At 41.1% G+C, this 72,089-nt stretch overlaps 1 protein-coding gene across 1 annotated transcript; it reads left to right on the top strand.

Annotated features, from left to right (window-relative positions):
* Window positions 1–47,365: 47,365 nt before the first annotated feature.
* On the top strand, window positions 47,366–60,182 carry LOC308318780 (uncharacterized protein; the record flags this gene model as incomplete). The annotated part of the gene is made up of 3 exons (XM_080768409.1): window positions 47,366–47,534; window positions 56,936–58,201; window positions 60,154–60,182. The coding sequence occupies 3 exons, from the start codon at window positions 47,366–47,368 to the stop codon at window positions 60,180–60,182; spliced, it is 1,464 nt and encodes a 487-aa protein (XP_080624535.1).
* Between the last annotated feature and the right edge of the window lie 11,907 nt (window positions 60,183–72,089).

The raw sequence follows: 72,089 nt of genomic DNA, 5'->3' as shown, positions 1-72,089 counted from the left end.
GACCTAAAATACATTGATCAATACTGACAGCCGGTCAGCAAGTGGACTCATTCATTTATGTAAGAATATACGCAATATGTTATGCCAATTAAAAAAAAACCCGATATAACAAATTTCCCACTGCACACCCCCGGCTACCGGACTATAGGTCTCCAGTTATTAAGTCCTTCCTTTTTCACTTGATTTCAGAACGGAGCCCTCCAGACTCATAAGAACTACAATACCCATGATGCATCACTCCCAGGTGAAGATGAACTATCCAGACTCAGCCAGGGACGTTTCTATTAAACAGGAAGCTGAAGACATTTCTATTAAACAGGAAGCTGAAGACCAGCCACACCTCAGTAAGTTCCATGTTCTCTTCGTTTCTTTAATACGTTCTGTTCTGTAGGGCTGCCACAATGTCTTATTTTCACTGGACAATAACAATGGAAAACTAGAAAACATTGTTCCTGAAGTAACAATGTATTTTGCTAAAACTTTCAAAACGTAATAACCAGTAGTTAGTAACAGTTTAGTCAATCTTATCTTGGTAGGTAATAGCTCATTTTGTACATGGAACATGGTAGAAGAATGGATTTACATTTAAGGAATCCATTGTTGACCATGTTATGTTTCTGCTCCTAGACATCCTACACATGGTTGTGTGTAAAGAGGAGGTTTCTCCTAAACAGGAGAGGAGCCCCAGTCTGCTCCAGGAGGAACCAGAGCCTCCACACATTAAAGAAGAACAGGAGGAGCTTAAAGAAGAACAGGAGGAGCTTAAAGAAAAACAGGAGGAGCTTAAAGAGGAACAAGAGGATCTACTTCAAAGAACAGAGGAATCAGTTTGGTCAACGTTGACATTAATAGCAGTGAAAGGTGAAAAAGAAAATGATGATGAAGAAGAAGAAGACATATCTCCCCACTGCTCTGAGGTTGAAGTTGAACTTGAATCTGACACTGAAGTCACTGAAGACAGTGATGATTGGGAGGAGACCAGTGAAGACGTCGATGACGAACGGCGTGACAAGAGTTTCAGTGAATCAGGTTCCCTGAAGAGACACCGTGTCCACACTGGAGAAAAACCTTTCCAATGTAAACATTGTGACAAGAGTTTCAGATGGTCAAGTCATCTGAATTCACACCTTCGTGTCCACACTGGAGAAAACCCTTTCCAGTGTAAACTTTGTGACAAGAGTTTCAAACAGACAAGTCAACTGAATTCACACCTTCGTGTCCACACTAGAGAAAAACCTTTCCAATGTAAACATTGTAACAAGAGTTTTACTGCATCATCTTCCCTGAAAACACACCAGCGTGTCCACACTGGAGAAAAACCTTTCCAATGTAAACATTGTAACAAGAGTTTCGGTCGTTCAGATGACATGAACAGACACCAGTATGTCCACACTGGAGAAATACCTTTCCAATGTATACATTGTGACAAGAGTTTCACTCGGTCATCTCACCTGAAGACACACCAGAGTGTCCACACTGGAGAAAAACCTTTCCAATGTAAACATTGTAACAAGAGTTTTAGTACATCATCTTCCCTGAAAATACACCAGCGTGTCCACACTGGAGAAAAACCTTTCCAATGTATACATTGTGACAAGAGTTTCAGGGAAAAAGGTTCCCTGATTAAGCACCTTCGAGTCCACACTGGAGAAAAACCTTTTCAATGTAAACATTGTAACAAGAGTTTTACCTCAGCTTCCCTGAAAACACACCAGCGTGTCCACATTGGAGAAAACCCTTTCCAATGTAAACATTGTGACAAGATGTTCATTGAAAAAGGTTCACTGAAGAAGCACCTTCATGTCCACACTGGAGAAAAACCTTTCCAATGTAAACATTGTGACAAGAGTTTCAGAAGGTCAAGTCACCTGAAGTCACATATTCATGTCCACACTGGAGAAAAACCTTTCCAATGTAAACATTGTGACAAGAGTTTCAGAAGGTCAAGTCATCTGAATTCACACCTTCGTGTCCACACTGGAGAAAAACCTTTCCAATGTAAACATTGTGACAAGAGTTTCAGAAGGTCAAGTCACCTGAAGTCACATATTCATGTCCACACTGGAGAAAAACCTTTCCAATGTAAACATTGTGACAAGAGTTTCAGAAGGTCAAGTCATCTGAATTCACACCTTCGTGTCCACACTGGAGAAAAACCTTTCCAATGTAAACATTGTAACAAGAGTTTTACTGCATCATCTTCCCTGAAAACACACCAGCGTGTCCACACTGGAGAAAACCCTTTCCAATGTAAACTTTGTGACAAGAGTTTCAAACAGACAAGTCATCTGAATTCACACCTTCATGTCCACACTGGAGAAAAACCTTTCCAATGTAAACATTGTAACAAGAGTTTTACGGCATCATCTTCCCTGAAAACACACCAGCGTGTCCACACTGGAGAAAAACCTTTCCAATGTAAACATTGTAACAAGAGTTTCGGTCGTTCAGATGACATGAACAGACACCAGTATGTCCACACTGGAGAAATACCTTTCCAATGTATACATTGTGACAAGAGTTTCACTCGGTCATCTCACCTGAAGACACACCAGAGTGTCCACACTGGAGAAAAACCTTTCCAATGTAAACATTGTAACAAGAGTTTTACTGCATCATCTTCCCTGAAAACACACCAGCGTGTCCACACTGGAGAAAAACCTTTCCAATGTAAACATTGTGACAAGAGTTTCAACAATTCAACTGATCTGAAGAGCCACCTTCATGTCCACAGTTCTCACAGGACAATAACAAAGATGTCCACTCTAAACGGTGTGACCTAAGTTTAAATAACTCTGGTCACTTGCTAAGACACCATTGCATTCACACCATGGGGTAAAAAAAGAAAGTTTCCACTATGTGTTCCTGTCTGTCTTGGATTATGGAGACATGCAGCAGCATCCACTCTTAACTCCCTAGACTCTGTTCACCACTCATCGATTAGATTTATTACGGGTGATAGCTATGGTACCCAATGTATCTTATATAACAAGGTTGAATGGTCCTCCCTGACAGAGAGACGGAAACTGCATTGGCACCTGTTCTTGTATATAAAGCCATGCTTGGAGATTGTCCTAAATCCATCTAATCTTTTCTGAAGTACACCCGCACCCGGTCAAGTAGTTTCCCCAAATTCAAGGTACCAAAAGTTAACTCTGAACTTGCTTTTGGCTTCTGTGGCCCTAATACATGGAATGACCTGCAAACGACATTGAAACTGACCACATTGGTACCCTTAAGTCGTTTTTAAACCTTGGTGAGCATACAGACCCCCACAATATAACTCTTTTTAGGTCATTTTGAAATGTGTATTTTTATTTATTTATTTGTAAACTTATGTAATGTATATCTTTTGTTTTTATTTTTCTGATGTATTGTGATGTTTTTTCTATATGATATTGTATTACTCGACGACACTGAAAATGAGTTTGATTACTCAGTGTAATTTTGAGAATAATCAAAACTTGAATTAATGAAAAATAAGCTCACTGGGAGGATCAAATTAAACAGCTGTATGTTCGTAGGGAGGTCGATAGACAAGGACAATATTATGGATTATTATAATGCTCCTATATTTCAAATCAAATATGGGTAAATTCTCCTTCTACAGCACGACCACCCAGGCATGGAATCCCCTTCCCTCAAAAAATGCAGATCACTTACATCTTTTAAAACAGGCCTGAAAGTCGACCTTTCAGCAGGCCCAGTGGAGAGGAAATGATCACTTCTCCTTTAAACAGGTGACCACACCCCCTCCTAACTTTCTCCCACTCTGTACATTTAGTGTTTTATTATTTCCTGTAATGATATTTCCTGTAATGATATATTTTTTTCTTGTTGTTTTTCATGATATTGAATTATTGTTGATGGGCGCTAGCTCCTCCTATTGGGCTTTGTCTTTGGGTGAACACAAACACGATTTGATTAGCTGATCATCATCCCATAGCGATGATTTGATTGGGTGATATTGAGGATAAAATTGTGAGGGCATAAAAGTGAAGACCCTTAAAGTGATTGGCCGAAATGACATTTGTGATGATTTGATTGGCTGAGCATGGAATGTGATGTATGATGTGATAAGAGTGCCCCTCACTTCACACAAGTGTGATTTTGTTGGAACACTACAGCCCCCCACTGTCTGTCCTTTGTCCTCGTGGCATGCTACACTACAGCCCCCCACTGTCTCTGTCCTAGTGGCATGCTACACTACAGCCCCCACTGTCTCTGTCCTGTGTCCTAGTGGCATGCTACACTACAGCCCCCACTGTCTCTGTCCTGTGTCCTAGTGGCATGCTACACTACAGCCCCCACTGTCTCTGTCCTGTGTCCTAGTGGCATGCTACACTACAGCCCCCACTGTCTGTCCTGTGTCCTAGTGGCATGCTACAGTACAGCCCCCACTGTCTCTGTCCTGTGTCCAAGTGGCATGCTACACTACAGCCCTCACTGTCTCTGTCCTGTGTCCAAGTGGCATGCTACACTCAGTGTTGCCAACTCTCCAGTAACGGAAGTAGCTAGTGGCTCCTCGAAAAGTAGCTAAAAGTCGCCAGGGGTGGGATATGCGCGCGCGTAGCGCGCGCCGCCCCTAGCGACTTTTTTGCGTCCCTAGCGACTTTTAGGCGCCCCTTAGTGCACTTAGTTTGTATCATCTCTTCATTTGATAACACATCGTTTAAACTCATTGTAATATTTTAAAAAAACATACCTCAATTCAACTAATGTTTAGAACGCTATTTTGTTCCGATCCATACAGGAATTAGAAGGTTAATACTTTATGCATCCGAGTGTGTATTTTATTTTTACTAGCAGACTAAACTGAGCTGCCAGTGCTTCCTCCTTTCTTGCTCTGTCGAGCTCGAGGGGCGCGTTCGGAAATACCGCACCGGAGCGCACTCGCCTAGGCAGAGCAAGAAAGGAGGAAGCACTGGTAGACAGTCTGTGCAGTGTGCACATAACCGAGCCGAGGAAGCCACTGAGCCTGCTGTGACCTGTGAGCCAGACCAGACGCGCCGACCACTTTTAGTTTTGCCAATTTCGCGGATTTGAGGCTGAAAAAAAAAAAAAAAGATTTTATCTCTGGCGCATATCTGGCGCCTGTCAACACGATTTGTCCCCAATTCACCAGGGGAAAAAAGCTAGATTTCTCGCCAGAAGCTTTTCACTAATTCAGTCGCTAGGGGGGTCTGGAAAGAAGCTAAATATGACGACAAATCCGCTAAGTTGGCAACACTGGCTACACTACAGCCCTCACTGTCTCTGTCCTGTGTCCTAGTGGCATGCTACATGCTAAACTGACTTGATTGTGACAATTATCGGGGCATAAGTGTGATCAATAGTGCAGCAAAAGTATATGACTATGTGCTTAATAACAGACTGATGTGCTGGTATAAGCCATTCCGAGAGCAGGCAGGAGCTCAACCTAGAAGAAGCTGCATAGAGCACATTGTGGCACTTATAGGCTTATAATTACTTGCGCAAGCAGAGCGCGCAAGTAATCATTTCGCTTGGTCTCTTCGAAGTGAAGCCAAGTTTTCTTCAACCGTAAGTCTGTGCCTGGTTTGCTGGGACTAGTTACAAGTTACAACATTACGTCATATACACACCATGTACTCTGGTCCCAGTTCTCAACGATGACGTAATGTTGTAACTGGTCCCAGCAAACCAGGCACAGACTTACGGTTGAAAAAAACTTGGCTTCACTTTTTGGAACCAAGTAACCACAGTATACTGCTAATCAAATTACAACTACATTACGTATATGACGTAATGTTGTAACTTGTAACAGTTACAAGTTACAGTTACAAGTTACAACATTACGTCATATACACACCATGTACTCTCTCAAGGATGACGTAATGTTGTAACTGGTCCCAGCAAACCAGGCACAGACTTACGGTTGAAAAAAACTTGGCTTCACTTTTTGGAACCAAGTAACCACAGTATACTGCTAATCAAATTACAACTACATTACGTATATGACGTAATGTTGTAACTTGTAACAGTTACAAGTTACAGTTACAAGTTACAACATTACGTCATATACACACCATGTACTCTCTCAAGGATGACGTAATGTTGTAACTGGTCCCAGCAAACCAGGCACAGACTTACGGTTGAAAAAAACTTGGCTTCACTTTTTGGAACCAAGTAACCACAGTATACTGCTAATCAAATTACAACTACATACTCTGTATGTAGTTGTAATGTGATTTGTAATTTGTAAATCTGTGCCTGGTCTGCTGGGACCAGACTACACAGATGACCATATCTCTTACGTCATCACTGAGAGCTAGTCATACATATACACACCGTGTACTCTGGTCCCAGCTCTCAACGATGACGTAATGTGGTATCTGGTGGGACCAGATTACACAGATGACCATTTCTCTTACGTCATCACTGAGATACAAATCCAACTACAGATTTCGGAAGTATTTTAGATCATGTATATTTCAACAAATTTGAAAGTATTATTACAGAAATTGAAGTTAGAGACACATATTACTCTGATCATGATTTAGTATTAATATCACTATAGTACAAAATGAAATACATTTAAAACAATTGACAATTTACAATAAGTAATAAAATAATTATACTGTATAATATATTTTAATTCAGTTTATATACCTTTTTTTTTCATCACATATCAATGATTCATTTTTCTGTAAAAAAGTAGTTAGGTAGCAAATAGTTACACGTAATGATTATACATTTCAAACGTTCCTTCGCAGAGATACTGAGATGTGATAGTTTCCAGCGGTCGAAAGTACTTGCGCGCTCTGCTTGCGCACTAGTAGGCCATTTATGGCCTACTAGTGTGCAACAAGCAAGTATGCACTCGGCAGAGTGCAGTTCTAGTTGAACATTGTGTCAGAAAGAAGCTGAAACTGTATGTTGCCTTTATAGACTTTTCCAAAGCCTATGACAGGGTGCCGAGAGGAAAACTGTTCAAAGTATTAAAGAGCCTGGGGTGTGGCGTTACTATGATCTTGGCCCTGATGTTAATGTACAGTGTGACAAGTATCCTGGGATCCACCCAGGGGGGCAGTCAGACAGATATTTTTCGAAGCCACTGAGGAAATCGGGATTTCCTGAAAGTTCATATAATGGCCTGTTGTGGCGCTATCATTGGACCCAGAAAAACCCATAGCCCCATAGAAGTTCATGCATTTGGGCCCAACTTTACCTAGACTGTATTACCTTAATAAACATGGTCATGAATACTTTCTGCTTCCAGTCACTAGTTTAAAGTCTCATTTCCATTTATTTAAAAAATGACCATAAAATCGCGTATGTTCTGAGGGGCGTGGCTACCGTTACAGTCTATGATCGGGATTCCCCTCCCACTCGAGTCAAAATAAAAACCAACGGAGAAGAAGGGGGGAAGTCCCGCCTTGTTGTCTGGGCCAGCCAATGGCCAGCTGGGCCAAAACGGATCTAGAAAGATGGCGACTTACAATACAAGGACTGACAGGCTTCATTTTACGTTCATGTTAGACCCGGAGAACTTTGTCCATATTTTTTACAGTCTATGGATCCACCACAATAACAGCATCCACTGGAGTGAGGCAAGGATCCCCTACATCCTGCTTCCTGTTTGTAATGTTTGTCGACATGCTCATCAGAAAGTTAAAACAATGTGGGGACGATGGTTTCCTAAAATGGCTCCATGTTTTAATGCTAATGGATGACACTGTCATCCTGGCAACATCAAAGGAAAGGCTGACTGAGAACTGAAATATCTGGAGGAATATTGTGATGAATATGGCATGCTTGTTAATGAAAGTATAACCACATTTATGCCTATATCGGGATCTGATGAAGACAGGCAACCTATTCAGCTTGCTTCCCTTACAGTGAAGCATTGTGACAGTTATACATATCTTGGAGCCATCTTCACTGCTGATCGAAATGCCCGAAACTCACTTGCCCTACATGCAAAGGAGAAGACAAAGCACCTTAACAAACTGATTATCTTCCTGACCACCAACTATGATGCTCCATTCTGTGTAAAACGTAAGGTTCTTGAGGCTGCTTTCTCATCAGCTATATTGTATGGGTGTGAGGCTTGGTTGAAAATCCCCTTAAAGTCTGTTGAAACTCTCTACATGACTGGAGTGAAATCCCTACTTGGGGTGAGGGTTACTACCCCTAACTTAACCTGCCTGTTAGAAGCTTCAATGCAAGCTTTGGTGAGAGAAAAGCAAGCCAGGTTCTTCACCAACATACAGCAGTGGAATGGCATGCTTGATGACCCCTTGTGGTATGTTCTTCAATTGCTGAAAAATGAGAACCAAGTCATGTATTCTCATTTATCTGAGATAATGGAAAAACTAGATCATATTGAGAGTGACCGAAGGGACATGATTCATAAATTACAATCCAAAGAGGGAACAAGATATAAGACATACCAACTTACCAAGCCATCAACCCAGATCTATCTGTTCACCCACTCTATACCAGCACCAGCAGCAGTACACCTTACATTGAGGACTATTTGAGGATAACCTTAACACGGTTTTGGTTGTCCGCTCATAGACTGCGTGTGGAAATGGGAAGATGGAGCCGCATACCACCTGAACAGCGGTTTTGCCAATGTGAGACTGGTATACAAAACGAACAGCACATACTGGTTTGTCCTCTAACCTCACACAAGATATCAGAGTGAAATATGGACATGAGGGTATTGATTTGAGCTCACTCTTTGTGGGCACTAACAGAGAGACTTTGCATAATATGCTACATGCCTGCCTGTCACTTGAGGAGCAATAGAAAGCTCCTGTTTCTGTATTGTGTATTGTATATTTTAATGTATTGTACCTTTTTAAGTTTTTGATTCATGGGTTTTTATCATTGTTTGGACCCAATGTTTTATACCTTTGTGTCAATAAAGTAAGTAACTAACTAACTACTGCAGGAAGTATACAGAAGAAAGGAGGGAATGGGAAAAAAAACTGGATTAGCTGGATTTAGAATAAAAATAATACAATTCCTATGATGCATAGGATTAATTTATTTTTTTATTTGCATGTTTAAAAACAACACATTTGGAACAACAACATATTGTGCAGGTGAGATTTGTTAATGTGATTCATCAAATGGTTTATATTATAGTTTATATTAAAATGATTTAGTGAAGATAGACTTTGATGACATCAAAGTATAGAACATTGAAGTGGGCGTGGTTTTCTGGACTCACTGAAAAAAAATATCGACCATTCATTCTTTTCCAACATTTCTTATACATTTATTTAAATGCATTCAAATATTTATATCAATTATTTTAAGCCTATAATTAAGCCTTCCACGATCCTGGTGAATCATGACCATAAGACATCTGATTCTGTGAATAAATGAGAATGAAAAACGCTAAACAAAGAGCATTTATTAAATGTAGTAAATCATATAATTAAATATGCAATCTTGTTTGTTTGTTTTCTCAGAATCAGAGGTTTTATGGTCATGACTCACCAGGATCATGGATGGATTGATTCTAGGCTTAGAATAATTTATATAAATTATATTTATCTCCCATAGAGATCTATTAAAATATTATTTTAATAGATCTCTATGGGAGAGTAATCAGCTCTATAGCTGTTCCATAGCTGCTCCCCACTGTGTTACACTGTACTATGGCTCCCCCTAGTGACCGTTTATGGTACGTGCACCGTGCACGCTCCAGCAGGGCAGAGCCACAGAGAGAGGCCCAATCCCAAATGCCTCCCTCAAGCCCTGAGCCCTGGACCCTCATTGACTTTAGTGACGTCAGCTGTAAGGGCTTGAGGGTGATAGGCTCCAAGGGCTCCACAAAGGGTATAAAAGGAATGGGACAGCACTTTGCGACGTCTCACGTTGCCTTGACGACAAAATAAACGTTACCTTGACAACGAAAAATTGCGACGATGCTAACGCTAACAATAGCTTCCCTGGGCCTTTTAATTATTTATTTGTTTTGGAGCCAACCTCGCCGAAGAAGACGGCATGGGATGGATATGGTTGCATTACAGGCTCTTGCTCTTGAAGATGGACAACAGGTAAATGGCAAATAAACGTCAAAGTGCTCCAAAACAGAATAAACTAGAACTGCACTCTGCCGAGTGCATACTTGCTTGTTGCACACTAGTAGGCCATAAATGGCCTACTAGTGCGCAAGCAGAGCGCGCAAGTACTTTCGACCGCTGGAAAGTATCACATCTCAGTATCTCTGTGAAGGAACGTTTGAAATGTATAATCATTACGTGTAACTATTTGCTACCTAACTACTTTTTTACAGAAAAATGAATCATTGATATGTGATGAAAAAAAAGGTATATAAACTGAATTAAAATATATTATACAGTATAATTATTTTATTACTTATTGTAAATTGTCAATTGTTTTAAATGTATTTAATTTTGTACTATAGTGATATTAATACTAAATCATGATCAGAGTAATATGTGTCTCTAACTTCAATTTCTGTAATAATACTTTCAAATTTGTTGAAATATACATGATCTAAAATACTTCCGAAATCTGTAGTTGGATTTGTATTTAATTGTTTAAAGCCTAATCTTGACATGAAGGTCTTTATATTTATATCTTTTTCAGTATAATGGTCTTCATTGAAATCTCCTATTATTATAATTGTGGAAGTCGGAGATGATAGATACTTTGCCATTTTCTTGAGAAATGTGTTTAATTCCGTAAGGTTTGTTTTAGGTGATCTGTACATAAGAATGATATATAGATCTTTATTTTTTACATGTATACATACGTGTTCTACTTTTTCTAATATCTCGATTTCTTTTTGAATTATTTCAATGGCAATATCTTCTTTTATAGCAAACATAACTCCCCCACCTATATCATATTCTCTGTCATTCCTGATTGTTTTGTAATTGGTGTTCATTGTTTTTTATTTAAAAGTAATGTTATTATTTTTCTTTAAGTGTGTTTCAGTAAAAGCTATTAGATCCAACATTTCGAGTTGGGAATCTGAGTTTATATCTTGTAAATGTGTTAGATAACCTCTGATGTTCAACAATCCCATTTTTAATGAATGTTTTAATGGTAATTGAGTTATCTTCCGTATATTTGGATTTTCTAGAGGTGATTGTCGTAATCGTATCATTTCTCTTTCTACATTCTTATCTACTTTGATCTTTTTAGGACTAAAATCAAGTATATATAGATCTCTTATCCTTTTCACTCGACTGAATGCTACATAGGCTTGTCCCGGGTTAAAACGTGAGCCCTTCATAGATACGACAATCTCTTGTATAGTTAAACCTTGAACCTTATGAATAGTTAATCCCCAAGCTAATGTCAACGGGAATTGAAACCTATTTGTTGATCCTGTTCTTCTGCCTCCATGGAAAATTATAGCTTCATGTCTGTATATTGGAACAGCTTCTGGGTAATTTTTATATTTACTATTAGACTTCGCATTAAGACCAACATCTTTGTCTTGGAATTTAACAAGTATTACTGTAACATAGGTGTCGTTTTTCTCAAAGTCAATATACTCAACAAGTCCTCTGATACCGTTGACTAATCCATCAGATACCATTACATTAGTAGTCAACATCACTTGTGCACCAATTGCTATACTGAGTGTTGTTGGTAAACCTCCTGTTTGTGATAGTTTACTTTTTGTGCAATCCAGATCAAATAACCGTGTGTCTTTATCTTTTCTACTATCTTCTGCCTTTATATGAAAAATAGTAATAGTAAATAGTAAGTGATGACGTAAGAGATATGGTCATCTGTGTAGTCTGGTCCCAGCAGACCAGGCACAGATTTACAAATTACAAATCACATTACAACTACATACAGAGTATGTAGTTGTAATTTGATTAGCAGTATACCGTGGTTACTTGGTTCCAAAAAGTGAAGCCAAGTTTTTTTCAACCGTAAGTCTGTGCCTGGTTTGCTGGGACCAGTTACAACATTACGTCATCGTTGAGAACTGGGACCAGAGTACATGGTGTGTGTATATGTATGACTAGCTCTCAGTGATGACGTAAGAGATATGGTCATCTGTGTAGTCTGTTCCCAGCAGACCAGGCACAGATTTACAAATTACAAATCACATTACAACTACATACAGAGTATGTAGTTGTAATTTGATTAGCAGTATACTGTGGTTACTTGGTTCCAAAAAGTGAAGCCAAGTTTTTTTCAACCGTAAGTCTGTGCCTGGTTTGCTGGGACCAGTTACAACATTACGTCATCCTTGAGAGAGTACATGGTGTGTATATGACGTAATGTTGTAACTTGTAACTTGTAACATTACGTCATATACACACCATGTACTCTCTCAAGGATGACGTAATGTTGTAACTGGTCCCAGCAAACCAGGCACAGACTTACGGTTGAAGAAAACTTGGCTTCACTTCGAAGAGACCAAGCGAAATGATTACTTGCGCGCTCTGCTTGCGCAAGTAAAAACATATAGTTTGGTTAAAATAAACCTATGTATGAAGTATGAATGGAGGTAGGTTAAGTTATATTTAATGGTTAAAACGTTTTTCAGTAAAAGGTTAAAGCACTATATTCTGATAGTAATCATTGCTAGTATTTGTTCTGTATAAAATTAAATGATTCAGATGAATTAGTATCCTGACCTGAAAATGCATTTTCTGTTTAATAAAGAGCTGGAGAGACAAGGAGACTCTTGTTACTGGACAAACTATAGAAATTAATACTATCTGAATATAGAGATATTTAACACTTATTTTAGCCAAAGAAAATGACTTAACCTACTTTTGTATAGAAAAAATCGAGCTGTGTGTAATAGCCTAGGCCTATGCTAACCACTTGTATCATCCTGAATCCATGTTAATGCAGTGTTTTATTGTGCATTTAGGCATTCCAGCGCCTAGGCCTACATTACACCAGGCTGAACATCCACGTACCAGTCCTCAGGCTGTACATGGATCCTGAGAGGAGCATGAAGCCTGTGTTCAGGCTCACAAGACAGGCCTTCAACAGCCTGCTGACCACCATCCACCAGGACCGGGACCATGGCTGGGGCCATCATTTAGAAGTATTAGTTTTTGTTTACTGGCTTGCTCATGGCTTATCATATCGCGTTACCAGCCATGCATTTGACATCCCCAGATCAACCATTTTTCGTGTTGTTCACAGAATAGCCAAAGATATAAGGAAGGCCAAGCAAAAAATTATTCATTTCCCACCACCAGACCGCCTAATAGAGGTAGGTCAAGGATTTGCCCAATTGGCACGGCATCAGGCCTTCAGTAGGGCTGTGGGGGCCATTGATGGCTGTCACATCAAAATCAAACCACCCAAAACCAACAAAAACTGCTATTATAATTACAAAGGTTCATATTCCATCCAACTACAAGCCATCTGTGACTCTGAGGGGAAATTCCTGGACATTTTTGTTGGCTATCCTGGTTCTGCACATGACACCCGCATACTCCGAAATAGCCCAGTTTATGCTCATTCATTATACCCACCACCTGTTTTTTTTATTTTGGGAGATGGAGGCTACCCTTGCATCGACCAGCCAATCACAATTATCACACCATTCAAAAAGCCATATGATGGACCAATGCAGGATCGATTCAATCGACTGCATAGCAGGGCTCGTAATGTAATAGAGAGAACTTTCGGCATTATGAAGGCACGCTGGCGGTCCACTTTATTCAAGGCACTGGAGGTCCGCCCCGCCTTTGTATCGGAGGTTGCCTTGGCATGTGCGTTCCTGCATAATATTTGTTTGGCCAATGGCGATGTCCTGGACGAAGAGCCAGAGGAGCCAGAGGAGCCAGATGAGCCTGCTCCACTCGACATTGGGGACAGGGAGAGCAGTGGGAACCAGCTAAGAGCCCAAATGTGTGGCCAAATTTCAGCACCAAGGCAGCTCCACATGGTATTGGGAGATCATGACTATGCCAACATCTGATTTCTTTTTTTGTTTGTTAAAGCTACCACAAATATGATTTATAGTTTATAATTAAGTTACATTTATTGACTATTTATGTTGTGGAAATAAAGCTCATTGCAATGATATTCCTGCCTTCTGTGATTTCATTTGTTTGATACATACTATAAAAGTCTTCATACTCAACAGTGACCTTCAAACACATTTCTTTACCCACAATGACATACTGTATAAAGCAAATAAATATTCATGCTGGACATTTCAATTAAACAATCAAACAACAATTAAACAACAATCATGAAATCAACTGAAATGTATTGATTGAAATATTCAATATTAACATATAACCCATAGGGTGCAGCATAGGGCTGTCAGTTCACCTCTATAATCCAATTCGAATTTCATTGCTTAATTATTTGTAATTTTCGAATATATTCGAATATTTACATTGTATTTTAGCTCATATTTAGCCTATAATAATACACAGAATAACAAGGTTTTGACGATGCACGTTCTGTCCACTAGAGGGCCCCCCCTTCCAAACGACAAAGCAGTACTTTCAGAACATGTAATAATGGTTTTCGGCACAAAATAGCGTTTAAACTGTTGTTTTATTGAGCACAGTGCACTCAGCACGGTAAGATTGTTGTCTGTCTATAGTGCAAATGCATTTTACAGTGAACGTTGTATACTTCTGATACAGTATAGTCTGAGTAGTGAGTAGGCTAGTCAGGAATCATGAACTTTTTCTTTTTTCTTTTTAAACGGAATGCTGTCACGATGAACAGGCCATCATTAGTAAATAGCAATGAAGATATATAGAGATGCCTATATTTTGCGCTAAAGTAATTGTTGAATAACACATAAATGTAGGTTTTAACGCTAGAATGGCATTGTAGTGGACTATAGTGAGAGGCGAGATTGTCTTTCCTTCATTGCGGGACTGCAGGACTAGTCTGGAGATATAGTCGTGGATGATCAGCTTCAGACAGTCAGTGTTTTGGTTCGTACCTGGAGTTTTGCATTATCTCCGCTGTGCACAGCAGCACAGGGGAACTGTCTTTAATATATCCATGGTCGTTTTCAGTTGCTTTCCATGTGCAACACAAAAGTAGCCTACCATGTGTTTGTTTTGGTAATAGCCTACTGCAGGCGCAGCCATGCTGATTCACGTAATCGCGTAGGACAAAATGAAACCAGCCGGACCAACGTTAATGGTTTAATGCACGTAGGACCCGCATTTTCAAACTGTCCACAATATGCGACAGACTCGACGGTACTAATAAAACATGCGAGTGATTCTTCTTAGTTGCAGCGCGCTGTGCGACTGCGTGTGTGCATGCGTGCAGAGGAGGGAGGAGGTGACGAGGCGCGCGTGTGACCGTGTGTGCGTGCGTGCAGATGGGAGATTTCACAGCGGTAGATTCGTTACTCAATACATTTAGTGAGCGGATAAAATAACATAAAACAAAATAAAAATATTAAATAGAATTAATAAATGATAAAAGCTCCATTCGAATGGCAATTTTAGCTTTCGAATATATATATATTTTTTAATATTCGAATTTCTTTCATATTATGAAATTCGTTCTGACAGCCCTAGTGCAGCATAAACTTCAAAGAAAAAGTATTTTTTGGCATCTTTGCCAAATTGGCAGAGAACCTAATTTGGTTTCTCTGCCAACTTGGCAAAGATGCCAATGAGGGTGTCAAGCTGTTTTTCCTTTTTGTTTTCCCTCTCTTCCTCCCTCTCATCAAACTCCCTCTGCCTCTTTTCCTGCCTGTCAGTGTATTCTTTTAAAAACTCAACCACTTCACTCTTTCTTTTGGTTGCTTTCTTTTGGTTTGTTCCTGGGGCTGATGTTCCTGGGGCTGATGTTCCTGGGGCTGATATTCCTGGGGCTGATGTTCCTGGGGCTGATGTTCCTGGGGCAGATGTTCCTGGGGCTGATGTTCCTGGGGCTGCAGTGGACTCTGATACTGAGCAACAGCCTGATGATACCTCATCGGGCTGTTGCTCAGTATCAGAGTCTACTGCGGTGGAGATGATGTTGAGTGGTTTTATGGAGTCCTTGTGACCCAATGCCTCGTGCATTGGGTCAAAAAAGACCCATGTGGCAGGAGTCTTCTCCCCAGCCTCTGTCCCTGACCCAGTCTTGGGTAATAGCAGGTCCTGTGTGTGGAGTATAAGAAAGACAAGGATAAATTACCACATTACATATATTTTTGATGAACCTTAATTACTTATTGGTATTCATGAAGATTCACCACCAGTGTAAAGTAACCCACCCACATCCAGAAATCCAGGTGACCTGTAGGGCACATCACCACATAAACATAATACATTATTTACCCTATATTTTTTTTTAAGATTTTCCCACTTTTTGGATGCTTGTGCGACTGTCACATCACCCTCCAAAAGCATCTCTCTTAGAATCAAGCTGATGAGAGAAGCAATTGTATTAGTTTCACTATAGTGTGTGTGTGTGTGTGTGTGTGTGTGTGTGTGTGTGTGTGTGTGTGTGTGTGTGTGTGTGTGTGTGTGTGCCGCACAACGAAATGTTGGGGTAGCAATCATAGTAATGAAACCATCTATACATTTAGTTTACTTACTCATATCCTTCCATGGAGGCATTTCTGTACCCCGTGAAATGGGCGTCATATTGCACAAGCAGTTGGATGAACTGCGTGGTTTGCGCATCGGTCCCTGTTGTTCGTACACATAACAGTAAAGTAATTGAATCAGATCTGAGCAAAGTGCAATTGCGAATAATTTCAGCAGAGAACTAAAGTACATTTCTGCTTATTCTTATTCATCATCAGTGAGAGAGCGTTCTACTTACATGTAAACTTCTTTTTAGTAATCTTAGCCATTGCCATGATTGTCTTCTGTTATGTGGCTAAACTACCCGTTCCTTCTTCAAACTATTTATATTCCAACAGTGTCCGCTGTAGGCGCTGTTATTGGATAATTCCGAAGATTTCTCACAACGCTTTGCATTGTGGGCAATTCCTTTGACCAAAGTCAGCATCGACGCTGACTTTGGCAAAGGGCACATAAAGGGGCGGGGCTGAGCCCTCACTGACTTACCGATTTCAAATGGGACACCCCTCAAGCAAGGGGCCAGCTATGCACTCCAATGTTGAAGCGCTGGTCCCTAGTGGCCAAGTTTGGGACTGCAGGCGGATGAAATTCATGCACGAGCACAAGAAAGCGCGCCGCTGGTTTGCTTCGCGGACGCGCACAGGGCAGTTTGTGTTTACATTCTGTTTTCTGGAGGATAAAGCAGCCTTTTTGTTAACCACGACTCGAGTGCTCGCATCATGTACCACATCTCAAAACATAACTGATTTATTATATTACAGATAAGAAGCCCACCGTAAACCGGAGTTTGGTTTGGTTTACCAGCTAATAGTACTAAAACTGACACGTTGCTGTGTTGTGGGAGCTCGTGTTTTTCTGACTCTCGTCATGAATAATGACGCAAATAAGGCTATAGTTCTATAATCTATACATTCCTTTTTATATTATGTTCTTAATTGTAACTGCTGTAATATGTGCGTCTTCCAAATTACTGTCACCAAAGCGAGACGTTTTAAATAGTAGCAACAGTAAACTTAACCATTTTATATGGTTCTATGGTATATAATCACACCCCAATGTAACTCCCACTGTACCTTCGACAGGCAGCCTGTGTAGACATTTTTAAAGCACAGCTCAAGACCCACTTGTACAACATTGCTTTTAATTGATCTTTTTTGTTGTTTTTTTTATGTCTTTGGCTTGCTTTTCTTTTTTTTTCTCCATTGCACTGTAAAGCACTTTGAGCTGCATTTCATGTCATGAAAGGTGCTATACAAATAACGTTTTATTATTATTATTATTATTATTGGGAAAAATAAGCCATATATACCGGTAGTCCTTTCTTGGGTTCAATCCTTTTACACACGGAGATTTTGAAAACATGACCAATGACAAAAAACTCCCATATCTGCTGGGCGAAGTACAACAATGTGCAAACACAGCAGCAAGATTTGTGAGTTGCTGTGATAGGAGAAGGATATCAAATGTAACACAACCACCCTCAAGACTAATCATTGTGTATATTCCTGCATCGAGTGATCTTGGTACATAGAAGTTGATCTATTGAAGATTCTGACCTTCAAAGTACATAATTTTTGTTTTGATTATATTGCTGTATTGTTGTATAGTGTTCTTTCTGCTTTGGCAATGTTGTTTTCTCATGCCAATAAAGCCCTTTGAATTGAATTGAATTGTGTGACATACCTGACTTCCATACATTTATACTGTAATGAGGACACAAATTCTGATCTTCTGAGCTTATTTTCCCCCGTTTTTGTAGGCCTCAAGATCAGCTAGAATGCTACATTATAGTCACCAATGTATACCGTTTTTAAATGCACAATACCTTTTTTTCTTTTTCTTTTACATAATAGGTAGTTAAACAACTAGTCAACTAGTAAAAATCACTAGAAGTGAAAGCCCTAGTGTGCAGTACTGTAACTTTATGTATTTGAAAATAAATGCTTATTTCTTAAGAATTCTTACAGATCCATTTATGTTGTCACTATAGGAAGGGGTTAGGCTAAATAAACTACCCTGTTTGGTGGTGGGTGGGCTGAAAAGTTTGAGAACCACTCCTGTAGGGTAGGTAATTAAAGAAAAGTAATGTATAGCCTATTTTCTGATGGGAACGATATTTTCCTGGGATCACTACATGGTCTACCGTAATTTTATAATTTCCCCACATTGAGTTTGTTGATTGTGTTGCATCTTTACACAACTGGTGAGGTACTGAGTTTAAAAAACAGAAGATGTTCAAAGATTGTGGTTTTAATTTAGTCTGTAATTTATGAATTCATACACAGTAAATGTCTTATAGTGTTAATCTAATTCAAGTCAGTGTACAATGGAACCAAATGCACCCATCATGTCATGTGTACAGTACACTAGAAAGTAAGTAATTAAATAGTAAAATAGTAAGTAAAATAGACCACCTAGTTGCTAAGTCTTTACTAACATTTCAATATAAATCCCTAGATAATGTCAGAATTCTCAAGTTTCTGGTTCAGCGCCTGTGCGCTATGTAAACAGACGGAAATCTATGTATTGTTTTTTCTTTTTTGTCTTTGCTCGTAGTCGACACGGAGCGCGTTCATGAATGGATTCAGGCTTCAGGCGCGTTCACATGGCGTTCACGGCCGAGGTGCACTCTGGGTGCACTTCCGCATTTGGACACCAAATTTTGGTGTCCAAATGCGGAAGTGCACCCAGAGTGCACCTCGGTGAAATGCTGAATCAGCGAAAAGACGGTACTTCCGGCAGTCTTCCGGGTGCTTCAAAACGCCACTGAGCAACTTCCACTCTTAGAGTATATATGAATAGAGACGGCACCCAAGTTCTCCTCCCGTCCACTTGCATTGAGTTGCTCAGAAGCGCATGAGGCGAATCCACTCCTCCTTCCGGTTTAGGAGCCCTGTGCATTCTGGATTTTTGTCCTCAAACACATGAACGCGCGACGACCGACACATGAACTAGCATCGTGCGTGTGTGCGTGTGCGTGCTACTCGTGGTGAACGCGCATCGCTATGTTGGCAGCAGACTCGTCTGCTGTTTTTATCATATTAGCATTTTGAATAGATTAAGAACATGGATGTATCTGATTCTTTAAATTCGTTATTTTTATACACCTCTATGAACTGTTTACACACCATATAATATAATATTAATGCAATAAACTGAAGTTCATTCCAACTTGTGTTATTGTGTGGTGCAGTGCTGCAGTTGAATATTTGCTTTTAAAGGGACTTTATACTTTTGCTAATTCACATTTAGAAGAAAGTGAAAATATAGGCTACATACATTTTACAAATACACTTTACCAATGACAATGTAGAACAATTTAGCTCTGAAGAACACTTTAAGCCTGCATGGCAAATGCAAGGTCACAGCACCACTCTAAACTATTAAATAATAATGCTACAGATCTCTAATAAAATGCCGAAATACAATAAATGATGGGTTCTTTTTCATAGCACTTGTAGCACTATGAATGCAAATATAATAAATATTAAATATGTATCAGACAACCAACAAATGTAATACAAACTATATATTTATATAACAAAATAATATTTAAAGTGTGACAATATTGTCACAATTGTAAAATTGTAATTGAAAAAGAATGTCAATATAGTTTAAAAAAGAGCACTTTGACACTTGTCATGCCAATTTGCGCACCACTATGAGCAATGACTTTTTAGACATATTACTAACAAAAATATACGTACATGATCTACTGCTTGACCAGACAGATATTGTTTTTGGTTCTTTAGACAATATGAACATATTCCAATATCTGATATGCAGAATAAATGCTGCGTAGTCTATTCTATGCCATTCAGGTTCATATATGTGCATAGGAAATATGTCTCAAAACTGGATGTACAGTATTCCAGTCCCACTGTTGTTTATCCAGTGTGAATAATAGATTATTTTAAAAATCATTGCAATTTGATCTGTGACTTTTGCAGAACCCAATGTTTTAATTCAGAGGTTGGTTTAAAATGAAAGCATTTTGATTATCTCGGTAAGCACATCAATACGAATCTGGGTTATTATTGTGGTTATCTTAGCACTTCATCATGGATTCCTTGGGTGAAATTCCCAGTTTTACACTTCACATGTGACATAGAGAAATTCTTCCTTGATCTCCACCTTTTCTTAACTGCACTTTGTCCAAACAGAATAAATGTAATTTACACACTTAACCATAATTTGATTTTAATTGGAAAATTGATCATTTTCAGTGTTATGGAATAATTTAACCATTGATTTTAGACTGTAAAGAGACGGCACTGCACAGAGCTCCACGACCACCAGTCAATCATTCAACCTCTGCCCAGGGATGGAGGCTTGAAGACGGGGTAAATGGAGAGACATACGCCTGGCAGAAAATGAGTTTCGCCTACTTGTAGGTTATCAAACCATGTATTTATATCGGTAAATAATCATGTTGATGCTAAATCAACATTAACATTTCATGTACAGCTGCTATTTAAAAAAAAAAAAAAAGAATTCGGACTCGGGAGTTCTACAGCAGAAGCCTATGGTAAGTGAATGGGAAGTCCCTGTCAGTCAAAATGACATAAGCGATCTTTATAATCTTAATACTTGGTCACAAACCAACTATTTTACAAGAACAATATTGATGTAACTAGAGATTAGACAAATTATCTATATTTTATATACACAGAATAATAAGTAATGAGCAAAAGTCCTGATGCGACATTTCCTGGTTTTAATGCGGTCAGTCTCTCAGCGCTCCGCTCTGGGGCAGAGCTCAGAGAGCTGGCTGAAACTTGCTGGAGTGGGCGGAGCCTAGTGCGCGTTCATGTGTTTGAGGGCAAAACCTTACCAAACTGCAATACCTTCTTCGGCCACTATGTCCATTGCGCTTCAGGATTTCCTCTGGGTGTCTTCTCTATTGTATATATACTCTAAGCTTCCACTGACATGAATAGCAGAGGGGGCGGAGCTTCGCGTTAGTTTAGTCTCTATCCTTTTAATACTCTATGCCCTCAAGCCCTCACAGACTTCACGTGAACGCGCAGCTAAGTCAGTGAGGGCTCATTGAGTCAGCAAGGGAGCCATTTGGGATTGGGCCTCTAGTTACGACATTGAGGGGGCAGAAAACAGCCTGGTCACGTGGTTCATGTTCTCGCGCGAACCCATAGACTCCAATACATTTTGTAAAGTGTACGGCGTAAACTCTCGGATGTACCTTTTCAATAGAAGTCTATGTAGAAGAGCCGCCATTGGACTGAATCCCCGTGACGTTGTCGTAACTCTGTCTCACTTTATATGGCTCTGCAGCAGGGCTAGTGCGCATGCGCACCGACCTTGCACAGTAGTCCTATGCGCGTTCACACACAGCTACTGTTCGCCTGTTAGCAGTGTCGTTAGAAAACACTTTAATAATAATACTAAAAGGTTTGAAAACAGTGTGGTCGTTAAGCAGCTCAACCCTGAAACACAGCAGGTAGGCTAAGATGAAGTGATTCACCTTGTTCTTATTTTTTTATTACTTTTATATTATTGACTCATCTTTTAACATGGAACAACACGACGAGTATTTCTCTCATATCTGCTTGTTAGATATAAATGATCCTAAACAAGCAGTAGTTAATACTAGCAGCAGTAATAATATTGTAACCTGTTATAAACAAGCAGTAGTTAATACTAGCAGCAGTAATAATATTGTAACTTGATAAAAACAAGCAGTAGTTAATACTAGCAGCAGTAATAATATTATGACTGCTTTTAAGAGCTGGCCCCCTTTTCCCCTCACTATGGGCTATAGGCTATCTGGCGCCACCCCTTATCCCTAAACTAATTTGCTATTCTTTACTATTTATAAAAAAAACCTTTTAAAATCGTTCAAATAGCTGATCTATAAGCTCACAATGTGTAGATGTAGATCGGCTAGTTGCTACTATTTTAATATGTTTTTCAAAATAGTAAAAAATTGCGAATACGTTTAGGGATAAGGGTTAAGGGTGGCGCAAGATGGAGCCCTATAGATGTTTTCCCCCTTTTACCATCTTTTATGACGATTTCCTGTTTTTGGTTACTATATAGAAGTGTATCTCTGTATGTCTCTACATGTTCTGATGTAGAGGGGTGGGGGGTGATTATGGGGACTATTTTCAAACTGCAGACGCCCATAGGTTTTGAAGGAATTTGAGATTCACATTTCTTAATTGCTGTTGGTAGGGCGTTCCACATTTTAGTGGCATAGGAGCAAATTAATTTAATCCATTGTTTGAGCCGAATCTGGGTTGCATGTGGTTTGTTGAACTCCCTCTGCATGGTGTTGAGATTGTGGACTTCATTTACATTAAGGAAGTATTTAGACAGGTACATGGGTATCTTAAGTTGTAGTGAATCTTGTAGGCCATTCCAGCAGTAGCCTATGGAGTGAGGCCAAGTGGTAGCCTGACGAGTTTGTTTTGGGAAGTCTGGAGCATAGAGTATGAAGAAGGATAGAGACTGAACTGGAGCTCAGATTGGAACCTAGATACTAGGTAGGTCATTTAATCTTTCTGTGTGATAATATTGTCACCCCACCGAGAAGCCATCTGCCTTGCTGAGATTACTATTTGATCCAAAGAAAATGGATTCAGTTTTTCCCAGGTGTAATGATAGTTTGTTATCAGCGAGCCAGGTGCAGATTCTACCGAGTTCAGAGCTAAGCTGAAGGCCTTTTCAAGCTTCAGTTTGTCAAAGGTGCAAACGTAGTTTGCAAATGAGCAGGATTTGAGCCGGCGCTGTTGTGCCTTATGTGTTAGCAGCACCCGCGGTAAACAAGGAATGATGATGCATCGTCACATACCCTAACATAAGATCATAACTTCCGGTCTGGGTTTTTTGCTCTTTAAGATAAGAGTTAAACAGGTTAAAATGCTGGTGTGAATTATATCACAAGTTATCAATAAATGTTGGCGGCCTAAGCGTTACAGCATAATTAAATGTTGACATCTTGCCGTATATAGGTAATGGTATGGTCACATATAAAACCTTATAAAATACATTGCTCGATACCGACAGCCGGTCCGCAAGTGGACTCATTAATTTAAGTATTTTTAAGTATATAGCAGTATTTTAGGCCAATAAAAACACATTTCCCACTCCACACCCCTGGCTGTCGGACCATAGGTCTCCAGTTAATAAAGTCCTTCCTTATTCACTTGATTTCAGACCGGAGTCCAGACTGCAGGTGAAGACGAACTCTCCAGACTCATAAGAACTACAATACCCATGATGCATCACTCCCAGTTGAAGATGAACTCTCCAGACTCAGCCAGGGACGTTTCTGTTAAACAGGAAGCTGAAGACGTTTCTGTTAAACAGGAAGCTGAAGACGTTTCTATTAAACAGGAAGCTGAAGACGTTTCTATTACACAAGAAGCTGAAGACCAGCCACACCTCAGTAAGTTTCATGTTCTATTCCTTTCTTTAATATGATCTGTTCTTTGGGGCTGCCACAATGTCTTATTTTCACTGTACAATAACAATGGCAAACTAGAAAATTTGAGTGTGGTTGCCGCAGTGGCTTACATATGCCCCTCCCACTAATATTGATATTACAATTTCAAGTCACACCTTAGATCATGTGTAAGTAATTCGGAGGGGATTTAACCCCCAAAATTCATATTTTTGCGACAAACAGTTACATTTCTCGCATTTACGGCGCCCCCTATGGATGAAAATGGAATTGATTTTAGAACTTGGTTGATTGAACCACCCCGGACATGTGATTATAGTTTGGGATGGATTGGACATTCCGTTCGTGATTTATGGCATTTTTTGTGATATAGGCCCCTTCTACTAACTTCGGAAGACGATTACGGCCGAACGATACGCACTACCAAAATTCTGCAGTTGGTGTTTTAATTGGATAGGTTCAGAGATCATTTGTGCCGATTTCTGTGAGATTTGGACAAAATCTGTAGGAGGAATAGAAAAAAGTGTGTTTTGGATAAAATTCAAAATGGCGGAAAATCTATCATGTATATGGGGAGATGTGTCATCCTCCAAGTTTTGTAACTATAGTGATTACAGTCTCAGAGGGAAAAATACTTGAATGTGAATTTTTGCATTTTCCCATTCATGTCAATGGGAAATTTTAATTCACTAATAAATTCATATCAATTAAACTATACAACATTTCTCTTAACAAAATACAAGCACACGATTCCCAAAATCCTTTTTTGGTTAATTGGTTTGTTCCACAGTAATTCAACAAAAAATGGTTTTGTGTTCCACCGTGGACTGAGAGACACCTTTCTTATGCCTATCTGGATGGATAATAAATAGGTTGTCCTTAACTTAGTAAGGAGTAGTAACATATAGCCTACACTTGCTGCAGTAGGTGTAAAATAGCATAGCATAGCAGCATATATACTTGCTTGTTGCACATTAGTAGGCCTACTAGTGCGCAAGCAGAGCGCGCAAGTACTTTCGACCGCTACAAACTGTCAAATCTCAGTAATGACTCAGTTGTGCCTGATACGGCAGTGGTGCCAGATTACATACATGTATACATAAGAGCATTACCTTTAATCCTCCCAACACTAAAACTTATCGTCATTACGTCACCATCGAAAACCAATTACACTGTGGCATTGGGTCCTTTAATCCACATCTTTTTTATGGCATCATTGAGAGCTAGTTGTACATATACTACATATGTAATTTGTAATTTGTAAATTGATTAGCGGTACACTGTGGTTACTTTGTGCCGTACGCACCATCCCAGTCGTTCTACCAATTTTCATGCGTATGCACCGTCCCAGCAAATTGTCCCTGCACATTGTGCCTGATACGGCAGTGGTGCCAGATTGCATGCATGTATACATACATAGGAGCATTAATATTACCTTTAATCCTCCCAACACTAAAACATATCGTCATTACGTCACCATCGAAAACCAATTACACTCTGGCATTGGGTCCTTTAATCCACATCTTTTTATGGCATCATTGAGAGCTAGTTATACATATACTATGTAATATGTATATGTAATTTGTAAGTTGATTAGCGGTATACTGTGGTTACTTTGCGCCGTACGCACCGTCCCAGCCGTTCCGCCAATTGTGATGCGTATGCACCGTCCCAGCAAATTGTCCCTGCACACTGCCTGATACGGCAGTGGTGCCAGATTACATACATGTATACATAGGGTCATTACCTTTAATCCTCCCAACACTAAAACATATCGTCATTACGTCACCATCGAAAACCAATTTACTCTGGCATTGGGGCATTTAATCCACATCTTTATTACGTCATCATTGAGAGCTAGTTATACATATACTATGTATATGTATATATAATTTGTAAGTTGATTAGCGGTATACTGTGGTTACTTTGCGCCGTACGCACCGTCCCAGCCGTCCCGCCAATTTTGATGCGTATGCACCGTCCCAGCAAATTGTGCCTGATACGGGAGTGGTGCCAGATTACATACATCTGTATAACTAGCTCTCAATGATGACGTAATAAAGGTGTGGATTAAAGGACCCAATGCCAGAGTGTAATTGGTTTTCGATGGTGACGTAATGACGATATGTTTTAGTGTTGGGAGGATTAAAGGTAATGCTCCTATGTATACATGTATGTATGTATTCTGGAACCACTGCCGTATCAGGCACAATTTGCTGGGACGGTGCATACGCATCAAAACTGGCGGGACGGCTGGGACGGTGGATACGAGTCCCGGGCGAAACTAGTACCTGCGCGCTCTGCCTGCACAAGTAATAATAATACTAACAATACTAATAATGATAATAATACAAGTCGCTTATAATAAGCGGACATGGCAACATCCACATCTACGGGCGGAACATGTCGTCATCACTGTGAGACAACATGGCGTCATCACGGTGAGACGTCAACTGTGGGACATGTCAACTCCTAGAAGCGTCTGCAGCCAGACGCTTCTCCCCCTTTTCCCCCGACACACAGCCAGACAGATTCACAGACAAATGTACAGACGTGCTATGCTTGTTGATATAACAGCCATTTAGGTCAATGAAATCTCACAAACTGCTGTAGCGATAGTAGCTTAACAATCTATGTAAAAGAGAGGAAATCTTTTACATAGATTGTTAAGATAACTCCAGTCCACATGTCAAGCTCTCTTTATCAGAAGTGCTTCCGTTTCATAACGTCATGCTCTGAGTGGCATGACTAATTTACTTCCAAATCAGAGCCCAGGTGAGAAGTATCATGTTTTTAAAATTGTTTCAGAATATCATGATTCAAATGAAATATTAGTTTCTTTATTAATTTTGGTGTTAAAGTAACAATATATTTCTTCACACTAGAAGTAGATCGGGAGTGGCTTATTGTCAGTATCAGCCCGTAACACGCAGGAGGCTATCCGCGTCACAATGCGCTAGACACCTGGGAGATGGATTATGAGGTAGAGCGCCACACCTACCATCAGCTGCCAGTACTTCCCGCACGACTTGCTGCACCAAGCCGTGCCACTCATACACTGAGTTGGCGGTGCCCGGAATCGAACCCATGACCTTGTGGTCCAAAGGCGAGAGCTCTGCCGACTGAGCTACCCGGACACAAAACTTCTTCACATTACTTTTTTTGTATTTTGCTAAAATCTATCAGAACAGTAATAACCTGTAGTTAGTAACGGTTTAGTCAATCTTATCCTAGTAGGTCATTTTGTACATGGAACATGTTAGAAAAATGTATTTACATTTTAGGAATCCATTGTTGACCATCATGTTATATTTCTGCTCCTAGACATCCTGCACATGGTTGTGTGTACAGAGGAGGTTTCTCCTGAACAGGAGAGGAGCCCCAGTCTGCTCCAGGAGGAACCAGAGCCTCCACACATTAAAGATGAACAGGAGGAGCTGAAAGAGGAACAGGATGAGCTACTTCAAAGACCAGAGGAACCTGTTGGGTCAACGATGACCTTACTAGCAGTGAAAGGTGAAGAAGAAAATGATAATGATGAAGAAGAAGAACACATATCTTCCCACTGCTCTGAGATTGAAGTTGAATGAACTTGAATCTGACACTGAAGTCACTGAAGACAGTGATGATTGGGAGGAGACCAGTGAAGATGATGATAACGAACGACGTGACAAGAGTTTCAGTGACTCAGGTTCCATGAAGAAGCACCAGCGTGTCCACAATGGAGAAAAACCTTTTAACTGTGAACATTGTGACAAGAGTTTCAGTCAGTCAGGTAACCTAAAGCAACAACTTTGTGCCCACACTGGACAAAAACCTTTTAACTGTAAACATTGTGACAAGAGTTTCAGTCAATCAAGTGCCCTAAAGAAACACCAGTATGTCCACAGAGAAAAAACTTTCCAATGTAAACATTGTGACAAGAGTTTCAATAGGTCTTGTGATCTGAAGAGACACCAGCATGTCCACACTGGAGAAAAGCCTTTCCAATGTAAACATTGTGACAAGAGTTTCAAATCTTCAAGTGATCTGAAGAGACACCAGCATGTCCACACTGGAGAAAAGCCTTTCCAATGTAAACATTGTGACAAGAGTTTCGGTCTATCAAGTGCCCTAAAGAAACACCAGTATGTCCACAGAGAAAAAACTTTCCAATGTAAACATTGTGACAAGAGTTTCAATAGGTCTTGTGATCTGAAGAGACACCAGCATGTCCACACTGGAGAAAAGCCTTTCCAATGTAAACATTGTGACAAGAGTTTCAAATCTTCAAGTGCCCTAAAGGCACACCTTCGTGTCCATACTGGAGAAAAACCTTTACAATGTAAACATTGTGACAAGAGTTTCAGTAGTTCAAATCAACTGAAGAGACACCTTCGTGTCCATACTGGAGAAAAACCTTTACAATGTAAACATTGTGACAAGAGTTTCAGTAGTTCAGATCAACTGAAGAGACACCAGCATGTCCACACTGTAGAAAAGCCTTTCCAATGTAAACATTGTGACAAGAGTTTCGGTCTATCAAGTGCCCTAAAGGCACACCTTCGTGTCCATACTGGAGAAAAACCTTTACAATGTAAACATTGTGACAAGAGTTTCAAATTTTCAAGTGAACTGAAGAGACACCAGTATGTCCACACTGCAGAAAAACCTTTCCAATGTAAACATTGTGACAAGAGTTTCATACATTCAAGTGCTCTAAAGATACACCTTCGTGTCCATACTGGAGAAAAACCTTTCCAATGTAAACATTGTGACAAGAGTTTCAGTAGGGCAGATCAACTGAAGATACACATTCGTGTCCATACTGGAGAAAAACCTTCCCAATGTAAACATTGTGACAAGAGTTTCAGTAGGTCAGATCAACTGAAGAACCACCTTCGTGTCCACAGTTCTCACAGGACAATAAAAAATGTGTCCACTTTAAACGGTGTGACCTTAGTTTAAATAACTCTGGTCACTTGCTTAATCACCATTGCATCACACCATGGGGTAAAAAAAAATAAGTTTCCACTATGTGTTCCTGTCTGTCTTGGATCATGAGACATAATCTATAGACATGCAGCAGCATCCACTCTTAAATCCCTAGACTCTCATCGATTAGATTTATTATGGTGATAGCTATGGTACTCACCAATGTATCTTATATAACAAGGTTGGATGGTCCTCCCTGACAGAGAGACGGAAACTGCATTGGCACCTGTTCTTGTATATAAAGCCATGCTTGGAGATTGTCCTAAATACATCTCATCTTTTCTGAAGTACACCCGCACCCGGTCAAGTAGTTTCCCCAAATTCAAGGTACCAAAAGTTAGCTCTGAACTTGCTTTTGACTTCTGTGGCCCTAATACATGGAATGACCTGCAAATTACATTGAAACTGACCATATTGGTACCCTTAAGTCGTTTTAAAACCTTGGTGAGCATACAGATCCCCACAATATGTAACTGTTTTTAGATCGTTTTGAAATTTGTCTTAGCTTTTTATTTGTTAACCTATGTAATGTTTATCTTTTGTTTTTCTTTTCCTGATCTTCTGATGTATTGTGATGTTTTTTCTATATGATATTGTATTACTCAAAGACACTGAAAATTAGTTTGATTACTCAGTGTAATTTCGAGAATAATCAAAACTTGAATGAATGAAAAATGAGCTTACTGGGAGGATCAAATTAAACAGCTGTATGTTCGTAGGGAGGTCGATAGATATAATATTATGGATTATTATAATGCTCCTATATTTCAAAACAAATATGGGTAAATTCTCCTTCTACAGCACGGCCACCCAGGCGTGGAATGCCCTGACCCCTTCCCTCAAAAAAATGCAGATCACTTACATATTTTAAAACATGCCTGAAAGTCGACCTTTCAGCAGGCCCAGTGGAGAGGAAATGATCACTTCTCCTTTAAACAGGTGACCACGCCCCCTCCTAACTTTCTCCCACTCTGTTCTAGGTATGCCGCGGTTTACCGAATTTCGGTAATACCGAGACAGGAACAGCCACGGTGTTGATACCGTGAGATTTCCGAGCATACAGTATTTTAATACAGCGTCGGTGGGCGGCACATGCTGCGCATATGCAAAGCAACTCCACTCGCACACTAAGGCAAAACATTTATTTTCACCACACAGCTGCAGTGGATTGAAAAGTTGCTTCCTACGTTTGAGTTAGTGTTGCTGAAAGACACCCAGATCCAATTGTATATTCCATATTTCCATATGTACTATAAGTGTGAACACGGAGGCACACAGTGACAGTTGTGAGCATGCGCAGATTGCACTACCTCTGCTACAGCGTACAGGGTACGAAACGGCCATTAGGGGGTGCCAAAAACTACTGGACAGACAGAAAAACACAAAACAGACACAAAAGGACATAATCACACAAGACCCAGACAACCAAGGACCATATACCATGTGGGGGGGGCAGTTCTTAAAGGGACACTTCACCCTTTTTGCAAAAAAATATATGTTAATGACGTTTAGAAGCTTTAGATTACTTTCCTAGGGGTATTTATGTGTGTAATATGTGGTTTTAGATATTTTAGATTGTAGCAGTGAGCCTGTTGTCTCTGATGTCATGGACACTGGTCTCACTACCTTCCTGGACTACAATTCCCATAATTCTTTGGTGCACTGCTCCTCCTTGTGGATAGGGGGTAGAGCTGTCTTACTGAGACAACATGTAGACCAGGAAGGAAGTGAGCCCAGTGTCCATGACATCAGAGACAACAGGCTCACTGCTACAATCTAAAATATCTAAAACCACATATTACACACATAAAGACCCCCAGGAAAGTGTTCTAAAGCTCCTAAACGTCATTAACATATATCTTTTTGCAAAAAGGGTGAAGTGTCCCTTTAAGCATTTGCATTGAGTAGTCTGATGGCAGTTGGCATAAAATAGAGTCTGTTGCGTTCCGTGCGTATCGGGGGGAGTCTGAGCCTACGGCTGAAAGTGCTCGTCCTATCCCGCAGCACACCATGGAAGAGGTGGGAGGGATTTGCCCGCATGGAGTCCAGTTTAACCCTGATCCTCCTCTCCACGACTGACTGCAGGCTCTCCATTCGGAGGCCAACAACAGAGCTGGCCTTCTTTATAATTTTGTTGAGCCTGTTGAGCTCACCGGCCTTGATGCCCCCTCCCCAGCATACCACTGCATAGAATAGAACGCTGGCCACAACAGACTGGTAGAACATCACCAGTAGCCTGCTACACACTCCTCAGGAGGTACAGTCTGCTCTGTCCCTTCTTGTAGACAGCCTCTGTGTTGTCTTTCCAGTCCAGGTCCTTGTTCAGGTGGACACCCAGGAACTTGTAGGAGTCAACAATCTCTACCTCCTCTCCCTGGATGGTGATGGGTGCCGGGGTCCTCCTCTTGCTCCGCCTGGCGTCGAACACCAGCTCTTTGGTTTTCTTGATGTTCAGCAGCAGGTGGTTCTGTTCCTCCCAGCCGATGAAGTTCTCCACCACGCTCCTGTACTCCCCGTCATTGTCGTCAGTGATGCAGCCCACAATGGAGGAGTCATCAGAGAACTTCTGGAGGTGGCATGTTGGCGAGTTGAAGCTGAAGTCGGAGGTGTAAATGGTGAACAGGAAAGGTGACAGAACGGTTCCCTGGGGTACTCCAGTGCTTCCCATCACCACTTCTGACTGGCAGCCTTGTAGCCGCACATACTGTGGTCTCAGGGTGAGATAGTTGGTAATCCACTCCACCAGGTTGTGGTCCACATGCATGGAAGCAAGCTTCTCAGCAAGCAGGGGGGGGCCGGATGGTATTGAACGCACTGGAGAAATCAAAGAACATGATCCTCACCGTGCTCCCTTTTTTCTCCAGATGTGCAGCATTCTCCTCTGCAGCATGTAGATGATGGCATCCTCCACACCAACTTTGGCCCGGTAGGCGAACTGTAGAGGGTCCAGGGACTCACTCACCACCGGCCGTAGGTGCTGCAGAACCAGTCTCTCCAGGGTTTTCATGATGTGTGAAGTCAATACCACTGGCCTGTAGTCGTTCAGAGTACTGGGATGCGCTCCTTTCGGCACTGGGATGATGCAGGATGTCTTCCACCTCTTCGGCACCCTCCTCAGCCTCAACGAGAGGTTGAAAAGGTGCTCGAACACCGCTGACAGCTGGTCTGCACACATCCTCAGCACCCTTGGACTGATGCCATCGGGCCCTGCCGACTTGCCCTCTTCAGTTCAATCTTCACCTGGTCAGCAGTCACAGTCAGTGGTGGTGGAGGAGAGGAGGTCACGGGGGGGAGGGGGGAAAAGGCAACGTGGCTTGTGCTGGGATATGAGCTGGAGGGCTATGGGGAAGATTATCCTGGGAGCCGCTGATATCAAACCTATTGAAAAACAGGTTTAATTAATTGGCTTTGTCCTGGTTGCCCTATTGGCAGAAATGTAATCAGTATAGGGTACAGTCAAACACATGTCCAAAGGGATCACTGAAAAAAATGACAAAGTGACATGACAAAATTCAAAATATCATAAAAGGTAAAAAATAAAAAAAATAAGATATGTAGGCCTGCAGGTTGGGGAACAAAGAAGGGCTTATAAGGAGGTGGGGGTAGTCACTAGACATAGGTGGGGGGGGGGGGATTTTTTTATTATATATATATATATATATAAATACCGTGGAATACCGAGGTATAGATTATCAATACCGGCACCATACCGTACTGTAAAATCTCATACCGTGGCATGCCTACTCTGTACTTAGTAATGATATATTTTGTTGTTGTTTTTGATGATATTGAATTATTGTTGAGGGGCGCTAGCTCCTCCTATTGGGCTTTGTCTTTGTGTGAACACAAACACGATGATTTGATTGGCTGTACATATTGAGGATAAAATTGTGAGGGCAGAAAAGTGATTGGCCGGAATTACATTTGTGATGATTTGATTGGCTGAGCATGGAATGTGATGTATGATGTGATAAGAGTGTTGGAACCAGTGTTTGACTGAACTCTGTTGCTGTTTTACATTAATGTCTAATAAACTATTCAATCAATCCTGTCAATAGAGGCCTACATTATCCTGATCTTTTGTTTTTCTCCTCATGTTAAACCTTAAAGGACAACTTTGGTTGTTTTTCAACTAAGGTTCATGTTTTAGGTTATTGGAGAAAGTAAAAGATGAGTGTTATATATTTTTTTATTTGCTGCTTTCTTTCATTTTTACCATTTTTGCTATTTTTGGCAGGGGGTGGGGACATTCGAACAAGTTGGTGAATGTATTTGTTTAACCAAATTGTACAGCGATTTCTTAATTATTTTCCTATAGTCCTACTAGACCCCAGGAAATTACATCTGGCCACAAAAGATCACGGAATCTATTTAATGTGAAGAGGGAAGTGACGAATTTTATTCCAAATACTTCACAGATTCACAGTTATTGAAATGTTAGCCCATGTCTGAATATAAACAGCTTCGATTTTATTTTAAAATATCGGCTAATACCAATATTGCATTTTAAGGCCAACATTGACCCATACCGATTTGATAAAATATTGTCCATCCCTAGATAAAATACTTTGGAAGTTTTGAAAAGTATTGTTAAAAATGTGCGTGGAAAAGGTCTTGAATAAAAAAATAAAGTAAGTGTGGCCAGGGCACTAAGGCCCGGACACAGAACACCAGACTACGCCACTCTGGGAGTTTCACCCAGAGAATATATGTACAATAGCCCACTGGGCAATGATAAAAAAGGGGAGCAGAGCCGTGTAGTTCCAGTGGAAATATATTGCTTTATTACGTTTACTACAAAATGTTCATTAAAACGTGACTTTAATCAAAGGGTCGATATCTAGAATGATCTAAAAATGGCAATAGCCTGCAAAGCTTAAAACCTGTATACCAGTAGCCAGGGGGTGCCAAGGTGTCCTTACGGACAGGAGGAAGGCAGGGAGTGAGGGGAATGAGGGGAAAGGTCACTGCCACCAAGAGAGCGCACACTTCACATCAAACACTGCAAGAAAAGAGAAATATAATTATACACAGCACTAGTCCCACATTAAACAAATAGCATGCACTATAACTAAACACCAAGACAACGTGACCCACCACCTGTCGAGCTACAACTACAGCACCCTTAGCTACTGGCAATAGGCCTACTATAGATAGGCAGAGCCCAATACTACATTACCCGTTATGTTCAATAAAGCATTTATCAAAGGAAAGGGGGCATTAAGTCTGAGATACTTGGAACAGGGCTAGGTTTGCACCAAACAATAAACTAAAATAAAACAAAACAAAACAAAATCAGCAGCAGCAAGGCAAACCAGGGCTTCGCCTAACAAGACAAAAACATGTGATTAATAACTTGATTGAACAATGTAAAACCATTCAATCCAGCAGTGCAATAACTGCCTTACCTCTCTCGAAGGTTAAGCACGCATGTACATTTAGGCGGAGGTAGTCTAGGAAAATTGGCCTCAGATCCTGTGCAGCAGGGGCGTGGCCCAGTGCGTTGCGTTTCAAATGAAATGCGAATCAAAAGACAGGGGCGGGTTCCACATGGAGTGGGCGCTACATCTAAATAAGACGGAAGGGAAACAATTGCTCCTTGAGCGGTGGTGGCCTACTACAATTCAATTTGGAATTGGATTCCCTTCGGACTATTTTCATGGTATGCACAGTGCTTCAGACCGGAAAGGGGAGTGTCCGCTCAGATTCTGAGCGCAACGTACTTCCCTCACAGGGATACGTTCCTTTTTTCCCAGAAGTTCCTTTTTTCTCTCCCGCCTAGTGGCGAAAAATAAAACTTCTGGGAACTCAGATTAAGGCGGAGGACACCCGGCGTGGGCCACCTAGTTCTGGATGCGTCGGCAAAAAGAAAAGATGAATTATATATTTAAATAACTAGCCGACCACATCCAAATCTCTACTACAACTCCGCCTCACCTCCGTCAACAGCACCTACACTCAGGGCAGACGTGTCTACGGCACGAGAGGACTGAATGACAGACCAGCAAGCAGGGGTCTGCAGAGAGCACCTGCAGAGTTAGGGCAGTACTATATTAAGTCCAAAGGACGCCAAGCAGCGACAAACATTAAGTACACCTAAGTGCAGGTACCATACCTTGATCCCGAGACGTTCTTGCAGACGACCCCCCGCACAAAGACAAACAATGTCAGCTACACGCCAGCCGCTCACGGCTCCCATTAATCAGCCTGACGAGGATGTGGGCGTTGCATTGCTATGGGCAACCCGTATAGCTCAACCCACTACATAAGTAAAACAATGTTGAGTGTCTGGCTGAACCTCTACCTACAGTAACCCAACTCCTGTCACATCTACAACACTTTGTTTGAAATCAAAGCCCAGGACGTTTCTGTTTACTGCTGCTTTTTACTGAGGTTTATGGGTCTGTATTCAGTTAGCTTTTTATTTTATTCTTATTTTTCTATTCTAAACACATAGTTTTGATTGTATTCAAATGTCCTTTTATTGTGAATGCATCACACTTTACATTGCTTTCAACCCATTTAGACCCCCATCTGAAAATATGTTGTTCCAGGGACCCTGTTACTGCAGTCTGTAGCGTTTTGGGTTCCTCCTCACAGAAGAAGTGTTTTGGGCTGCCAACCCTCTCCGGCTGTCCTCTGTCTCTCCAGATGTCTCCACCCTCTTGGTGGTCGTCACCCAGGCTGTTCCTGGTTGTCACTGGTACTACAACTCCCAGAGTTCTTCAGTCTGTTCCTGGTTGTCACTGGTACTGCAACTCCCAGAGTTCTTCAGTCTGTTCCTGGTTGTCACTGGTACTACAACTCCCAGAGTTCTTCAGGCTGTTCTTGGTTGTCACTGGTACTACAACTCCCAGAGTTATTCAGTCTGTTCCTGGTTGTCACTGGTACTGCAACACTTCCAGAGTTCTTCAGTTAATGAAACATCATGAACTTGGACACATCATCAGTGTTGTAAACCAAGACTTGTTTACATCAGGGTCCTCCATTTTCAATTAATCAAGAAATCTGTATACTTCTGTACTGCAGGAAGTATACAGAAGAAAGGAGGGAATGCAAAGAGCTGGATTAGCTGGAGTTAGAATGAAGGGAATATTGGTGATTTGGTGTAATGCATTCGCTATAATACAATTCCTATGATGGATAGGTTTTCTTTTTCTTTTTTTCGCACATTTTAAAACAACACATATGGAACAACAACGTATTGTACGGGTGAGATTTAGAAAACCCTGTGGGGATTTATAAAGTTAATCTAATTTAATAAAATAAATCATAAAAATTAAAAAACAACAACACTGGATACATATTAGAATAAATACACATTAGTGGAAATGTAAAGTGTATGTGTAAGGATACCCATTAGCTTTTGTCTTGACAAAAGCTAGTCTTCCTGGGGTCCGACACAGACAAACATTTAACATTTAACAAAGGCAATACTTACAATTGTTTACAAACACTAACTCAAAATAAAACATAGTAAAAAATAAATAAATAAAATAGGAGAAATAACAAAACACAGCTAAAATCACTTTCAACAAATTATACATTTGAATTATTATTTTTTCCCCAGGGTTACTGCAGGATGGTTTAAATAAGGTGTTATTTTAACTTGATTTTAAAGATGAATTTTGTATTTGTATTGGTTATACACTTTGGTAGTGCATTCCAACCTACAGCTCTAGATAATAGAAGATTTGTAATTGGTAATTGGTAGTAATTGGTTTAAGTGCCACCAAAACACCCGGCTTGTCTAGTCATATGGTTATGTTCGTCTCTTACATGTGCTACCTGTTCAAATAAATACTGTGGTTTTTTGTCCATTTATACATTTCTGAAAAACGTGAGAATACGTGAATGTAATCTAATCTACACTGTGTGTAATGTGTGTGGAAGAGACTGACATTGAATTGTTAGATTTGATTCATCAAATGATTTTAAGTTTATATTTAGTGGGCGTGGTTTTCTGGAACCACTGAAAAAATCGACCATTTATTTACACATTTTCTTTTTTAAATATACTTTTCATTCAAATATTATATATCAAATATTTTAAGCCTAGAATCAAGCCTTCCAGGATTCTGGTGAATCATGACCATAAGACCTCTGATTCTGTGAATAAATGAAAAACGCTAAGGGACTGATCGTTATTTATCAAAGGTTGGTATGTTGCAAAAAAGGGGGGGGTCATTAAACTATTTTTTGAGCCTGAGGGGGGGATATGTTTATTTTTATTTTGGCTTGGGGGAGGTTGTACAACTTTATTTTGCTGAATTTTGTATTTAAAAAATGTTTTGATTATTTTGTTTTTCATAGTGTTTCACTATATATATCTATATAAAGTTTACCCTGTGTGGCGAGTGTACTTGGTATCTTCCATGTGTGCGCAACTGCGCATGCAAATAGAACAGATCTACAAGCTAACAACGTGTTGCTTGGTGACACGTTGTTATCTTGTAGATCTGATTCTGTTCTACCAGCAGCAAAGGTCCCTCCCCCGGCCGCTGATGTAGTTTACGTCTGAGTCGTCTGACGTGTACCCACTTCAAAACAGCGCGGGACAGATTGATTCTGCGTTCATAACATTTCCAGTAGAAAAAGCGAAAAATGTTTCAAGCTATGAACCGCGATGTTTGAATTGTGGGCCAGCAGCAGCAGGCCGCTGAAAAGAGCGAGTGTTGTCGGTCAGAGAGGAGGAAGGCGAGGAGCAGGCTGACAGCACCGCTGCTATGGTTGCGGTGGTGGTGTGAGGTGTCTCGGTGAAACCCAGCGCCGCATCAGCGCAGCATGATAATAACAACAATAATAATAATGTTGGGGCTGAGGTCGTGGATGATGTTACGATATAAACTTCTCACAAGTTACTGTTTGTGACTGAAATTGATCGTGAACGAACATAGAAAGTAGCAAAACATCACAGGAACACCTTGAGGCCTTTATGTTGATGGGCATGGAACATTTTGATGGAAGAGACTCTACCGTCTTTGGACAACGCATCGTCAACATGGTGGCATGCAGGCGAGACAGATTCTCATTCAGAATACGGTAGGGCTGGTCTAAAAGCATGCAGCTATCATATGTGCATCTTTGCGCACTCGCATTGCAATGGTGGATTGTTGGTGTGTGCGTCACAGTAGCCAGGGCTGCCATGTCTCACCCTTTGAGTGTGACAGTCACACAATTTAACCCTTTACCACGCCAGTGACGCCACACATGCCATTTGATTTCACACGCATTATAAATAAATAAAATCTCTGCGGCTCCGCCGCGTAATAACGCGCGCTCATGTGTGCGTCCTCACAAACGGAAAAATAGCCGATCTGCATGCAGCGCTGATATATGCAGTAGGAGGGTAAACAGTGGACCAAATCCTCAGCAGGGTCCCTGACTGTGTGACGCATGGAAATTAGCCACAAGTTTAGTAGCCTACTTGTGTTTTGTCCGCGGTGCCATGTACTTTTGTCTGCGTATGTGGTTGTAATAGATTAAAGAAAGAGTTATACTATTTGGTGGTGCCTGGCTGGCTAAATGAGCCGAGCAGGCAGTTGATGTTGCGCAAATTGTGCTTTTCTCTGTGGAGTATGACGCTGTAGTATAACTAGTATTATGGTATGCGACTGCGTGACATATTTATTTAGCATTCATTCATTTTCATCATCCTGGGCTTGGGCACAGAGGCGAGGGGTGCCCACTGCCTTGGCAGCTTGGCTAGAATGACTTTACGCACCTTAAAAATAGCCAATCTAAGCTCATATATTTGCGTCGCGTCATCAGCGTGTTGTTGTGAGCTTGTAGGTCTGCGTATGCTATTTTCGAAGCTGCCAGATTCATATTTAAATCTTTAGTTGGAAGAATGCAATGGCATATCATCAGTGTTGAGTGTTGACCATAATGTAATGACGGATATGGAACCAAATGAACCCCAGACGGCCGCCGCCTAATAAACGATCAGCGTTTACTTTATGCTGCTATACTGTTGGTGTGAATACTGTTGGGGGGGGGGGAGGTCATATATATTCTTCCAGTCCCTGAGGGGGGGTCCCGAAAAAATATTTGGAGGCTGGGGGGGGGATGAGGTAAAATAAAAAAATGAAATCACATCTGCACCACCCCCCCCTGGTGGATAAATAACGATCAGTCCCTAAACAAAGCATTTATTAAATGTAGTAAATCATAGGCTATAATTAAATATGCAATCTTGTTGTTTGTTTGTTTTCTCAGAATCAGAGGTGTTATGGTCATGAGTCATGACTCACCAGGATCCTGGATGGATTGATTCTAGGCTTAGAATAATTGATATAAATATTTTAGTAAATCTATGGGAGATTAATCAGCTCTATAGCTGTTCCATAGCGGCTCCCCACTGTATTACACTGTACCATGGCTCCCCCTAGTGACCGTTTATGGTACGTGCACCATGCACGCTCCAGGCTCCAGCAGGGCAGAGCCACAGAGAGACTTACGACATTGAGGGGGCAGAAAACAGCCTGGTCACGTGGTTCATGTTCTCGCGCGAGCCCATAGAATCCAATGCATTCCGTAAACTCCCGGATGTCCCTTTTCAATAGAAGTCTATGAAGAACAGCCGCCATTGGAGTGAAGGCCCGTGACGTGAACAGAGTTGTCGTAACTCTGTCTCACTTTATATGTCTCTGCAGCAGGGCTAGTACGCATGCGCACAGACCTTGCACAGTAGGCCTATGTGCGTTCACACACAGCTAGCTGTTAGCCTGATAGCAGTGTCGTTAGAAAACACTTTAATAATAATACTAAAAGGTTTGAAAACAGTGTGGTCGTTAAGCAGCTCAACGCTGAAACACAGCAGGTAGGCTAAGATGAACTGATTCACCTTGTTTTTACTACATTGATCTTTTATATTATTGACTCATCTTTTAACATGGAACAACACGACGAGTATTTCTCTCATATCTGCTTGTTAGATATAAATGATCCTAAACAAGCAGTAGTTAATACTAGCAGCAGTAATAATATTGTAACCTGTTATAAACAAGCAGTAGTTAATACTAGCAGCAGTAATACTATTGTAACTTGATAAAAACAAGCAGTAGTTAATACTAGCAGCAGTAATAATATTATGACTTGTTTATAAACAAGCAGTAGTTAATACTAGCAGCAGTAATAATATTGTAACTTGTTTTAAGAGCTGGCCCCCTTTTTCCCTCATCATGGGCTATAGGCTATCTGGCGCCACCCCTTATATCCCTAAACTAATTTGCTATTCTTTACTATTTATAAAAAACCTTTTAAAATCGTTCAAATAGCTGATCTACAAGCTCACAACGTGTAGATGTAGATCGGCTAGTTGCTACTATTTTAATATGTTTTTCAAAATAGTAAAAAATGGCGAATACGTTTAGGGATAAGGGTTAAGGGTGGCGCAAGATGGAGCCCTAGATGTTTTCCCCCTTTTACCATCTTTTATGACGATTTCCTGTTTTTGGTTACTATATAGAAGTGTATCTCTGTATGTCTCTACATGTTCTGATGTAGAGACGTGGGCGGGGGGTGATTATGGGGACTAGTTTCAAACTGCAGACGCCCATAGGTTTTGAAGGAATTTGAGATTCACATTTCTTAATTGCTGTTGGTAGGGCGTAGGCAAAATTAATTTAATCCATTGTTTGAGCCGAATCTGGGTTGCATGTGGTTTGTTGAACTCCCTCTGGTGTTGAGATTGTGGACTTCATTTACATTAAGGAAGTATTTAGACAGGTACATGGGTATCTTAAAGCGGGACTGACACGCCTCTCGGGAAGCTATTAAGGCTATTAACGCTAGCATCTAGATTGTGACGTCAAGTCGGGCCAGCTCAATTTGACCAATAAAATTGATCTTGTATCTGGGCTAAATGGCAGAGCGGCTCTGGGCTCTGCGAGTTAGCGTTCCTGGTGGCTATCAACTCATGCTAGTGGTTTTGAGGTCACTTTTAGCTTCATAGCTGGGTTAAAGTTTGGTGGAAAAAATATTTTTTTATTATTTATTATTCGTTAGAATGATATTGAGTTGACGTGTACATTTTAGCGTAAACTGTTGCATAATCGCAATTTCGCGTGACGTGTTCCATCGTACCTATCTTGTCTATCTGTCTCCCCCCCGCTGACACGCCCTCAGCCGGCTAAGTGCTGAACAGGGCTCACGGAGCCCTGGAGCTTCACGTAACGTTACCACTGCCTGTGAGTCTGTGACTACTCTAGCAAAACTGCGCCGGCCTAACTTGAGTCCACCCCTCTCTCTCTCTCTCACACACACACACACACACACACACACACACTCTCTCTCTCTCTCTCTCTCTCTCTCACACACACACACACACACCGATATAGGGGCGGTCTCTCTCTCTCTCTCTCTCTCTCTCTCTCTCTCTCACACACACACACACCAAGTTGATTCTATCGGTATGTTTTAGCCTGTGTGTATAGCTGTTGTGAACGCGAAGAGTTGTGTTTATTATTTACCAAGAAGAGCATCGGCTCTATCCGTCATCCATTGCAACTGCAAGACGGCGAGACGCGGTGTGTGTGTGTGTGTGTGTGAGAGAGAGAGAGAGAGAGAGAGAGACTATAGCTGGCCTGCTGCAGGGCAGGCAGTAATGATGAGTCGGTCATGAACGAACGAATCAAAAGAACTAGTTCTTTTTGGTGAACGAAACCGATCCGGTCACTTCCGTGAACGATCCGTTCAAAATGCAAATGACGGGGAATCGCCCGGCTGCTCTTCTCATTCAGTGCGAGGCTGCGAGACGGAGCCTGCCAGGGCGGGGCCATGCTCTCCGTCTCTAGGGCTCCCACAGCGCACAGTTGCAGAGGAGAAGTGGGTGGTGACTGGTCATACGATACGACCGAAAGACCGAAATGCATATTTCGTTCTTCGTTCAAAGTGGGTCGGATCGGTCATACTGGTACATTGACCGAAAGACCGAAATCATTCGTTCAAAGTTGGTCGGATCGGTCATACTGGTACAAAGGTACATTGACCGAGGTGACCGAAAGTTTCGTTCTTCGTTCAAAGTGCTGTAACAGTATAACCGACCGGGAGAAGGGGGTGGTGACTGAACGAAGTGCTGTAAACTAACTGTGAAGTGTGTACGAATGACTGACTTGGGTCTGACATTGTCTAGCATTGGAAACCCATACGTTTTTATTTATATAATATATATATATAATGACTGACTTGGGTCTGACATTGTCTAGCATTGGAAACCCATACGTTTTTATTTATATAATATATATATATAATGACTGACTTGGGTCTGACATTGTCTAGCATTGGAAACCCAAGTCTGTGGACTTTTAATGCTTGCTTTATTGATTGTTTGTCACTCTTTGATGAATTGAACAAGGTGGTCCACCTGGTTATTAAATTTGCTCTCTTCTGTTTAAATGTACTACTATTATGGTGATATTATAATATTATGGTGAAATTATATCAATGGAAAATAAACAGGCTAATACATACCAATAAATATATTGTATTTAATGCTATAAAAACATGAAAATAGATTAGGCTCCTTCTTTATACTAATAGCATTAATAGCATACAATTCATATTATTACCATAATTGGTTAGTATAGATTAAATATAGGAGGGGCGTAGAGGAATGGAGTTAATCAATGATAATATTTTATTTGTGGATATAAAATATAAATTATATATTTCCCCTCAAATATCTTAGTTTTACCAACATTGTTAATGTGAAATAGTTTCTATATGCTTATTTATTTAAATTGTGATACTTGCTATAGCTATTGGAGCTCTGGTGGTCCCAGACAGACAGGGGACGTAAAGAAGAAATTATGCCCGGGTAGAAGGCTTCATGACTGGGGGAGACTGGGAGGAGTGACTGGTGTTGACATCGCGGATCGTCTGACTCTGCCAAAACGGAACAGTTACCCTCCAAAAAAACACCTCCATTCAGTTTCATTGTAACTGAGATTTTCGATCATAATTCATAATTTTTTAATACCGTATTTAGCTATAACGAGTGCAAATGTTCGATGCTAATTGACAGTGCTACTCTGCTACTACCATAGACCGCAGGGGAAAAAATGGCTACTCTCAGCCGCACAAGAGGAGATTAGACCCCATCCCTCCCAGAGAAAATCCCATAGCCTGGAAGGACGATCGGCCTGGCTCGGCCAATGATTGAAGTTGAACGACTCGTTCGAGTGACTGGTGGGTCCGTGCCATAGAGTATGGTCCGTGCGGGAGATCCTATAGGGACATGACCGAAATGACCGAAATGACCGAAATGAACGGATCATTTTAGTGAACGAACGAACGACCGATCCGTTCACTGAAAAGAACGAAAGTTCCCACCACTAGCAGGCAGTGAAGGTTCCTTCCTTCCTTGTGTTTGCAACATGGGGCTGCATGAATGAATGAGTGACAGCTCGTTACGTCTAATGCTCTACTGAATGAAGTGGAGGCTTTCCCAGCTATAGCCCTACCAAGCAGTTTTAGAGAAAATATTTTTATTTTTAAGACTGTGACCGCGGGTGACTATACCATTAAAAAACAACCGCTGTTCTGGTAGGGCAGACTAGCCTGCTAGCCCCATAATGCGCCCTCTCCCTCTGCTCATTCTGGAGCTACAGAATGAGCGGAGGGAGAGGGCACATATGGGACATATGCATACCTGCATGAATGGGACATGGGGATCCGTAATCATCATGAATTGGGGCCGACACGGTTACTTACAGTGACTCATAATACCCAATTACGGATTACCCATACAATGTTTTTCACTCGTGAATTCTGTAGACAGTCTTGCCTACGTCAATTCCAAGGACAGGGCAGAGAGCGATCGGCTCGACTATAATGAATAAATTGGACAGAGCAGCAGTAATTGGAATAAATAAATGCATGTTGTCTTGTGTTCTTATCTTCTCGGGGCTATTGTTAATGCATGTTCAAAATCAATCAGCAATTTGACCTAAATATTCCCATTTCATATTTATATTATGGCGACGAGTAGTCACTCATGACGGACAATCTGACATAATATATAGGCAATGAAACGGTCAGTAAAGTGGAATGAATCACAGCATTATATCGCTATTGGCTAAAACATTCCTGTAGCCTGAATGATTATGCAAACACTGTAAGTACTGTAAACACGTTTTCAATTTCAATAAATCGTGAGCAAATCTGTAAACATTAACAAACAAAGCAGACATTTTAATACTGTATTGAATAGTTTTTGTGCTTGTTACAGTTCTACAAAGTACAAACTATTAATTTAATACAGTTTTCGGACTCGGTGAGTTGTCTCCCTCTGAGACCCTAAAGAGAGAGAGAGAGAGAGAGATATACGGAGGGAGAGAAAAAAAACCCAAAACCACCCCCACCTCCTCTCGCAATCTCCCCGTTCTGAAGTGCCTTACTGCCTTGTGTCCGGCCAGAGTTCAAGGCTTACCGCGGCCCGCGATTCTCATGAATTCATTATGCATAAACAAACATTTCACATGTTCAAACAATGTTGTGTGTGTGTGTGTGTGAGAGAGAGAGAGAGAGAGAGAGATGCGACCCCCGTGTGTGCTTGTGCAGCCTGCACGAACAGAAGTCGAGGCGCTGTGCCCCCACTGCCCCGGCGGTGAGAGACGCTAAGGACTCAGCAGCAGCCGTGGTTGAGGCCATGGTAGACGGACTAGTCACGCGAAATTGCGATTATGTAACAGTTTACCCTAAAACGTACACGTCAACTCAATGTCATTGTAAGGAATAAATAAAAGCAATAAAATAATTTTTTTATGATATTTTCACCTAGTATGACGCAAAAGGTTACCTCAAAACCACTAGCCACAGATTATTTTTGGACAGCAGATCTCTCAGTGCCTTGTCCTTCTACGCCAGGTTAGGTAAGAATTTCCCTAACTGGTTCACCATACCCAGAAAACTTCTGAGCTCGCTTATATTTGTAGGCTCCTTCATGTCCTGCACGGCTCTGGTTTTGTCTGGGTCCGGCCTCATGCCGTCTGCTGAGATGATGTAACCAAGGAACTTGACCTCTCTCTTCCCAAACTCACATTTTGACATGTTGAGTGTGACCCCCGCTTTCACTGCCCTCTCCAGTACAGCATGCGTCCTGGCGTCATGCTGCTGCTCTGTAGCCCCCCAGACCAGAATGTCGTCCATGTGACAAACTACACCTTATAGCCCGGAGGTCACCTCAGACACCATCATGTTTTGAAAGTGCTCTGGGGCAGAGGAGATGCCGAAAGGCAGGCGGTTAAAGTGGTGATAAATGTGGTGTAGAGAGCTGATTCTTTGGCCAAGGGAATCTGCCAGAAACCCATGTTTGCATCTAGCTTTGTGGAAAATTGTGCCTGCTCTACAGAGGGAAGGATATATTTTTCACGGCACACTGACACGTTCAGTGGTGTCATGTCCACACAAATGCGAACTTCCTCTTTGTTCTTCTTGGGTGCTACCACCATGCCACAACACCAGTCTGTTGGTGCCTCAATGCGGCTGATGACCCCTAGATTTTCCATCCGTTCCAACTCTTTTTTTACTTTGCCCATGAGTGGCAATGCGACACGCCGTGGCACTTTAAAGCGGGTATGTCACGGCCCTCGGGAAGCTATTAAGGCTATTAAAATTAGCATCTTGATTCTGACGTACGTACGGGAACGCACAATTTGACCAATGAAATTGATCTTGTTTCTGGGCTAAATGGCAGAGCGGCTCTGGGCTCTGCGAGTTAGCGTTCCTGGTGGCTATCAACTCATGCTAGTGGTTTTGATGTCACTTTTAGCTTCATAGCTGGGTGAAAGTTTGGTGGAAAAATTATTTTTTTGCTCGAAAATCTTCGTTAGAATGATATTGAGTTGACGTGTAAGTTTTAGGGTGAACTGTTGCATAATCGCAATTTCGCGTGACGGGTTCCATCGTACCTATCTTGTCTATCTGTCTCCCCCCCGCTGACACGCCCTCAGCCGGCTAAGTGCTGAACAGGGCTCACGGAGCCCTGGAGCTTCACGTAACGTTACCACTGCCTGTGACTACTCTAGCGGCACTGCGCCGGCCTAACCTGAGTCCGCCCCTCTCTCTCTCACACACACACACACACACACACACACACACACACACACACACTCTCTCTCTCTCTCTCTCTCTCACACACACACACACACACCGATATAGGGGCGGTCTCTCTCTCTCTCTGACTCACACACACACACACTCCGCAGCAGCCGTGGTTGAGGCCATGTTAGACGGACTAGTCACGCGAAATTGCGATTATGTAACAGTTTACCCTAAAACGTATACGTCAACTCAATGTCATTGTAAGGAAGATTTTCGAGCAATAAAATAATTTTTTGATGATACTTTCACCTAGTATGACGCAAAAAGTTACCTCAAAACTAGTAGCCTTTAGTGCGCTAGCCACTCAGCTCGGCTAGATGCTAGGTCACGTCAGAGCCTGAGATATAGTCACGTGTCGTTTGAAACTGTTTTCATTCAGACCACGTGATGTACCTTATCAGCAATGTTAATCTCGGGCCGGGACACTCCCCCTTTAAGGTGTAGTGAATCTTGTAGGCCATTCCAGCAGCAGCCTATGGAAATGAACAGGGGTGAGGTGGGTTCTGGGAGTGAGGCCAAGTGGTAGCCTGACAAGTTTGTTTTGGGAAGTCTGGAGCATAGAGTATGAAGAAGGATAGAGACTGAACTGGAGCTCAGATTGGAACCTAGATACTAGGTAGGTAATTTCCATCTTTCTGTGTGATAATATTGTCAACCAACCGAGAAGCCATCTGCCTTGCTGAGATTACTATTTGATCCAAAGAAAATTGATTCAATTTTTCCCAGGTGTAATGATAGTTTGTTATCAGCGAGCCAGGTGCAGATTCTACCGAGTTCAGAGCTAAGCTGAAGGCCTTTCCAAGCCTCAGTTTGTCAAAGGTGCAAACGTAGTTTGCAAATGAGCAGGATTTGAGCCGGCGCTGTGATGCGCCTTATGTTTTAGCAGCACCCCGTGGTAAACATGGAATGATGATGCTCGTCACACACCCTAACATAAGATCATAACTTCCGGTCTGGATTTTTTGCTCTTCAAGATAGGAGTTAAACAGGGAAAAATGCTGGCGTGAATTATATCACAAGTTATCAATAAATGCTGGCGGCCTAAGCGTTACAGCATAATTAAATGTTGACATCTTGCCGTATATAGGTAATGGTATTGTCACATATAAAACCTTATAAAATACATTGCTCGATACCGACAGCCAGTCCGAGAGTGGACTCATTAATTTAAGTATTTTTAAGTATATAGGCAGTATTTTAGGCCATTAAAAACACATTTCCCACCTCCGTTTTATGTGTTTGTAAAAAATCTAAAATAAAGTACTGATCATAAATAAATCACTTCACTTGATTTCAGACCGGAGTCCAGACTGCAGGTGAAGACGAACTCTCCAGACTCATAAGAACTACAATACCCATGATGCATCACTCCCAGTTGAAGATGAACTCTCCAGACTCAGCCAAGAACGTTTCTATTAAACAGGAAACTGAAGACGTTTCTATTAAACAGGAAGCTGGAGACGTTTCTATTAAACAGGAAGCTGAAGACGTTTCTATTACACAAGAAGCTGAAGACCAGCCACACCTCAGTAAGTTTCATGTTCTATTCCTTTCTTTAATATGTTCTGTTCTTTGGGGCTGCCACAATGTCTTATTTTCACTGTACAATAACAATGGCAAACTAGAAAATTTGCAATTAAAAAAAAATGCAGAGTGTGGTTGCCGCAGTGGCTCACATATGGCCCTCCCACTAATATTGATATTACAATTTCCAGTCACACCTTAGATCATGTGTAAGTAATTCGGAGGGGATTCAACCCCCAAAATTCATATTTTTGCGACAAACGGTTACATTTCTCGCATTTACGGCGCCCCCTATGGATGAAAATGGAATTGCTTTTAGAACTTGGTTGATTGAACCACCCCGGACATGTGATTCTAATTTGGGATGGATTGGACATTCCGTTCGTGATTTATGGCATTTTTTGTGATATAGGCCCCTTCTACTAACTTCGGAAGACGATTACGGCCGAACGATACGCACTACCAAAATTTGGTGTTTTAATTGGATAGGTTCAGAGATCATTTGTGACAGGTGCCAGCAAAAAGAGCCTCAACTCGATTTTTACAGATTACAGATTATTACAGATTATTAAAGTACAGAATGTAAACTTTCATATTCAATGAAATTGGACAATAATTGAAGGAGATATAACCATTTTAAAATGATTGGGGCCTTTCACCCAAAGCTGAGAAAAGTCCCTTTCAATATTCACAACATTTTTAACACCTTAGAGCTGGATAGAAGTGGGTGTGACAATGGGAGGGACAATAGGTACTTAACTCCACCCACAATGACCACCTTAGAACGTTTTAGCTGTCAACAGTGCAATATAGAAACACTGACATGTTTAAAGTGATCGTGACATTATTTTTAACATAATTTTAACAACATTAAAAGTCTTGGCCATGGTCCTTCAAACGTGTCTAAAAAGTTTGAACAGAAATCTCCACTCCAGTATTTCTTGCCAGGAGTTTTTGTGTGTATGTAATATGCATCCTGAGAAGGCATAGAAAAACACATTATTTTAGCCTGTAGATGTCGGTAATTCCCCCTTTCCTGTCAATCACTACCCAGCTCCGCCCCCCCCACCAGTGTTGCCAACTTAGCGGATTTGTCGTCATATTTAGCTTCTTTCCAGACCCCCCTAGCGACTGAATTAGTGAAAAGCTTCTGGCGAGAAATCTAGCTTTTTTCCCCTGGTGAATTGGGGACAAATCGTGTTGACAGGCGCCAGATATGCGCCAGAGATAAAATCTTTTTTTTTTTTTTTTTCAGCCTCAAATCCGCGAAATTGGCAAAACTAAAAGTGGTCGGCGCGTCTGGTCCGGCTCACAGGTCACAGCAGGCTCAGTGGCTTCCTCGGCTCGGTTATGTGCACACTGCACAGACTGTCTACCAGTGCTTCCTCCTTTCTTGCTCTGCCTAGGCGAGTGCGCTCCGGTGCGGTATTTCCGAACGCGCCCCTCGAGCTCGACAGAGCAAGAAAGGAGGAAGCACTGGCAGCTCAGTTTAGTCTGCTAGTAAAAATAAAATACACACTCGGATGCATAAAGTATTAACCTTCTAATTCCTGTATGGATCGGAACAAAATAGCGTTCTAAACATTAGTTGAATTGAGGTATGTTTTTTTTTATATTACAATGAGTTTAAACGATGTGTTATCAAATGAAGAGATGATACAAACTAAGTGCACATAAATGACAAATGTTTTTCTGGGCTGGCTACATATTTTCGTTGCTAGGGGCGCCTAAAAGTCGCTAGGGACGCAAAAAAGTCGCTACGCGCGCGCATATCCCACCCCTAGCGACTTTTAACGACTTTTCGAGGAGCCACTAGCTACTTCCGTTACTGGAGAGTTGGCAACACTGCCCCCCACCCCTCAAGCCCTCCATACCTCTCCGCCCCCCTCAGAGAACGGGACTGTTCTTTTTTTTTTCCTTTACAAGTTCACAGCATCTCAGCCATAGCAACGCTGCCAGTGCCAACGCACGCAACTTCTTCTCCTTTTATAACTATTTGTTTATAGTTTATATAAAATGTTATTTATAATAAGACTATCACTGCATGTATGTACTGAGGGGATGGACAACAACATGTATTCTCTGCTGCAAAAGGAGAGGAGACTGGAGCAACACGGACATTTAGAGCCTTTTATTAAGGTGCTGAGTATACAAAACGACTAACGTTGACCGCAAGGTCGAAACGTAAAAGGCTCTAAATGTCCGTGTTGCTCCAGTCTCCTCTCCTTTTTCAACTTTGATGTCCCTGCACCTGTGAAGCACCGGATCAGCCGTTTTAGGCTTGAGGCGCGTTGGTAGACTCCCTTTGTAACATGTATTCTCTATTCAACGTCATCGTACGAGCAACAGTTGGTAAACAAATAAGGCACGTTCGGAAATACCGCACCGGAGCGCACTCGCCTATTAGTTTGCATTGCACAGTGCCAGTGGGCTAGTGCGCTATTTCCGAACGCGCCTATGAAACTCCTGCAATATCTCACCCCACGACCACGTCGACATAAACTTGTGTAATGTCATCGATATCATACTCAATGACTATAGCCTATCATTATTCGCCATACTTTTAACGTGGATTATATCACACGAGCGTTGGCTGCGTTGCTATTCCACTCACTGTATCAATAATGAGCACATGCAATCTACAACAGCTGGTGCACGCCACGAATCAAAGATTAATAATAGTCAAACACACAGCTAATGCGGGTAGTGGCAGTGATTGACTATAAATTAAAAGTAGGCTACCATGAAGCACTTCGGGGTGCTGCAGGCGATTGATTTTTTATTGTGAGTCCACTCAAATAGTACTGCACAACAATTTAACACAAATCATTGCAGTATAAATACTTATAGTTGGGATTAGGACACGAATGCTTGGTATTGCTCCTGGGTTCATAAAAAGTTTGGTTGCAAATCCACTCTGAACTCTGAATTTGAAAAACTTTCTGGGGTGAAATGATGTGCGCACAAGAGTCGCTTCTTTGACAACTTGGTTGGAACGTTACCGTCAAAAATAAAATGCATCCACCTAGAGCGTGAATCTTCATCTAGGCCAGTTGGTGGAAAGTGCAAGGACTTGTGTTGATTGACACAGCCGACAACGGATTAACCATTATTATTATTATTATTATACTGAAACAAAGTCGCGGTCAGAATGAGGAAGAAGAGAGGAGAGGATCAGGTGGAGGAGAGGAGAGGGGCGGGGAAGAGAGGAGGGGGGCGGGTAGTAGAATTGGCAGGCAGGGAGCAGAGGAGAGGGGGCGCGGTTTAGCGTTACATTACGTAGGCCTCCGCCGTCCAAGCCACGAGTCATATTTGCATAATTATTCACAAAAGTCCAGACAGCGGAGAATACACTGAATGTTCAAATTTGGGTTTTTTTTGGTGAAATTGATGTCAAGAAAAGCCAAAGAACACAAAATATCTACAAAAATGTGTTTTAAATGTCACAATCCCTTTAAACAAACAATGCAATTTGTAAGGTGCCCCAATAAACCCTTTTGAAAGTACTAAGTATTAAATACTAAGTATAAGTATTCAAGTATTAAATACTAATTTAAGTGTTCAATTTCACTTATACACTACCTGGTTGTAAATAGCTGCAGTAGGCTACACCATTTTATGCAGGTCTACTATTTCTATTTAGTGTACATTTAGTGGATGTGGCTTACATCCGGTCTAAAGCCCACCCACTGTATGCGCTGATTTCCATACACAATCCGTATCCTCCCCTCACCGGATGTTGAATTAACAGTACTAACGGCCATATATTTGACGATCTTTTACACAAAACGATTTTCCGACATTTCCTTTTCACTTTATACCGTTTCGTAGAGACGGCCTACACAAACGATCTATATACAAAATGAAAGCCCGAATTTCGTAGTTTATATAGTATTTTGAATTTTTTTAAATGAGCAAAAAATGAGCGAGTTATGATTTAAAGAAAAGACGAGTTATTTTGGCTCTTTGCGGCTGGAGGAAAAGAACAAGAATAAGCAGCAACACTCTGAAGCAATATAGCACTAACGGGCAACGTTTCACATGTATTATTAGTTTTATACATTTTAGGATGTGTTTAGATGCTTATGACAACATCTCAGCAGTTAAGACAATGTCCCTCTGTTAACACACGACACACAGACAGCTAGCTAACTAGGCTAGCTAGCTTTTAGCCTGTTGTTGTGTGATGGTGGAAGTCTATTCTCCAGGCTGGGAAGCGTATTTGAGCGTGTAGCTACGTGGTTTTGTTTATTTTCCTGTAAAGTATAACCCAAAAGCTCCTCCATACTATAGCCATGTAGAATAATTCTGTGTTTATAAACACACAAGCACGCTAATGGGCGGTGACCAGAGCGTGAAACCTCAGAACAAAGAGATCTCAGGACCAATCGAAAACAACATGCAAATCTCAGAACTGCGCTTCTCCGGCCCCAAAACATTGTTAAAAAACAAGCCTACTTTGACATATAAATGTATACGTTTATTTTGCCCAAATGAACAATCTGTTGGAATAAAAACCTTCTTCAACATTCAAACTGTCTTAATATGAAAAAAAAAGAAAATCACATAAAAAAAAACGATGTTATTTTGACCATTTTAGACCATTTCATTCTGGCGAGTTGAGGCACTTTCAGCTGGCACCTGTCACATTTGTGCCGATTTCTGTGAGATTTGGACAAAATCTGTAGGAGGAAAAGCAAAAAGTGTGTTTTGGATAAAATTCAAAATGGCAGAAAATCTTTCATGTATATGGGGAGATGCGTCATCCTCCAAGTTTTGTAACTATAGTGATTACAGTGATTACAGGAAAAATACTTGAATGTGAATTTTTGCATTTTCCCATTCATGTCAATGGGAAATTTTAATTCACTAATAAATTCATATCAATTAAACTATACAACATTTCTCTTAACAAAATACAAGCAGACGATTCCCGAAATCCTTTTTTGGTTAATTGGTTTGTTCCACAGTAATTCAACAAAAAATGGTTTTGTGTTCCACCGTGGACTGAGAAGACACCTTTCTTATGCCTATCTGGATGGATAATAAATAGGTTGTCCTTAACTTAGTAAGGAGTAGTAACATATAGCCTACACTTGCTGCAGTAGGTGTAAAATAGCATAGCATAGCAGCATATTCAATTAATAATAATATTAATTAGAACTGCACTCTGTCGAGTGCATACTTGCTTGTTGCACATTAGTAGGCCTACTAGTGCGCAAGCAGAGCGCGCAAGTACTTTCGACCGCTACAAACTGTCAAATCTCAGTAATGACTCAGTTGTGCCTGATACGGCAGTATACTATGTATATGTAATTTGTAAGTTGATTAGCGGTATACTGTGGTTACTTTGCGCCGTACGCACCGTCCCAGCCGTTCCGCCAATTGTGATGCGTATGCACCGTCCCAGCAAATTGTCCCTGCACATTGTGCCTGATACGGCAGTGGTGCCAGATTACATACATGTATACATAGGATCATTACCTTTAATCCTCCCAACACTAAAACATATCGTCATTACGTCACCATCGAAAACCAATTACACTCTGCCATTGGGTCATTTAATCCACATCTTTATTACGTCATCATTGAGAGCTAGTTATACATATACTATGTATATGTATATATAATTTGTAAATTGATTAGTGGTATACTGTGGTTACTTTGCGCCGTACGCACCGTCCCAGCCGTCCCGCCAATTTTGATGCGTATGCACCGTCCCAGCAAATTGTGCCTGATATGGCAGTGGTGCCAGATTACATACATGTATACATAAGAGCATTACCTTTAATCCTCCCAACACTAAAACATATCGTCATTACGTCACCATCGAAAACCAATTACACTCTGGCATTGGGTCCTTTAATCCACATTTGTAAATTGATTAGCGGTATACTGTGGTTACTTTGCGCCGTACGCACCATCCCAGCCGTTCTGCCAATTTTGATGCGTATGCACCGTCCCAGCAAATTGTCCCTGCACATTGTGCCTGATACGGCAGTGGTGCCAGATTACATACATGTATACATAGGAGCATTAATATTACGTTTAATCCTCCCAACACTAAAACATATCGTTATTGCGTCACCATCGAAAACCAATTACACTCTGGCATTGGGTCCTTTAATCCACATGTTTTGTATGGCATCATTGAGAGCTAGTTATACATATACTATTTATATGTATATATAATTTGTAAGTTGATTAGCGGATTCTGTGGTTACTTTGCGCCGTACGCACCGTCCCAGCCGTCCCGCCAATTTTGGGGCGTATGAACCGTCCCAGCAAATTGTGCCTAATACGGCAGTGGTGCCAGATTACATAAATCTGTATAACTAGCTCTCAATGATGACGTAATAAAGATGTGGATTAAAGGACCCAATGCCAGAGTGTAATTGGTTTTCGATAATGACGATATGTTTTAGTGTTGGGAGGATTAAAGGTAATGCTCCTATGTATACATGTATGTATTCTGGAACCACTGCCGTATCAGGCACAATTTGCTGGGACGGTGGCACGGTATAATTATTTTATTACTTATTGTAAATTGTCAATTGTTTTAAATGTATTTCATTCTGTACTATAGTGATATTAATACTAAATCATGATCAGAGTAATATGTGTCTCTAACTTCAATTTCTGTAATAATACTTTCAAATTTGTTGAAATATACATGATCTAAAATACTTCCGAAATCTGTAGTTGGATTTGTATTTAATTGTTTAAAGCCTAATCTTGACATGAAGGTCTTTATATACTGGTCCCAGCTCATCGTTGAGAGCTGGGAGTATGTAGTTGTAGCTACAGAGTATGTAGTTGTAATTTGATTAGCAGTATACTGTGGTTACTTGGTTCCAAAAAGTGACAGCCAAGTTTTTTTCAACGGTAAGTCTGTGCCTGGTTTGCTGGGCCAAGTAACCACATTACGTCATCGTTGAGAACTGGGACCAGTGTACATGGTGTGTATACGTATGTGATGACGTAATGTGGTTGAAAAAAACTTGGCTGTCACTTTGAAGAGACCAAGCGAAATGATTACTTGCGCGCTCTGCTTGCGCAAGTAATAATACTAACAATACTAATAATGATAATAATACAAGTCGCTTATAATAAGCGGACATGGCAACATCCACATCTACTGGCGGAACATCAATCAATCAAAATCAAAACTTTATTTGTATAGCGCATTTCATACAGCAAGTGCAACTCAATGTGCTTCACAGTTTACAAATATAAAAACACCAAAGGAGATGGAAAAACAAAGAAGACAAAAAGAAGAAAACATTTAGGAAAATCATTATAGATAAACATAAACAAGGATAATGGTATGAGCTAATTAAACGCAATGTTAAAAAGGTATGTCTTAAGGTTTCTTGTCCGTGGATTCAGAGAGCCGCAGGTTAACTGGCAGGCTGTTCCACATTACAGGACCATAATGGCTAAAGGCTGCTTCTCCATGCCTTTTAGTCTTAGGTCTAGTCTTAGGAACCTCTAAGAGAGCAGTTCCCGAGGATCTAAGAGCTCTTCCAGGCACGTACCCAGGGAGCATTTCGGACAAATATGTAGGTGCATTACCATGGATAGATTTAAAAACCAGCAGAAGGACCTTAAAATCAATTCTAGATAAAACAGGCAACCAGTGAAGGGATTTTAAAATGGGTGTGATGTGTGCTCTCCGTCTGGTCTTGGTAAGTACGCATGCTGCTGCATTCTGGACTAGTTGTAGCCGGGCAACTTCTTTTTTGGGGACACCAGATAGGAGAGCATTGCAGTAGTCTAGCCTGCTAGTGATGAATGCGTGCATCAGTCTTTCTGTGTCAGCTTGTGAGAGAAACCCACGGACTCTGACAATATTCCTCAGGTGATAAAAGGATACTTTGGTGATGTTGCTGATGTGGGCCTTGAAATTTAGGTTTGAGTCAAGTATGACACCAAGGTTTTTTACCTGATCCTTGGTGCTTAATGAGCAGGATTTTAGTTTGTGAGATATTTGTTCCTTGTGGGGGCCATCTCCGATAACTAAGATTTCCGTTTTGTCTTTATTTAGCTGGAGAAAGTTTTCTGACATCCAGACATTGATGTCCGAGATGCAGTTTAATAGGGTGTCAATGGGGCTGAGGTCCTTAGGGGATACAGATATATAAAGCTGTGTGTCGTCCGCATAGCTATGGAAATCAATTTTGTGTCTCCTGATGACATTGCCAAGTGGCAGCATGTACAAATTAAAAAGCATAGGACCTAGAATAGAGCCTTGGGGAACCCCACATGTCATCTCCGTCTTTTCAGAGGTATGGTCACCCAGGGCTACAAAGGACTCTCGACCTGTCAGATAGGATCTGAACCACTTGAGGACAGTGCCAGAGAGACCAACGTGGTGCTCAAGTCTGTTCAGGAGAGTGTTGTGGTCGATGGTATCAAACGCTGCACTGAGGTCCAGGAGGACAAGGACGGACAGGTGCTTAGTGTCAGCGTTCACATGACATGACGACATGAACATGTCGTCATCACTGTGAGACAACATGGCGTCATCACGGTGAGACGTCAACTGTGGGACATGTCAACTCCTGGAAGCGTCTGCAGCCAGACCCCTTTTCCCCCGACACACAGGCAGACAGATTCACAGACAAATGTACAGACGTGCTATGCTTGTTGATATAACAGCCATTTAGGTCAATGAAATCTCACAAACTGCTGTAGCGATAGTAGCTTAACAATCTATGTAAAGGAGAGGAAATCTTTTACATAGATTGTTAAGATAACTCCAGTCCACATTTCAAGCTCTCATTATCAGAAGTGCTTCCGTTTCATAACGTCATGCTCTGAGTGGCATGACTAATTTACTTCCAAATCAGAGCCCAGGTGAGAAGTATCATGTTTTTAAAGTTGTTTCATGATTCAAATGAAATATTAGTTTCTTTATTAATTTTGGTGTCAAAGTAACAATATATTTCTTCACACTAGAAGTAGGTCGGTAGTGGCTTATTGTCAGTATCGGCCCGTAACACGCAGGAGGCTATCCCCGTCACAATGCGCTAGACACCTGGGAGATGGATTATGCGGTAGAGCGCCACACCTACCATCAGCTGCTAATACTTCCCGCACGACTTGCTGCACCAAGCCGTGCCACTTATACACTGAGTTGGCGGTGCCCGGAATCGAACCCATGACCTTGTGGTCCAAGGCGAGAGCTCTGCCGACTAAGCTACCCGGACACAAAACTTCTTCACATTACTTTTTTTGTATTTTGCTAAAATCTATCAGAACAGTAATAACCTGTAGTTAGTAACGGTTTAGTCAATCTTATCCTAGTAGGTAGTAGGTCATTTTGTACATGGAACATGTTAGAAAAATGTATTTACATTTTAGGAATCCAGTGTTGACCATCATGTTATATTTCTGCTCCTAGACATCCTGCACATGGTTGTGTGTACAGAGCAGGTTTCTCCTGAACAGGAGAGGAGCCCCAGTCTGCTCCAGGAGGAACCAGAGCCTCCACACATTAAAGAGGAACAGGAGGAGCTGAAAGAGGAACAGGATGAGCTACTTCAAAGACCAGAGGAACCTGTTGGGTCAACGATGACCTTACTAGCAGTGAAAGGTGAAGAAGAAAATGATGATGATGAAAAAGAAGAACACATATCTTCCCACTGCTCTGAGATTGAAGTTGAACTTGAATCTGACACTGAAGTCACTGAAGACAGTGATGATTGGGAGGAGACCAGTGAAGATGATGATAACGAACAACGTGACAAGAGTTTCAGTGACTCAGGTTCCATGAAGAAGCACCAGCGTGTCCACAATGGAGAAAAACCTTTTAACTATGAACATTGTGACAAGAGTTTCGGTCAGTCAGGTAACCTAAAGCAACAACTTTGTGTCCACACTGGACAAAAACCTTTTCACTGTAAACATTGTGACAAGAGTTTCAGTCAATCAAGTGCCCTAAAGAAACACCAGTATGTCCACAGAGAAAAAACTTTCCAATGTAAACATTGTGACAAGAGTTTCAGTAGGTCTTGTGATCTGAAGAGACACCAGCATGTCCACACTGGAGAAAAACCTTTCCAATGTAAACATTGTGACAATAGTTTCATACAATCAAGTGCCCTAAATATACACCTTCGTGTCCATACTGGAGAAAAACCTCTCCAATGTAAACATTGTGACAAGAGTTTCAGTAGGTCAGATCAACTGAAGAGACACCTTCGTGTCCATACTGGAGAAAAACCTTTCCAATGTAAACATTGTGACAAGAGTTTCAGAAATTCAAGTGTTCTAAAGACACACCAGTATGTCCACACTGCAGAAAAACCTTTCCAATGTAAACATTGTGACCAGAGTTTCATTACTTCATCTCACCTGAAGAGACACCACCGTGTCCATACTGGTGAAAAACCTTTCCAATGTAAACATTGTGACAAGAGTTTCCAAACTTCAAGTGATCTGAAGAGACACCAGCATGTCCACACTGTAGAAAAGCCTTTCCAATGTAAACATTGTGACAAGAGTTTTGGTCTATCAAGTGCCCTAAAGACACACCAGTATGTCCACAGAGAAAAAACTTTCCAATGTAAACATTGTGACAAGAGTTTCAAATCTTCAAGTAATCTGAAGAGACACCAGCAAGTCCACACTGGAGAAAAACCTTTCCAATGTAAACATTGTGACAATAGTTTCATACAATCAAGTGCCCTAAATATACACCTTCGTGTCCATACTGGAGAAAAACCTCTCCAATGTAAACATTGTGACAAGAGTTTCAGTAGGTCAGATCAACTGAAGAGACACCTTCGTGTCCATACTGGAGAAAAACCTTTCCAATGTAAACATTGTGACAAGAGTTTCAGTAGGTCAAATCAACTGAAGAGACACCTTCGTGTCCATACTGGAGAAAAACCTTTACAATGTAAACATTGTGACAAGAGTTTCAGTAGGTCAGATCAACTGAAGAGACACCAGCATGTCCACACTGTAGAAAAGCCTTTTCAATTTAAACATTGTGACAAGAGTTTTGGTCTATCAAGTGCCCTAAAGGCACACCTTCGTGTCCATACTGGAGAAAAACCTTTACAATGTAAACATTGTGACAAGAGTTTCGAATTTTCAAGTGAACTGAAGAGACACCAGTATGTCCACACTGCAGAAAAACCTTTCCAATGTAAACATTGTGACAAGAGTTTCATACATTCAAGTGCTCTAAAGATACACCTTCGTGTCCATACTGGAGAAAAACCTTTCCAATGTAAACATTGTGACAAGAGTTTCAGTAGGTCAGATCAACTGAAGAGACACCTTCGTGTCCATACTGGAGAAAAACCTTTCCAATGTAAACATTGTGACAAGAGTTTCATACAATCAAGTGCCCTAAAGATACACCTTCGTGTCCATACTGGAGAAAAACCTCTCCAATGTAAACATTGTGACAAGAGTTTCAGTAGGTCAGATCAACTGAAGAGACACCTTCGTGTCCATACTGGAGAAAAACCTTTCCAATGTAAACATTGTGACAAGAGTTTCAACAATTCAAGTGATCTGAAGAACCACCTTCGTGTCCACAGTTCTCACAGGACAATACAAAATATGTCCACTCTAAACGGTGTGACCTTAGTTTAAATAACTCTGGTCACTTGCTTAATCACCATTGCATCACACCATGGGGTAAAAAAAATTAAGTTTCCACTATGTGTTCCTGTCTGTCTTGGATCATGAGACATAATCTATAGACATGCAGCAGCATCCACTCTTAAATCCCTAGACTCTCATCGATTAGATTTATTACGGTGATAGCTATGGTACTCACCAATGTATCTTATATAACAAGGTTGGATGGTCCTCCCTGACAGAGAGACGGAAACTGCATTGGCACCTGTTCTTGTATATAAAGCCATGCTTGGAGATTGTCCTAAATACATCTCATCTTTTCTGAAGTACACCCGCACCCGGTCAAGTAGTTTCCCCAAATTCAAGGTACCAAAAGTTAGCTCTGAACTTGCTTTTGGCTTCTGTGGCCCTAATACATGGAATGACCTGCAAATGACATTGAAACTGACCATATTGGTACCCTTAAGTCGTTTTAAATCCTTGGTGAGCATACAGATCCCCACAATACGTAACTGTTTTTAGATCGTTTTGAAATTTGTCTTAGCTTTTTATTTGTTAACCTATGTAATGTTTATCGTTTGTTTTTCTTTTCCTGATCTTCTGATGTATTGTGATGTTTTTTCTATATGATATTGTATTACTCAAAGACACTGAAAATTAGTTTGATTACTCAGTGTAATTTCGAGAATAATCAAAACTTGAATGAATGAAAAATGAGCTTACTGGGAGGATCAAATTAAACAGCTGTATGTTCGTAGGGAGGTCGATAGACAAGGACAATATTATGGATTATTATAATGCTCCTATATTTCAAAACAAATATGGGTAAATTCTCCTTCTACAGCACGGCCACCCAGGCGTGGAATGCCCTGACCCCTTCCCTCAGAAAAATGCAGATCACTTACATATTTTAAAACATGCCTGAAAGTCGACCTTTCAGCAGGCCCAGTGGAGAGGAAATGATCACTTCTCCTTTAAACAGGTGACCACGCCCCCTCCTAACTTTCTCCCACTCTGTTCTAGGTATGCCGCGGTTTACCGAATTTCGGTAATACCGCGACAGGAACAGCCACGGTGTTGATACCGTGAGATTTCCGAGCATACGGTATTTTAATACAGCGTCGGTGGGCGGCACATGCTGCGCATATGCAAAGCAACTCCACTCGCACACTAAGGCAAAACATTTATTTTCACAACACAGCTGCAGTGAATTGAAAAGTTGCTTCCTACCTTTGAGTTAGTGTTGCTGAAAGACACCCAGATCCAATTGTATATTCCATATTTCCATATGTACTATAAGTGTGAACTAGTGTCAACACGGAGGCACACAGTGACAGTTGTGAGCATGCGCAGATTGCACTACCTCTGCTACAGCGTACAGGGTACGAAACGGCCATTAGGGGGTGCCAAAAACTACTGGACAGACAGAAAAACACAAAACAGACACAAAAGGACATAATCACACAAGACCCGGACAACCAAGGACCATATACCATGTGGGGGGGGGGGGGGGGGGGCAGTTCTTAAGCATTTGCATTGAGTAGTCTGATGGCAGTTGGCATAAAAGAGAGTCTGTTGCGTTCCGTGCGTATCGGGGGGAGTCTGAGCCTACGGCTGAAAGTGCTCGTCCTATCCCGCAGCACACCATGGAAGAGGTGGGAGGGATTTTCCCGCATGGAGTCCAGTTTAACCCTGATCCTCCTCTCCACGACTGACTGCAGGCTCTCCATTCGGAGGCCAACAACAGAGCTGGCCTTCTTTATAATTTTGTTGAGCCTGTTGAGCTCACCGGCCTTGACGCCCCCTCCCCAGCATACCACTGCATAGAATAGAACGCTGGCCACAACAGACTGGTAGAACATCACCAGTAGCCTGCTACACACTCCAAAAGACTTGAGCCTCCTCAGGAGGTACAGTCTGTCCCTTCTTGTAGACAGCGTCTGTGTTGTCTTTCCAGTCCAGGTCCTTGTTCAGGTGGACACCCAGGAACTTGTAGGAGTCAACAATCTCTACCTCCTCTCCCTGGATGGTGATGGGTGCCTCCTCTTGCTCCGCCTGGCGTCGAACACCAGCTCTTTGGTTTTATTGATGTTCAGCAGCAGGTGGTTCTGTTCCGCCCAGCCGATGAAGTTCTCCACCACGCTCCTGTACTCCCCGTCATTGTCGTCAGTGATGCAGCCCACAATGGAGGAGTCATCAGAGAACTTCTGGAGGTGGGATGTTGGCGAGTTGAAGCTGAAGTCGGAGGTGTAAATGGTGAACAGGAAAGGTGACAGAACGGTTTCCTGGGGTACTCCAGTGCTTCCCATCACCACTTCTGACTGGCAGCCTTGTAGCCGCACATACTGTGGTCTCAGGGTGAGATAGTTGGTAATCCACTCCACCATGTTGTGGTCCACATGCATGGAAGCAAGCTTCTCAGCAAGCAGGGGGGGGCCGGATGGTATTGAACGCACTGGAGAAAATGTGCTCACCGTGCTCCCTTTTTTTCCAGATGTGCAGCATTCTCCTCTGCAGCATGTACAGTAGATGATGGCATCCTCCACACCAACTTTGGCCCGGTAGGCGAACTGTAGAGGGTCCAGGGACTCACTCACCACCGGCCGTAGGAGCTGCAGAACCAGTCTCTCCAGGGTTTTCATGATGTGTGAAGTCAATACCACTGGCCTGTAGTCGTTCAGAGTACTGGGATGCGCTCCTTTCGGCACTGGGATGATGCAGGATGTCTTCCACCTCTTCGGCACCCTCCTCAGCCTCAACGAGAGGTTGAAAAGGTGCTCGAACACCGCTGACAGCTGGTCTGCACACATCCTCAGCACCCTTGGACTGATGCCATCGGGCCCTGCCGACTTGCCCTGATGTAGCCTCTTCAGTTCAATCTTCACCTGGTCAGCAGTCACAGTCAGTGGTGGTGGAGGAGAGGAGGTCACGGGGGGAGGGGGGAAAAGGCAACGTGGCTTGTGCTGGGATATGAGCTGGAGGGCTATGGGGAAGGTTATCCTGGGAGCCGCTGATATCAAACCTATTGAAAAACAGGTTGAATTAATTGGCTTTGTCCTGGTTGCCCTATTGGCAGAAATGTAATCAGTATAGGGTACAGTCAAACACATGTCCAAAGGGATCACTGAAAAAAATCACATGACAAAGTGACTTGACAAAATTCAAATATCATAAAAGGTAAAAATAAAAAAATAAGATATGTAGGCCTGCAGGTTGGGGAACAAAGAAGGGCTTATAAGGAGGTGGGGGTAGTCACTAGACATAGGTGGGGGGGGTTTATATATATATATATATATATATATATATATATATAAATACCGTGGAATACCGAGGTATAGATTATCAATACCGGCACCATACCGTACTGTAAAATCTCATACCGTGGCATGCCTACTCTGTACTTAGTAATGATATATTTTGTTGTTGTTTTTGATGATATTGAATTATTGTTGAGGGGCGCTAGCTCCTCCTATTGGGCTTTGTCTTTGTGTGAACACAAACACGATGATTTGATTGGCTGATGTACATATTGAGGATAAAATTGTGAGGGCAGAAAAGTGAAGACGCTTAAAGTGATTGGCCGGAATGACATTTGTGATGATTTGATTGGCTGAGCATGGAATGTGATGTATGATGTGATAAGAGTGTTGGAACCAGTATTTGACTGAACTCTGTTGCTGTTTTACATTCATGTCTAACTATTCAATCAATCCTGTCAATAGAGGCCTACATTCTCCTGATCTTTTGTTTTTCTCCTCATGTTAAACCTTAAAGGACAACTTTGGTTGTTTTTCAACTAAGGTTCATGTTTTAGGTTATTAGAGAAAGTAAAAGATGAGTGTTATATATTTTTTTATTTGCTGCTTTCTTTCATTTGAACAATTTTTGCTATTTTTGGCAGGGGGTCGAACAAGTTGGTGAATGTGTTTTACCAAATTGTACAGTGAGTTCTTAATTATTGTTTCCTATAGTCCTACTCGACCCCAGGAAATTACATCTGGCCACAAAAGATCACGGAATCTATTTAATGTGAAGAGGTAAGTGACAAACTGACATTTTGGAAAACAGTGAATTTTATTCCAAATACTTCACAGATTCACAGTTATTGAAATGTTAGCCCATGTCCGAATATAAACGGCTTCGATTTTATTTTAAAATATCGGCTAATACCAATATTGCATTTTAAGGCCAACATTGACCCATACCGATTTGATAAAATATTGTCCATCCCTAGATAAAATACTTTGGAAGTTTTGAAAAGTATTGTTAAAAATGTGCGTGGAAAAGGTCTTGAATTAAAAAATAAAGTAAGTGCATGTGGCCAGGGCACTAAGGCCCGGACACAGAACACCAGACTACGCCACTCTGGGAGTTTCACCCAGAGAATATATGTACAATAGCCCACTGGGCAATGATAAAAAAGGGGAGCAGAGACGTGTAGTTCCAGTGGAAATATATTGCTTTATTACGTTTACTTACTACAAAATGTTCATTAAAACGTGACTTTAATCAAAGGGTCGATATCTAGAATGATCTAAAAATGGCAATAGCCTGCAAAGCTTAAAACCTGTATACCAGTAGCCAGGGGGTGCCAAGGTGTCCTTACAGACAGGAGGAAGGCAGGGAGTGAGGGGAATGAGGGGAAAGGTCACCGCCACCAAGAGAGCGCACACTTCACATCAAACACTGCAAGAAAAGAGAAATATAATTATACACAGCACTAGTCCCACATTAAACAAATAGCATGCACTATAACTAAACACCAAGACAACGTGACCCACCACCTGTCGGAACTACAACTACAGCACCCTTAGCTACTGGCAATAGGCCTACTATAAACTGATAGGCAGAGCCCAATACTACATTACCCGTTATGTTCAATCAAGCATTTATCAAAGGAAAGGGGGCATTAAGTCTGAGATACTTGGAACAGGGCTAGGTTTGCACCAAACAATAAAATAAAATAAAACAAAACAAAACAAAATCAGCAGCAGCAAGGCAAACCAGGGCTTCGCCTAACAAGACAAAAACATGTGATTAATAACTTGATTGAACAATGTAAAACCATTCAATCCAGCAGTGCAACTGCCTTACCTCTCTCGAAGGTTAAGCACGCATGTACATTTAGGCGGAGGACACCCGGCGTGGGCCACCTAGTTCTGGATGCGTCGGCAAAAATAAAAGATGAATTAATATATTTAAATAACTAGCCGACCACATCCAAATCTTTACTACAACTCCGCCTCACCTCCGTCAACAGCACCTACACTCAGGGCAGACGTGTCCACGGCACGAGAGGACTGAATGACAGACCAGCAAGCAGGGGTCTGCAGAGAGCACCTGCAGAGTTAGGGCAGTACTATATTAAGTCCAAAGGACGCCAAGCAGCGACAAACATTAAGTACACCTAAGTGCAGGTACCAAACAATGTCAGCTACACGCCAGCCGCTCACGGCTCCCATTAATCAGCCTGACGAGGATGTGGGCGTTGCATTGCTAGGGGCAACCCGTAAAGCTCAACCCACTACATAAGTAAAACAATGTTGAGTGTCTGGCTGAACCTCTACCTACAGTAACCCAACTCCTGTCACATCTACAACACTTTGTTTGAAATCAAAGCCCAGGACGTTTCTGTTTACTGCTGCTTTTTACTGAGGTTTATGGGTCTGTATTCAGTTAGCTTTTTATTTTATTCTTATTTTTCTATTCTAAACCCATAGTTTTGATTGTATTCAAATGTCCTTTTATTGTGAATGCGTCACACTTTACATTGCTTTCAACCCATTTAGACCCCCATCTGAAAATATGTTGTTCCAGGGACCCTGTTACTGCAGTCTGTAGCGTTTTGGGTTCCTCCTCACAGAAGAAGTGTTTTGGGCTGCCAACCCTCTCCGGCTGTCCTCTGTCTCTCCAGATGTCTCCACCCTCTTGGTGGTCGTCACCCAGCCTGTTCCTGGTTGTCACTGGTACTACAACTCCCAGAGTTCTTCAGTCTGTTCCTGGTTGTCACTGGTACTGAAACTCCCAGGCTGCGTCCGAAATCATTCCCTATGCCCCATATAGTGCACTACTTTGAGGTTCCGCCATTTTGTTATAGTGTCCGAATATGTAGTGAGCATTTTTGCACCCTAACGTAGTGGACTGAAGTATCCCATAATGCACCGGGAATTGTAGGGAGCATCCGATGGTCACTACAAAAACACAGCGAAGCAAATCTGCCCCATAATGCATTGTGCAAGCTCGCTCTTGAGCGCACATGCACGCGTTTGCGCACGTGCGCTGCTTCTGCATGCATGCGCTCATTGCGCTCCAACTCAGAAGAGGCAGAAGTTGAACCAGCGAAAGAAATCAACACAAATGTACTTTTTAAACTTTCGTTTTCCCCTCTTTTCTTCCCTGGCGGATCTCGAAGCTACAGATCTCGAGACAAATGATCTGTGCATTTATTTGAAATTGTTTTATTTTATTTATAATAAATCTACTCATTTGCAATAGTATTACTAATCTGATTCATTGTATCACCCAGGCCCAGCGCATGACGTTAGGAGAGGAATCAGTTGCTTGCTGTAGAATATATTTGTGAGATTCTTTATCACAAATGATAAATGCATTAAAACTTCATTGTGTATAGGCAGTCATTTATTGGACTGCTGTTTCTGTTAACACCAAACGTCCGTATTGTGAGCAGAGCTTGTAGATCGGCTACTTTTGGTAATTCTTTACCAAAAGTACCCAAGTAAAAGTATACAAGCTCACAACACGGACGTCGCGCGTTGCTTATAGATCGGCTATTTTTGGTAGGCCTATCCCCCCCGCCCCAGGATTAGCGGGGGTTCATGTGGTTAATCAATCATGCTGCTGATATTTTCATATATTGTCAAGGTTGTGCACTGTTTTCATATTGCTGGATAATGGATATAGCCTAATATTAATTTATTGATAATAATCATAGGCCCATTGTTATGGGCCTATGATTATTATCAATAAATTAATAGATAGATATATAGGCCTAAATGCCTTCAAACATATTTTCATTAACCTATTTTTTCTTTATTCATTCATGAATTTAAAAATAACTTTACAAACTGTCCTTGCAGGGAGGTGACAGCCTGCAGTCACTTTGATACAGTCTGTTCCCAGCAGAAATTCAGCAGCAGCGTTTTGATTGGTTTCTTGTAGTCAGTTGATTCTTCATATCCAAATGAGTGAAACGGCCGGGATGATTTGTTTATTTTTCAAACAGTTCTTTATGAGGCGATCTGAAAAAACCTAATGGGGATTTCATGCAAATAAAAAGTACATGAACCCGCGGAACTACAGCGCCCTCTATCGATATTGACGTCAGAGTCGGTGCTCCCCATACAGGGAGTATTGTCCGAAATCATCACTATAGAGTCCACTAGAGTCTGGATCCCCGTATGGGGGATAGGGAGTAGGGAACAACCCTAGCAATTCGGACGCAGCCCCAGAGTTCTTCAGTCTGTTCCTGGTTGTCACTGGTACTACAACTCCCAGAGTTATTCAGTCTGTTCCTGGTTGTCACTGGTACTGCAACACTTCCAGAGTTCTTCAGTTAATGAAACATCATGAACTTGGACACATCATCAGTGTTGTAAACCAAGACTTGTTTACATCAGGCTCCTCCATTTTCAATTAATCAAGAAATCTGTATACTTCTGTACTGCAGGAAGTATACAGAAGAAAGGAGGGAATGCAAAGAGCTGGATTAGCTGGAGTTAGAATGAAGGGAATATTGGTGATTTGGTGTAATGCATTCGCTATAATACAATTCCTATGATGGATTTTTTCCCCCTGTGGGGATTTATAAAGTTAATCTAATTTAATAAAATAAATCATAAAAATTAAACAACAACAATGGATACATATTAGTATAAATACACATTAGTGGAAATGTAAAGTGTATGTGTAAGGATCCCCATTAGCTTTTGTCTTGACAAAAGCTAGTCTTCCTGGGGTCCGACACAGACAAACATTTAACATTTAACAAAGGCAATACTTACAATTGTTTACAAACACTAACTCAAAATAAAACATAGTAAAAAATAAATAAATAAAATAGGAGAAATAACAAAACACAGCTAAAATCACTTTCAACAAATTATACATTTGAATTATTATTTTTTTCCCCAGGGTTACTGCAGGATGGTTTAAATAAGGTGTTATTTTAACTTGATTTTAAAGATGAATTTTGTATTTGTATTGGTTATAAACTTTGGTAGTGCATTCCAACCTACAGCTCTAGATAATAGAAGATTTAAGAATATTAGTAATTGGTTTAAGTGCCACCAAAACACCCGCACTGGCTTGTCTAGTCATATGGTTATGTTCGTCTCTTACATGTGCTACCTGTTCAAATAAATACTGTGGTTTTTTGTCCATTTACACATTTCTGAAAAACGTGAGAATACGTGAATGTAATCTAATCTACACTGTGTGTAATGTGTGTGGAAGAGACTGACATTGAATTGTTAGATGTGATTCATCAAATGATTTTAAGTTTATATTTAGTGGGCGTGGTTTTCTGGAACCACTGAAAAAAACATTTATTTACACATTTTCTTTTTTAAATATACTTTTCATTCAAATATTATATATCAAATATTTTAAGCCTAGAATCAAGCCTTCCAGAATTCTGGTGAATCATGACCATAAGACCTCTGATTCTGTGAATAAATGAAAAACGCTAAACAAAGCATTTATTAAATGTAGTAAATCATAGGCTATAATTAAATATGCAATCTTGTTGTTTGTTTGTTTTCTCAGAATCAGAAGTGTTATGGTCATGACTCACCAGGATCCTGGATGGATTGATTCTAGGCTTAGAATAATTGATATAAATATTTTAGTAAATCTCTATGGGAGATTAATCAGCTCTATAGCTGTTCCATAGCGGCTCCCCACTGTATTACACTGTACCATGGCTCCCCCTAGTGACCGTTTATGGTACGTGCATCATGCACGCTCCAGGCTCCAACAGGGCAGAGCCACAGAGAGACTTACGACATTGAGGGGGCAGAAAACAGCCTGGTCACGTGGTTCATGTTCTCGCGCGAGCCCATAGAATCCAATGCATTCCGTAAACTCCCGGATGTCCCTTTTCAATAGAAGTCTATGTAGAAGAGCCGCCATTGGACTGAAGACCCGTGACGTGAACAGAGTTGTCGTAACTCTGTCTCACTTTATATGTCTCTGCAGCAGGGCTAGTACGCATGCGCACAGACCTTGCACAGTAGGCCTATGTGCGTTCACACACAGCTAGCTGTTAGCCTGTTAGCAGTGTCGTTAGAAAACACTTTAATAATACTACTAAAAGGTTTGAAAACAGTGTGGTCGTTAAGCAGCTCAACGCTGAAACACAGCAGGTAGACTAAGATGAACTGATTCACCTTGTTTTTACTACATTGATCTTTTATATTATTGACTCATCTTTTAACATGGAACAACACAACGAGTATTTCTCTCATATCTGCTTGTTAGATATAAATGATCCTAAACAAGCAGTAGTTAATACTAGCAGCAGTAATAATATTGTAACCTGTTATAAACAAGCAGTAGTTAATACTAGCAGCAGTAATACTATTGTAACTTGATAAAAACAAGCAGTAGTTAATACTAGCAGCAGTAATAATATTATGACTTGTTTATAAACAAGCAGTTACTTAATACTAGCAGCAGTAATAATATTGTAACTTGTTTTAAGAGCTGGCCCCCTTTTTCCCTCATCATAGGCTATAGGCTATCTGGCGCCACCCCTTATCCCTAAACTAATTTGCTATTCTTTACTATTTATAAAAAACCTTTTAAAATCGTTCAAATAGCTGATCTACAAGCTCACAACGTGTAGATGTAGATCGGCTAGTTGATCTATTTTAATATGTTTTTTCAAAATAGTAAAAAATAATACGTTTAGGGATAAGGGTTAAGGGTGGCGCAAGATGGAGCCCTAGATGTTTTCCCCCTTTTACCATCTTTTATGACGATTTCCTGTTTTTGGTTACTATATAGAAGTGTATCTCTGTATGTCTCTACATGTTCTGATGTAGAGACGTGGGGGGGGGGGGGGGTGGGGGGTGATTATGGGGACTAGTTTCAAACTGCAGACGCCCATAGGTTTGGAAGGAATTTGAGATTCACATTTCTTAATTGCTGTTGGTAGGGGGTTCCACATTTTAGTGGCATAGGAGCAAAATTAATTTAATCCATTGTTTGAGCCGAATCTGGGTTGCATGTGGTTTGTTGAACTCCCTCTGGTGTTGAGATTGTGGACTTCATTTACATTAAGGAAGTATTTAGACAGGTTAGTGAATCTTGTAGGCCATTCCATCAGCAGCCTTTGGAAATGGGCAGGGGTGAGGTGGGTTCTGGGAGTGAGGCCAAGTGGTAGCCTGACGAGTTTGTTTTGGGAAGTCTGGAGCATAGAGCATGAAGAAGGATAGAGACTGAACTGGAGCTCAGATTGGAACCTAGATACTAGGTAGGTAATTTAATCTTTCTGTGTGATAATTTGTCACCCCACCGAGAAGCCATCTGCCTTGCTGAGATTACTATTTGATCCAAAGAAAATGGATTCAGTTTTTCCCAGGTGTAATGATAGTTTGTTATCAGCGAGCCAGGTGCAGATTATGCCGAGTTCAGAGCTAAGCTGAAGGCCTTTTCAAGCTTCAGTTTGTCAAAGGTGCAAACGTAGTTTGCAAATGAGCAGGATTTGAGCCAGCACTGTGATGCGCCTTATGTTTTAGCAACACCCGCGGTAAACATGGAATGATGATGCATCGTCACATACTCTAACATAAGATCATAACTTCCGGTCTGGGTTATTTGCTCTTTAAGATAAGAGTTGAACAGGTAAAAATGCTGGCGTGAATTATATCACAAGTTATCAATAAATGCTGGCGGACTAAGCGTTACAGCATAATTAAATGTTGACATCTTGCCGTATATAGGTAATGGTATGGTCACATATAAAACCTTATAAAATACATTGCTCGATACCGACAGCCGGTCCGCAAGTGGACTCATTAATTTAAGTATTTTTAAGTATATAGCAGTATTTTAGGCCAATAAAAACACATTTCCCACACCACACCCCTGGCTGTCGGACTATAGGTCTCCAGTTAATAAAGTCCTTCCTTATTCACTTGATTTCAGACCGGAGTCCAGACTGCAGGTGAAGACGAACTCTCCAGACTCATAAGAACTACAATACCCATGATGTATCACTCCCAGTTGAAGATGAACTCTCCAGACTCAGCCAGGGACATTTCTATTAAACAGGAAACTGAAGACGTTTCTGTTAAACAGGAAGCTGAAGACGTTTCTGTTAAACAGGAAGCTGAAGACGTTTCTGTTAAACAGGAAGCTGAAGACATTTCTATTAAACAGGAAGCTGAAGACGTTTCTATTAAACAGGAAGCTGAAGACGTTTCTGTTAAACAGGAAGCTGAAGACGTTTCTATTAAACAGGAAGCTGAAGACGTTTCTATTACACAAGAAGCTGAAGACCAACCACACCTCAGTAAGTTTCATGTTCTATTCCTTTCTTTAATATGTTCTGTTCTTTGGGGCTGCCACAATGTCTTATTTTCACTGTACAATAACAATGGCAAACTAGAAAATTCGCTTTTTTTTTTTTTTGCAGAGTGTGGTTGCCGCAGTGGCTTACATATGCCCCTCCCACTAATATCGCCAGCCTATTACAATTTCAAGTCACACCTTAGATCATGTGTAAGTAATTCGGAGGGGATTTAACCCCCAAAATTCATATTTTTGCGACAAACGGTTAGATTTCTCGCATTTACGGCGCCCCCTATGGATGAAAATGGAATTGCGGAATTGCGGAATGTGATTCTAATTTGGGATGGATTGGACATTCCGTTCGTGATTTATGGCATTTTTTGTGATATAGGCCCCTTCTACTAACTTCGGAAGACTATTACGGCCGAACGATACGCACTACCAAAATTCTGCAGTTGGTGTTTTAATTGGATAGGTTCAGAGATCATTTGTGCCGATTTCTGTGAGATTTGGACAAAATCTGTAGGAGGAAAAGCAAAAAGTGTGTTTTGGATAAAATTCAAAATACCTGAATGTGAATTTTTGCATTTTCCATTCATGTCAATGGGAAATTTTAATTCACTAATAAATTCATATCAATTAAACTATACAACATTTCTCTTAAAAAAATACAAGCACACGATTCCCGAAATCCTTTTTTGGTTAATTGGTTTGTTCCACAGTAATTCAACAAAAAATGGTTTTGTGTTCCACCGTGGACTGAGAAGACACCTTTCTTATGCCTATCTGGATGGTTAATAAATAGGTTGTCCTTAACTTAGTAAGGAGTAGTAACATATAGCCTACACTTGCTGCAGTAGGTGTAAAATAGCATAGCATAGCAGCATATTCAATTAATAATAATATTAATTAGAACTGCACTCTGTCGAGTGCATACTTGCTTGTTGCACATTAGTAGGCCTACTAGTGCGCAAGCAGAGCGTGCAAGTACTTTCGACCGCTACAAACTGTCAAATCGCAGTAATGACTCAGTTGTGCCTGATACGGCAGTGGTGCCAGATTACATAGATGTATACATAAGAGCATTACCTTTAATCCTCCCAACACTAAAACATATAGTCATTAAGTCAACATCGAAAACCAATTACACTCTGGCATTGGGTCCTTTAATCCACATCTTTTTTTTATGGCATCATTGAGAGCTAGTTATACATATACTACATATATGTAATTTGTAATTTGTAAATTGATTAGCGGTGTACTGTGGTTACTTTGTGCCGTACGCACCATCCCAGCCGTTCTGCCAATTTTCATGCATATACACCGTCCCAGCAAATAGTCCCTGCACATTGTGCCTGATACGGCAGTGGTGCCAGATTACATACATGTATACATAGGATCATTACCTTTAATCCTCCCAACAC

The sequence above is a fragment of the Protomyctophum bolini genome, assembly GCF_963924005.1.
Source record: "Protomyctophum bolini genome assembly, chromosome: 7".
NCBI lineage: Eukaryota > Metazoa > Chordata > Actinopteri > Myctophiformes > Myctophidae > Protomyctophum > Protomyctophum bolini.
This window is presented reverse-complemented; position numbering and strand designations above follow the sequence as displayed.